Source organism: Rutidosis leptorrhynchoides, chromosome 2 (assembly GCF_046630445.1).
Source record: "Rutidosis leptorrhynchoides isolate AG116_Rl617_1_P2 chromosome 2, CSIRO_AGI_Rlap_v1, whole genome shotgun sequence".
Taxonomy (NCBI): domain Eukaryota; kingdom Viridiplantae; phylum Streptophyta; class Magnoliopsida; order Asterales; family Asteraceae; genus Rutidosis; species Rutidosis leptorrhynchoides.
Window position 1 is genome coordinate 157,357,506 of NC_092334.1, and position 72,089 is coordinate 157,429,594.

Here is a 72,089-nt window from a genome sequence, read left to right on the forward strand (position 1 = left end):
TCAGCAAAAGCAACTAATTTTGACGACAAGATGCAAAATATATGTGAAATAACAACAAGACGGAATGAACAAATGATGTGCACCATTTATCATTCAGCAAACAAACGCCAATATATTTGGAAACTTTGGTAAAAATTTAATCATTTTCACACAAATCACCCTCAATAATTTAAATAATTACTGATTTCTTGCAAATGAGGGCATTGCAAGATCTTAAGTGTGGGAAGGGGTTAAATTCTTTCGGATTTTAAAATTTTTTACTTTATACACTTGGTTACCATTAAAAATACTAGTAAAGCAGTAGTTGTATTAGAATCTAGTGCTCTCTGATAATAAAGAACATCCCTAGTCTTATATACTGACTACCCAATTCTAGTAAAATTTTTCAAAATTTTCAATTAAATGAACTCAAAATCATGTTTATACATATTTATGAACGATAAAACTAGGTTTTAACACCGAAATTATTGTTACCTCGGAAAGGACATAAATTGAGAAACAAACTAAAATGTTAAAATTCATTTAAAATGGAATAGAGGACGATAAAAAGGAAAATAAAAGCCAAGTGTGGGAAAATTTACCAAGTTATCTTAAACATATGTCACATATATCTGTAACAAATAACTGAAAATACTTTTGCTTTGGACTAAACTAAACTGTTTTACCCGATGAAAGAAAAGAAGAGATGGATCTACACGATGAATCAATTCCATCATTAAAAGGAAGTAAAGTCTTCCGAAAAAGAAACGCGCTTCTTGATTTAGGTCATGAAGTTGTCGTCCAGACCAGCTGTAGGTTGACGAAAAATCTAGAAAAGTCATCACTAAAATCAGCAGGAAATCCACGGACCTCAGCATTAAACAGGGTCGCCAAGTGGTCAGATTTATCCTAACCATGAGAAGGATTTATCTCGTACAATGGGGGGCGCCATGCAAATTAGCTGGATAAGACTAATGAATCAGATCCCCAGAAAGGATAATCTCCTTAAAGATTAAAAATCAGCTTTTAAGACTGATATTATTCAATCCTATAGATTGACCTTAAAGATTGAGAATTACAAACTCATGGAATTCAATGATATCTAAACTCGAGCTTGAACGAGAAAATATTTGGATCAAAATTACAAACCGATTTGTTTTCTGAAAACCCTATTTTCAATGCGTTCATTACCATTGAACGTAAAATCCTAGGAATTCACCTGGAATTCATTAGGTCACCTGAACTAAATCGGGTGTCAACCGTAAGAACGGTGGTTGCATAGCATGGTCAAAGACAGGACCTTGTGCCAGATCGAAAAATTATAAGGGTGAGCTTTACTATTGCTCCTACCAAGGATAGTAATTGCGTCCGACATGTTATAGACCATAATTAAAAGCATGTCAGGGGACATTGCCTTAACAGTTGCTTGTTCAAACGCTTTCCTTTACAACCGGACGGTAGTTTACCGAAAGGTAATATACGGGACAAGTAAACTGGACGTGTTGCTTTCCAAATACAAGGTTAGCAAGTGGGTGACACAAAACCATAAGTTTTGAGCTAAAATTTTTAAATCTGAAACCCACCAAACCCACAAAAATATTTTGCAAACACCGGTAAAGGGTTATTCCGGAAAACTTATCTAGGGTAAAAACTAGATTTAATTTCAAAAGATCAAATGTTTTCATAAAGATCCAATTTCCTTAATGGATCTAAATTTTTATAGTCATGTGGGACTGTAAACCATATCGTTACTACCATTGTTTATATCACCGTATAGAAATCACTGATGTACAAAGTGTGAAGAATAAAGAAGTGATTCTTGTATTTCAAGACGATATTGCTTGAGGACAAGCAACGCTCAAGTGTGGGAATATTTGATAATGCTAAAAACGAACATATATTTCATAGCATTATTCCTCAAGAAAGACAAGCTTTTAGTTGCAATTGTTCTATTTACAAGTGATATTCGTTTAAATAATAAAAGGTGAAGACAAAAGACAGATTCGACGAATTGAAGACGCAAACGACCAAAAAGCTCAAAAGTACAAAAGACAATAAAAAAGGTTCCAATTATTGATAAGAAACGTCTCGAAATTATAAGAGTACAAGATTCAAAACGCAAAGTACAAGATATTAAATTGTACGCAAGGACGTTCGAAAATCCGGAACCGGGACCATAGTCAACTCTTAACGCTCGACGCAACGGACTAAAAATTACAAGTTAACTATGTATATAAATATAATATAATATATAATTAATTATATTAATTATATATATATTATATTTATAAATAAAAACCGTCGGCAGAGAAAGACTCCAAAGGACTGAGCTGTAATTTCATTCTCCGCGACTCGCGGAGTTTGAAGGCCAAAATGGCCGCGAGTCGCGGAGCCCCCAGTTTTGAAACTCCCTATAAAGCAAACCGAAATCTGATCATTTTCATCATTTTTTTTTTCTCCTCATTCATACGATATATTTATATTTATAATTTATATTTTAATTTTAATTTTAATTATAATTCTAATAATAAGGGTATGTTAGCGAATATTGTAAGGGTGTAAGTCGAAATTCTGTCCGTGTAACGCTACGCTATTTTTAATCATTGTAAGTTATGTTCAACCTTTTTATATTAATGTCTCGTAGCTAATTTATTATTATGCTTATTTAAAACGAAGTAATCATGATGTTGGGCTAATTACTAAAATTGGGTAATTGGGCTTTGTACCATAATTGGGGTTTGGACAAAAGAACGACACTTGTGGAAATTAGACTATGAGCTATTAATGGGCTTTATATTTGTTTAACTAAATGATAGTTTGTTAATGTTAATATAAAGATTTACAATTAGGCGTCCCTATAAATTACCATATACACTCAATCGGACACGATGGGCGGGGTATTTATATGTACGAATAATCGTTCATTTAACCGGACACGGGAATGGATTAATAGCCACTAGAATAATTAAAACAGGGGTGAAATTATGTACAAAGGACACTTAGTATAATTGATAACAAAATATTAAAACCTTGGGTTACACTCAGTCGACATCCTGGTGTAATTATTAAACAAAGTATTAAAATCTTGTTACAGTTTAAGTCCCCAATTAGTTGGAATATTTAACTTCGGGTATAAGGATAATTTGACGAGGACACTCGCACTTTATATTTATGACTGATGGACTGTTATGGACAAAAACCAGATGGACATATTAAATAATCCAGGACAAAGGACAATTAACCCATGGGCATAAAACTAAAATCAATACGTCAACCATCATGATTACAGAAGTTTAAATAAGCATAATTCTTTTATTTCATATTTAATTTCCTTTATTTTATATTTAATTGCACTTCTAATTATCGCACTTTTATTTATTGTTATTTAATCGCATTTTTAATTATCGTACTTTTTAATTATCGCAATTTTATTTTATCCCACTTTTATTGCAATTTCATTATCGTTATTTATTTTACGCTTTAAATTAAGTCTTTTATTTATTTAATATTTTACATTTGGTTTTAACTGCGACTAAAGTTTTAAAATCGACAAACCGGTCATTAAATGGTAAAAACCCCCCTTTATAATAATAATATTACTTATATATATATATATATTTGTATTTTTATAAAAGTAAACTAATATAGCGTTGAGCTTTGCTTAAAAAAGATTCCCTGTGGAACGAACCGGACTTACTAAAGACTACACTACTGTACGATTAGGTACACTGCCTATAAGTGTTGTAGCAAGGTTTAAGTAGATCCATTCTATAAATAAATAAATATCTTGTGTAAAATTGTAGCATATTTAATAGTTTTTCCTAGTAAAATATAAACTATTTCGTATCCCTTAGCTTTGACATCATATATATATGTTAATATGTTAATATGTTAATGTTAATGTTAATCCGATATAACTGAAACGACGGAAATCTCTATGGCTTTTAGTATATCTATACCTATATAAAGATTGACTCCCATTGTCAATTAATGAGTGTGATTAACCAAGCTAATTAACCATTTTACCATAAGGCAAAGGGTAAAAAAATTAAAAATTAATCCTAATTAAATCTTTTATTAATTAAAGGGAAAAAAGAAAAAAATTAATGAAATGAAAAAGGAAAAATAAAGATACTGTTAGGTGTATAAGGAGGAAAAAAACTAATTTAAAGTAATTGCGGTTATGGTAATTTAAACGTCACTATTTCCCCTAATTGAATGCAACCGCCTAATCGTTTCGATGAACCCTAAATTCCAATTCATCCTTGCACGGCCAATCGCTTCAGGTTTCTTCTTCCTCCTCTGTTTCTGGAACCCTGACATTGTGATTGGTGCGATAACCCCATTTGGCGGCTCTGTACATGCTCGAATATACCTTCACTTGACTGTAACTGCTCGAATTGAATTAAATTTGAATTTGAAGAGGTGGTTCATTCAATTAAAAATGAAATTGAAGCAGTGGTTCACATTCCCTTTATGTCAGATTGGTATTGCTCTATAAATTCCAATTCCTTCTTCATTGGTATGGATATCAAGCAACATCTCAATTTTTATTGCAATGGCTGAGGGTAAGTCAACAACCACATATGAGGTTAACACAAAAACATATGTGCTCCTCAATGAGCTTGAATTAGGCAAAGCATCACAGGTCAAGTAATGATCTGCAGAAGTTGGGATACACATACGGTGCATGGCAAGTATTTAAGCACCGAATTTATTGCTTCAGATGAGCAGGTATAAAGACTTGATTTGTAAAACATTTATGTTATTTGTATATGTTCCAATCTGCTTGTAACAACCCAACCCGTTATCCAACCAATACACGTTTAATTTTTTTTTTATAACAAGGATCAGCTTTTCAGGCAAATGGAGCGCCGCTCCATAAAGGGGCGCGCCGCTCCAAACCCTGCTGTCCCAAATGTCGTTTTTCCGTAAAAAAGATCTCCCGCTTCCCGACACTTTTAGACGAAACGGTTTTCACAACATTTAATAATAGTTAAAACTAACACGTTTCAATAATAAAATGAGTTATACGACACCGGGCCCACATATGCCCAAATTACCCTTTTTGTACAAAATGCAAACTTCGACCATATGACTTTAATACAAAATAAAGACCGAACATGGTGATTGGGGATACGCTACCCAATCCTAATCGATCCAAAAACACATCCTCTAAAGCAAACTACGCAAGTCCACTTGTCCCCACGCTTACCCGATCCATCATCTATATGCAATCTATAAAAATGTAAACAACGAGAGGGTAAGCTAACGCTTAGTGAGTGAAAATATACTACATACATATATATGCATAACATGGACACGCCACATAAATAAACAAATACCGCATACCGGAGCATCCAAGCATAAAGGCAAGCTAATCTAAGCATACCGTACGATCACTAAGCAACAAGCTAAATATGCATCAACAAACATAAGTTCACCAACGACGATGTGAACAACGCCAAGAAGCTACACCCGGAGGGTTAGCTACATCACGACAATACAACAATATATATATATATATATATATAACAATATATAAACGAATAAGGTTAACCCCTTAACCCATTACCGAATACCAAACACCACAATGAAGATTGGCCGAACTACACGAGCCTTAGTAATCCGAAACCACACGAGATTACTATCTTCAACAAGACAACATCGACGTTGGCCGAACTACACGAGCCTTAGTAATACGAAACCACACGAGATTACTACCTCAATAAGATGATCGAACTACACGCGTCATCGTGAATCCGAACTACACGCGACTCACTTTTCAACATCAAAACCCTTCGCCATTGGGGTTATATCATCCACATCACAATCACGTGTGATAATGTACACACCAAATGTGTACTTCGCCAAAGGTGATCAACCAAAATGCACAACCGTGCCAATTGGACCTATATACAAGTCCATCAAAACCACCCATATGTGAAGTGAGCTCTATAGCCGAGAATCACTTCACCCGACCCGCACCCATCCTACACATACATATGCACATAGGATATTAACACTCACCTTGAAGTCTTGATGGATGCCAAACCAAAATCAGCAATCGCCGATGGAATGTACCTATTCCATTTATCACATAACAAGTAACACAATTAGGGTTGACTTAGAAACCAACCTAATTGACACTTAGTGCAATTTCGACCCAAATGCACTTCCAAGTACAAACCGCGCCCAAAATTAACCAATAATCGCTAACACAAGTGAGAATGGTCCTAATACGCCAATTAAACCCAATCATAGGTGTTAAACACCTATCTTGCCCAAAATGACACTTAAACCCTAATTTTGACCCATAAGGAGTCAACATCGCACCATTAGCAAGTTTTGACACTAAAACATATTTAGCTCGATTTTATACTTTAACTTAATCCATTTTAAGTTTATAAACCTTATTAAATCGACAATTGGGTCATAATCAACAACAAACCCTAATTTTGACTCTAGTCAAAATTAGTCAACCACAAGAACCCTAATGGTCTCCAAAACATCAATAATCACTAATACTAGTGATTATACACCATTTACAAGTCTTAAACATGGTTAAATCATTAACCAACCCAAAACCCGCCAAATATCAAAATAGCAAGTTTCCATAAACCCTCTTCATCAACTAAATGGGTTTTACAACTAGCAATCTCAAACCCTAACTTGAATATCAAATCTAACAAATGGAATTCGGAGTTTGAACTTACCAATACCGCCAAAATGATGCCGTTGACGAGATGAACAACTTTAATACTTGAGGTTTGACCCGAAACACTCTTCTTCTTCTCCAATTGGAGCTCTCTCTCACTAAAATGGGTTTCTCCCTCTAGGGTTTGATGAAAGTGTTTGTGTGGGTGAAATGAGGATAAGAATGATCAATGGATCAGTTTTGATGACCCCAAACCGACCCCAAGTGAAAAGACCAAAGTACCCCTCATTTAAACACTTTAAAAATGCTAAAAATTGCATCAGACGCCGCTCCACCTTCAGGTCAGTTTTCAGTAGCTTATTTTGGCCATAACTTTTTGACCGTAGCTCCGTTTTCGATGAATCAAATATCTTTGGAAACGTAATAAGATTTTCTTTCCAATGGTAAGACTTTGAAACATTAACAAAAACTTTATTTGGGGTTAAAAAGATACGTACACACCTTGTCACTTTAGACAACGTCCAGTTTCCTTCGACGTTCGAGCAAGCAACATGTACATTCTTCGTACACTTCATACACGCATCGAACACCATAAATATATTATGTTAAATAAATATTTGGGTCTTACACTGCTAATGTGTGCCAGTTTATTTATCTGTATATTACATTAGATAATACCTTTGTTAATTAAGCATTCATTTATTTTGTAATTGTTTTATTATCCTGGTCATGTATAAGATCTTTATGACCTTCGTGTGATTCAGGGCAACCTTTGTTTCATGAGGCTAATGTATTACGCTTTAGTCATTTACATGTTCAGTTAGATGATGCATTTGTTTCTTAGGCACTCATTTATTTTATAATTCTTTTACATTACATAATACCTTTGTCTCTTAATCATTCACTTATTTTGTAATTCTTTTATGATGCTGGTCATGTATAACATCTTTATAACCTTCGTCTGCTTCAGGACAACCTTTCTTTCATGATGCTAATATATAACACTTTGGTTATCTACATGTTCAATTAGATGATGCCTTTGTTTCCTAAGTACTCATTTATTTTTAATTGTTTTACATTACATGATACCTTTGTTTCTGAAGCTTTCATTTATTTTGTAATCATTTTATTATGCTGCTCATGTATAACATCTTTACAGCCTTTGTGTCATTCAGGGCAACCTTTGTTTCATGATGCTAATGTCTACCACTTTAGTCATCTACATGTTCAATTAGATGATGCCTTTGTTTCTTAAGCACTCATTTATTTTTTAATTGTTTTATCGTGGTCACCCCTAAAAACTTGCCGAGTTTAATGTCATCCAGGGTAACGTTATCCAGTTGACTGCCAGAAGCAATGTTGCACACCATTTCATTGGCAGGCTGAAGGATGGCTGCATCTTCTTACTAAATGACTTCGAAGTAATAGCAAACAGAGATGATTACCGCATCATACGGGATAACAAGCTCATGATTGAGCTTAATGGGTCCACATTCATGCGAAAGCAGACTACTGGTGACAGCAGTGGGTTTATTCGAAATCCGTTTAGCTGTATCGAAATCGAGAATTTGGAACCCACATTGGGAAAATTCTTAGTCGGTAAAAATTATTACAGCCTATTACTTTATTTATTTCCATCATATACTTGCAGCTTGAAATATCATGCATGTATGGTTATTTGAATAGATGTTATTGGGTATGTTGCTAATGTCGGGGAACCAGAGCCAACGAAAAAGGGCTCCACCACCCTCGAGTTTGATTTGGTTAATGAAAGGTACACAAAACACCAAACTTTGTTGCTCAATTTGGGAAATTAAGTTGCATGTTTGGTAGGTCCAAATATCTCAGTTATCCTTTGTTTGCGTGCAGGGGAAAAGCAATACGCGCAACACTATGGGGAAGCTTGGGGTCCACATTCAGTGAAAGGCAGGCCACAAACCCTGGCCTATATTTCATAATCTTAAGCTCGGTGACCGTCAGAAATGGCTTCAATAGTACGTTTCACCTCCACGCAGTCTACGGTTAACACAATTTTTCCGTGTTTCACTAACTTTTAGCTAATCTCCTTCGCAGATACCCTGAATCTCTCGAGCACGTCCTCCACACTTATTATCGACGACGTCGAGACTCCTACACTTAAAAACTTCAGGGAAAAAAATGAGGTAAGTCTCCGACTATTAATGTCAGCTTCTATTTAGATATTGGATATTACTATCTGTATGAACATACATACTCCCCGTTGTTGCAGTGCCATCGATGGACCTGTAATTGTCGACCCTTCTTCTCCAGCGTGGTAGCTCCCACCGCCTCAAAAAGGAACTCTTCGCGACCTCCTTAATATGGCGCGCAAAGGGAAAAAGAATATCGTAAGTGGCACCTACCAACCCTTTTCATCCTTTACTTCTAACTAACACAGCCCACTAACTTGGCTCAACTTATATTGTCACATCATTTAGACTGCCGATGTATTTAAGTGTCAAATGGAGATTGTCAACATCCGGCTGAAAAAACTCTGGTACTAAAACACTTGCAGCGTATGTAAAGCACGAAAGGGCCTCTTAAGGAGGTCTGGACAGCACTGGTGCGAGTCATGCCAGGACAACGTCCCGGAACCAATCACAAGGTATTGACTAATCGCCCTTTAGCTATCAACATTTATAAAAAATTGGTGTCCCCTTTCTAACCTTAAATGCATGAATCCTAAATTTCTCTTCCTCTCTGTTTTCAAAGGTTTCGTATTATATGTGATGTACGAGATGAAACAGTGAAAAAGGTCATGGTCCTCTTTGACAAGCCTGTAGAGGAGGTCCCTCAAACTACCGCAAAGATTCTGCTAAATGAGATTGATGAGATAAGGTCCCACTTTTTGACACATTTTCATTGGCACCTGCATCCCGATTAACGAGTTGCCATGTATTCAGGAAACGTGTAACACTGTGCTCCTAAACGCAATTGCTAATCTCCTAAACACCACAAGGGTAGTCCTGCTAAAGGCGACGTCCTACTATGAGCACGGTCCATTTGAGAGCTTCAATTGTGTTAAGGTTTATGCACCAGAACCTGTTCAAATGAACCCGCCACCCGCAGCTGCCATACAACCAAATGTTTCAGCAGATTCCTCTCCATCAACCACCGTGCTCGCTTCATCATCATCGACACCCAAAGGACAGAAGAGGACCATCGAAGTTCCAACACCTGCAAAGGATTTGAAACGTGCCAGTGGCCGCAAGTAAACTTTTACTTTTGTTCTATGTTTGTCTTCCCATATATCACAAACACACGTGCACATACAGACGCATACACGCACCCATATATGTATACATATGTATATACAAACATATATATATATATATATACGTATATGTATATACGTATATGTATATATGTGTATGTATATATGTGTATGTATATATGTATATATTCATATATATATATATATATATATATATATATATATATATACATATATATATATATATATACATATATATGTATATATATGTATATATATGGATATATATGGATATATATGTATATATATGTATATACACACACACACACATAAAGAACTGTATAAATTATATGTTTCCTCTATTATGCGCCTGTGTGAATTCTGACACACTCCATTTACACTGATGTTTAGGTTTGTCGTCACATCTGACTCAGAATATGAAGACGCCCTTGGCGCAGAGAAGAAGGATGTGAATGAGAGTGTCTGAACCCAGTAATAGGTTTTCCTTTATTCATAAATAAATAGCTCACTCTGTTGAGTTCTTGCTTTTGTCGTGTTCGTTTTTCCAGACATGGTTTGTTTAAGTTATGTTTTCCCTCTGTTTATGATGCAACTTATAATATCATAATGCGCGGTTTTGCGTCTTTCGTTTCCATTCCCATGTGAATCGTTTGGTCATAAGTTTAATAAGGTGTTTATTTCCTGCTGCACCAAAATCATATGCATAGTTCACCATTATTCAGTTTATTAACCCCTGTTAGAATACATTTTGTTATTTACACACATCATTAGTATTGGGATAATCATCTCATTCACTGCCGGTGGCTCAAATGTTACTAAAATTGAACTACTGACTGCTACGGCTAGCCCCTTACAGTATTACATATATAATATATTTCACATTGAATTGTGTTTCAACCACAACTGTATTTTAAAGAGGTTATACTCAAACGTGCGTCCACATCATTCCTCTATTTTTTGGTTTTAATATAGTTTACTTCTAACCACGTGGGGTGAAGGAAGCTACATATTTTGAAGCCTGTAAAACCCGATGTCCTTTGTTGCATCTGTAGACAGCACCCTTCGAAAGCAGGGACACCCTAAGTAGCAGGTTCGTATTCTGATTAAACAACCATCAGCATACTTCAGTGACGCATGCATAGAATGAAATGAAAGTTTTCACAGCCACTAAAACGTGTTTTATCTCTATGTGTATATGGATTTCATCTTGGCAGTTACAATGTTTATATGATAAGTCAATGAATAGTAATTGCTTTATACAGTCCTTCATTGTAGTTCACTATTATGTACTTAGATTAGCTTCTCCAAATATAAACTAGGCATACTAACACAGGTGAAGGCATACATGCTTTTCGATTAGGTCAAAACAGGGAAACACACATTTCTGGAATCCTGTGACTAATTGTGAATATGTTTGTGCATTTTTATATGTTTAATATCCAGAATCATATGTTAGTAACAAATTACTAAGCCATACTCAAGACATTCAGCTACTTTGGGTTGGTCAACACAGGTCAACATGCTCCATTCATTCAAACATCCACGCTTGACGTGTGAGAAAGTACATTCTGGTCAACCTCCATATTTTTAGGGTGTAGTTTGGGAGGGAACTATTAACGCCAACACCAACTTCATTGCCCATAACACAATTTCCCCCAAGAGACGTTAGCAAATTTTCATACCCTGGATTGATTTGGTCCGAATATACCAGGTCCTCTCAAATTTGACCCCATGAACACCTTCACTGCGGTGCGTGCCTTCACTCTTGATCTTTAGTAAATGCAGGTCAGCGACAACAACGGATCTGGCCCTGTTCAACGTACACTCATGTTTTGAGGATTTACCATTGTTCACCCAGTTTGTGCTTCTCACCGGGGATTTTAATAATATTTTTATAAATTCATCTATACATATGATTATGCAATACCTGCTTAGTTTTAGATGAGTTTCATGTATTTGTGCTTCCATTTCTGCATTTGCTTCCCGTGTACAGCGTATGTGCCCCATAGATGTATAGATACATACATATATTCGTATGTCTATGTACTTATGTATGTATATACACATATACATGTATACATGTGCATATATATATATGTACATATATGTACACACACACACACACACACACATATATATATATATATATATATGTATGTATATATATACACATATATACATATATATCTATACCTATACACAGTTTTTCCAGCTTTCTTTAACAAATGCTACTACTATTATGTTTATTAATGACAACATCCCTTCATCATTTTCTTTTGTAACTGCTATCAATCTATATACAAAAGTTATGAGCCACCACTTTAATATTACATGCTCTGGAAAGATGAAAAGTTTCTCACACATCATAAATTCCTACCACTACTGACTTCATCTTCTCAATACGTAAAGTTTATGCAGCCTCCATATGGTTGATCGTTCATCTAATATGCCTGCACCTGACATTCCATCCACATCCACCAATATTTGCAAAGGTATGTCATTTATTGTTTGTACCTTTATATAGTTTCCTACTTTTTGATTTATTTTCTTACAAAAAATGTCACTACTAGATACTATGCAGTATGCATGTCTTGCAGACTTCTTAAATGGGCCTATATCATTTTGCTCATCCACTATACACACAACAGATGGGAAAACACAGACGTATTGTGGTTTGAAAATAAATGAACCATCCTCCCTACAATCAGGTAGTGTGTTTAATGTCCAACAATATTAAAATCATCAAAGTCCAGAATTGTTTGTCACTTCTATACACCAGCCTCACGGAAAACTTATTGCAGAAAACCAAACTATTAGCAGTCATATACAGACCGGGTCAACTTCCACAGCAGGTATCTTACATGTTACATAGTCTGTCCCTTCTCCTATTATGAAAGATGATTCCTTAGGTTTCTTTTCCTGTATCAGCTGGATCATATACACAGAAACAATGTCGTGGTAAAACAACGTTCAAGATCGCATTGAATTCGTCTGGTAATTAATCTGCAATCTAATTACATATTAGTTTCACAGTTTAATTAGGATGCCTATTTTCATATCATGGTAACAGTTGGTTGTTGGCGTGTTTACACCCCGTTTCTCATGACTAGACTATCTGCCAGACCATCTAAACTTATGTTGTGCTAATTTTTTTAGGATCAAATGTCACTTATCATAGTCAAGGTCCTCCAACACATAAATGCCGCAAATCCAGTGCAACGATGTGGTATGAAGAACGAAACAACAAACCCAAAAACACCACCAACCCATCCTTCTCAATGTGCTGCCAAAATGGTAAAGTATTACTCCCAAAATTGAAGGAGCCTCCTACACTATTGAAAACATTGCTCGACTACACTGAACCTCGAGGTGCAAAATTCAGAGAACAAATACGAGTTTATAACAGTATGTTTTCTTTTACGTCTTTTGGTGCGAAGATCGACCACTCTATCAACCGAGGCCGCGGCCCGTACACTTTTAGAATTAGTGGTCAAACATACCATCAAATTGGCTCACTTCTACCGGAAGAAGGTGGGCGACCAAGATACGCACAACTATACTTTTATGACACACAGAATGAGGCTAGAAATCGCATGTCAGCATTTATGTGCACTGATTCAAGAGACTCAATAGATGAGGCACTAACCAAGAGTCTCATTGCCATGCTTGATGAATCAAGTGCTATTGCAAAAGCATTTCGCATGGCTCGGGATTGGTCAACTAACAATACAATGTCAGATTGCGCCCTCCGTTTGATTGCCAAGGTAACCACTTCACGACAATACAATACTCCTAATGTAGCCGAAGTAGCTGCATTGATTACCAGCGACTTTGGTCACTGTAATTCCACACGTGATATTATAGTCCGAAAAAAAACTCCGCACCACATAGAATATCCGAACTACATCAGTTATATATGGCGCTGCAATACCCGTTGCTATTTCCATATGGGGAAACCGGTTATCATGAGGAAATACCATATCACAGTAACAGTGGCAGAAGACAGACAACACGAGGCCACGTTACCATGAGGGAGTATTATTGTTATAGAATTCAGCAGTGTGAAAACGAAGCCACAACCCTACTTAGAGGTGGCCTATTATTCCAATAATACTTGGTCGATGCTTATATTGTAGTAGAAGAGCAGCGGCTAAAGTGGCTAAGACACCATCAAAACGAGCTCCGCATTGACCTATAAAATAATGTTTGTGACGTTGTAACAAGGGGCGATACGTCAGCTACTTTAATTGGAAAACGAATAATCCTCCCGTCTTCGCATACAGGCAGTCCACGGTATATGGTACAAAACTACCAATATGCAATGGCTTTATGTCGGGAGTACGATAATCCGGATTTATTTATCACTTTCACTTCGAACCCTCAATGGCCGGAAATCGATAGTATGCTCTGCTATCTGGACGGCCAAAAAGCACCTGACCGCCCGGATATTGTTGCTCGCTTATTTAAACAGAAACTGGATGGACTCATGACAGACATCATGAAAGCACAAATCTTTGGAACATGTCAAGCAGGTACTTGCAATCTTACATTTTCCCTTTCTTATAATTTTATTACCGCACGTGTCTTTATGGGAAGCAAAAATTGAAAACAACCATTGAAGTTATAATACATTACCAATTCTCAGACACATTTTAAAGACCACCACCGCATCCCATATAACACCGTAGTCTATTGGTTAATTATGTGCAGTATTAGTCAAAAGGCTTATAAGCATACTCCTACATATGAGTTTGTTTCTCCGTGTTGTGTCACCAGCATAATTGGCATGTATTATAGTTGCCGAGCCTACTATCATTTTATAAATAAAGTTTCATTGATGCAGGTATCTACATCATCGAGTTCCAGAAATGCGGGTTACCTTACGTAGACATGCTAATATGGTTGATACCCCCTCACAAATGCAAGACGCCGGCTGAAATTGATGGCCTCATATCAGCTGAGATCCCGTCTGAAGCGCATGATCCGGAAGGGTTTAAAGTTGTCACCGAATACATGCTACACGAGCCTTGCGGTGGGAAACACATGGATGCTCCTTGCATTATTGATAAGCAGTGTGCTAAACATTTCCCTAAACCGTATTACGCCGAAACAACAATTGGCGAAGACGGATATGCTAACTACATGCGACGAAATAATGGAGTAAAGTTCAGTAAGAACAACACCCCACTTGAAAATGGTTTTGTTGTTCCTTACAACAGATACCTGCTACTAAAATACAATGCCCATATAAATGTGGAGTGGTGTAATCGATCTCAGGCAATAAAATATTTATTCAAATATTTAAACAAGGGCACCGACCGAGCAACAATAGTCTTCCAAGAAAATGTGATTCCCGGTGGTGAATTCTGTGGAGACAAAGTAATTGACGTTGATGAGATAAAGAATTATTTAGATTGTCATTACTTATCTCCATACGAAGCCATTTGGAGATTGTTCTCCTTTGACATCCATTATTCCAAACCATCAGTAATTAAATTGTCATACCATCTACCAAATCAACAATCGGTGACGCTGCGTGATTCACAGAAACTACCTGCCCTATTATAAAGACAAAGTATTAAAGAAACCATGTTCACACAATGGTTTGAGATGAACAAAGAAGATCCACTTACCCGGACACTTACTTACGCAAAAATCCCTATACATTATGTGTGGAATCAAGATACGAAAATGTGGATACCCAGGAAACTAAGAACCTGTATTGGTCGTATTGTGTATGCACACCCTGCATATGGAGAACGTTACTATCTACGTATGTTACTAAATATAGTGAAAGGCCCCCGGTCTTTTAAAGAACTACGTACGGTTAACGGTATATTACACCCAACGTTTAAAGAGGCGTGCTTCGCGTATGGTTTGGTAAATGATGACAGAGAATGGACACATGTGTGATGCCCCGTACAAAACCATCGTGTACGGATCATCAACAACAGGATCATCACAAGGTCAAACACTATATGCTGTTTGAAAACCGATTTGCATTCATTAAAAAGATAACGTTTTACAAAGATAACATGTCGTAAGACTTATTACAAACCATTGTTCCAAAATAACATAAGTTTACGAATTCAAAACAAAAGTTTCATAATTTGAGACATCTCTAGCAATGCAGCGGATAACTAGTACAGTAGGTCCATAACAGCAATTCAATAACAGCATGACAGCAAGTGAAACAGCATGACATCAAGTCTAATAGCGGAAGCAATAAACCTCTAGGCACCTGAGAAATACACGCTTAAAAAGTCAACACGAATGTTGATGAGCTATAGTTTAAGTTGTAATAGTAACGTAAGATAGGCCACGAGATTTCAGTGCTGCAACAGTGTATCAAAACAGTATGAAAAGTATATGTATAACCGTGGGCACCCGGTAACTAGACTTAACGTTTATAACCCCCTGAAAGTACACTTGGCGAGTGCGTATGTTCACGAAGTATTAAACACCCGTTAAATGCTAGCGCGACTAGCCCGAGTGGGGATGTCAAACCCTATGAATCCATATCTAAGATTCGCGTTCACCGGTTCAAAAACCAATGACTAAACGTTACCGTGCTAAGGGGAATGTTTATGCCGTTGTATAACCCACTCACATATAAAGTTTAAGTACTCGTGCCTAACATGTAAAACGTAAAACGCGCATGTATTCTCAGTCCCAAAAATAGTAAAAGTGGTAAAAAGGGATGCTATAACTCACAGTGATAAAAGCGGTAAAGTCGGTAATGAAAGTACGCAAGTAGTAAGTCGGTACGAAAGGTCGTCAACCTAAATTAAATGTTACTAGGTCAGTAGGTTGTATTTATAAATTCTAATAGTGCATAAAATAAGTTTAAGTTTCATCATCATCATCATTCATCATCATAAAAGCTAAGTAAGTTTGACGAGAATAGAGATCGAAACAATAGGCTGACTTCGGTCAGCTGCTACGACCTCTACGTAAATCAAAAAGATGCATGGTCAGTGGCTATGGCTCCGTATATGAGTCCCCTAACAGCTGACCAATTTTCAGAACCTAACTCGTCTTCGTTTGACCGTGGAGACAGTTTAAGTGCGAGTAGGTCAGAAATTTCAGCACAACATTAATAGGGTGTAGTGACTATCGGAGGGCCATAAATCCTAAACCGTAACTCGGATTAAGACGAGGCCTAAACGGAAAATCATATACTCGAACCGAAATAACTGAAAATCAACTTTACAGTAGCCCAGGTAGTCTGATCAGATACGAAAATCAGTGGACAAGTGCTCCAGTGGGGTTCTTGGTGCTTGATGCTCATCACGGTTCTCATCCTTGATGCTTGTAGCTTCAAGTGTACAACTCGTTGATGGTTTAGCATCACTTTTGACCAAGATTCACCATCAATACATAATATGTTAAGACCAAGTAAGAACACAACTCATTCATGAGTCTTAGATGGATGATGAACCAAGGTTACATCATATCCTTAGTCTTAACACAATTTCAATTCACAATAACAACTAAAGTTACAAACTTTACATTAATTCAACAAGTAATAGCACAATCTAAGTCAAATGAGGTGATGGAACCCTAAGCAAGAGAGCTTGGATCCATTTCACACAAGTTACAAGGTTGCAAAGCTAGAAAGCTTGAACCTTTAAGTGTTCTTGAAGATCTTGAAGCATAAAGCTTGGATCTTTAAGATATATGAAGATAACAAACACAAGTTTGAATCTTTTTCATATAACAACATGATCAAAGCAAAAAGAACTTAGATCTAACAAAAAGATATGAAGATCCAAGCTAGAAAGCTTGCATCTTGTTTGTTCTTGAAGATCTTGAAGCATAAAACTTAGATCTTGAAGATGCATGAAGATTACAAACAAAAGTTTGAATCTTTATCATAAAATAGAAAGATTAAAGTATAAAAAAAGTAGATCTACAAAAGATATGAAGATTCAAGCTAAAAAGCTTGAATCTTCCATGTTCTTGAAAGATTCATGCTTGAATCAACAAGATATAAGTAAGATCAAAGCTAGAAGGAACTTGATCTTCCACATAATGATGATGATGTACACGAATTTAAGAAGAAAAGAGGAAGGAAAAGAAAAACTTACAAGCTAGGAAAGAAAGAAAGAATAAGTGTGTGAAAAGCCAAAATGATCAAGTGTTGGAATGAGGGACTAAAGGCTAGTATTTATAAGCAAATGAAGGTCACATGGATTGACGAGGTGACCAAGACCATGGTGGTGGTGGTGGTGGAAGGCATTAGAGGGGGGAGGGGGAGACAAAAACTTGCTTTTTGGCTAATGGTGTCTAAAGTGTGTCCTTTTGCTAGAATCTTATGTAACATTTAGATAAACCTTATCCATTATGCTAGTATGACTCATTAATTAATTTATTTATTATTTATTTATTATTATGGGCCACTAGTAATAATACTTGGGCTAATTAATTGGGTCACTAGCTAATGTAGGGTGGGCTTGAGCCCAACAAGGTAGAAAGTCCAACAAGACTAACTATTAGGCTTTAGCAATTAAATAAATAAAATTAAGCATCCAAAAGCCCAGGTAATTATTATTAGAAAATAATAATTAATATTTCGCAGTCCAAAAGTTCCAGTTCTGACAAAAGTCAAACGTGCGCGCAGTCCGCGGTTTATTCGTAACGGCAAGTAACACAAACGGTTATAAAGCATCCAATGGACAAGTTAAGCATCCTACATACCCCAGGGCACGTTTTTTAAGTATATATGAATATAAAACACGTGTGCCAAGGTTCCGGAGTAATAAAGTAACACAGTACGCACAAATACGCAGTTTCGCTAATATACAAGGCATAAAAGCAAGTCGAAAAAGTCGGGTCGTTACATTACCCACCCGTTATTGGAAATTTCATCCCGAAATTTAAGCTGATGGTGATAGAGTCAGAAAAAGGTGAGGATACTTCTACTTCATTTGATCCTCTCGCTCCCAGGTAAACTCAGGTCCACGCTTGGCATTCCATCGAACTCGGACAATTGGAATCTTATTGCATTTCAAGGTTTTGACCTCACAGTCCATAATTTCGACAGGTTCTTCCACGAAGTGGAGTTGGTCATCAATGGTAAGTTCTTCCAATGGTATGATAAGTTCCGGTGGAGCAAGACATTTCTTCAAATTTGATACATGAAAGGTAGGATGAACGGCGCTCAACTGAGTCGGAAGATCCAAACGGTAAGCAACGGGTTCAACATGTTCCAAAATTTCAAAAGGACCAATATATCGCGGGTTTAACTTTCCGCGCTTTCCAAAACGGATTACACCCTTCCAAGGTGCGACCTTCAACATTACTCGGTCACCCACGTTGAATTCGAAGTCTTTACGTTTAAGATCAGCATAACTCTTTTGGCGATCGTGGGCCGTCTTAAGTCTCGCTTGAATTTGAGAAATCTTCTCCGTCATTTCATGGACTATCTCGGGTCCGGTGATTTGCACTTCGCCTAACTCAGCCCAACAAATGGGAGAACGGTACTTTCGGCCATACAACGCTTCAAAAGGCGCGGCTTTAATACTCGAATGATAACTGTTGTTGTAAGAGAATTCGGCTAGCGGCAGATGCCTTTCCCAAGACTTTCCGAAGTCAATAACACAGGCACGTAACATGTCCTCTAGAGTCTGAATCGTTCGTTCGCTCTGACCGTCGGTCTGGGGGTGATACGCGGTGCTCATGTCGAGACGAGTTCCCAAGGCTTCTTGCAATAAACGCCAGAATCTGGAAGCAAAATGGGGATCGCGATCTGAGATAATTGATAGAGGCACACCATGACGAGATACAACTTCTTTGATGTACAGTAGAGCAAGGTTCTCCATTGTGTCTGTTTCTTTCATCGCTAGAAAATGAGTAGATTTGGTAAGACGGTCAACGATAACCCAGATTGTATCATATCCGCCCACCGTCTTTGGTAGCTTCGTGATGAAATCCATTGTAATTGCTTCCCATTTCCATTGTGGGATTTCTGGTTGCTGAAGTAATCCAGATGGCCTCTGATATTCAGCCTTAACCTTCGAACAAGTTAAACACCTTCCAACATAAGTTGCAACATCCTTCTTAAGATTTGGCCACCAATACTATTCCTTAAGATCGAGGTACATTTTGCCAGCTCCTGGATGAATCGAATATCTCGACTTGTGGGCTTCATCAAGTATAAGGTTCCGTAGATCTCCATAACGAGGTACCCAAATTCTTCCGGCATAACATCGGAGTCCAGACTCCTTAACCTCGAATTTAGAGACGAGAATGTTCAGGTATTCGCGAGATATGTTCTCCTCCTTAAGAGCCTCTTCTTGGGCTACTCGAATCTGACTGTGGAGGTTCGAATGGATGGTGATGTATAGAGCCCGAACGCGAAGAGGTACCGTCCTCTCCTTTCGACTTAAGGCGTCAGCTACAACATTGGACTTGCCCGGATGGTAGCGAAGTTCACAATCGTAGTCGTTTAGCGTTACAATCCATCAACACTGTCTCATGTTCAGTTGCTTCTGATCGAAGATGTGTTGGAGGCTTTTGTGATCGGTGAATATGGTACTCTTTGTCCCATAAAGATAGTGTCTCCACAACTTCAAAGCGAAGACAACGGCTCCAAGTTCGAGATCGTGAGTAGTGTAGTTTCGCTCGTGGACCTTCAGTTGACGAGATGCATAGGCAATGACCTTCGTTCTTTGCATCAATACACAACCAAAACCATTCTTCGAAGCATCGCAGTACACAACAAAGTCGTCACTGCCTTCAGGAAGAGATAAGATAGGTGCAGTGGTTAACTTCTGCTTCAGGGTTTGAAATGCTGCTTCTTATTCTTTTTCCCAAACAAACTTCTTCCCTTTATGAGTTAACGCAGTCAAAGGACGCGAAATCAAAGAGAAACCTTCAATGAACCTTCGGTAATAACCGGCAAGACCTAGAAATTGGAGGATGTGAGTAGGAGTAGTGGGGGTTTCCCACATGCTGATAGCCTTGATCTTGGCGGGATTAACTTTGATACCTTGATCACTCACAATATGACTCAGAAATTGGACTTCCTTCAGCCAAAATTCACACTTGGAGAATTTGGCATAAAGCTGCTCTTGTCTCAAGAGTTTGAGCACTAACCGAAGATGTTGCTCATGTTCTTCTTCGCTCTGGGAGTAGATGAGGATATCATCTATGAAGACGATAATGAACTTATCCAGGTATGGCTTGCAGACACGATTCATGAGATCCATGAACACGGCTGGTGCGTTGGTTAATCCGAACGGCATCACGAGAAACTCATAATGACCATAGCCGGTTCTAAACGCAGTCTTCATCACATCCCTCTCCTTCACCCTCAACTGGTGATAACCGGATCGCAAATCGATCTTAGAGTACACGCTTGATCCTTGCAGCTGATCAAAAAGATCGTCAATTTGGGGAAGAGGATATCGATTCTTGATCGTCAATTTGTTGAGTTCGCGGTAGTCGATACACATGCGGAAAGATCCGTCCTTCTTCTTCACGAATAAAACAGGTGCACCCCAAGGCGACGAGCTCGGTTGGATAAACCCTCGGTCGAGCAATTCCTGCAGTTGACTCTATAACTCTTGCAGTTCTGAAGGTGCCAGCCAATACGGCGCACGAGCTACGGGTGCAGCTCCCGGTACTAGATCGATTTGGAACTCCACTGCTCTGGGTGGCTGATAATGCTAAAAACGAACATATATTTCATAGCATTATCCCTCAAGAAAGACAAGCTTTTAGTTGCAATTGTTCTATTTACAAGTGATATTCGTTTAAATAATAAAAGGTGAAGACAAAAGACAGATTCGACGAATTGAAGACGCAAATGACCAAAAAGCTCAAAAGTACAAAATACAATCAAAGAGGTTCCAATTATTGATAAGAAACGTCTCAAAATTACAGGAGTACAAGATTCAAAACGCAAAGTACAAGATATAAAATAGTACGCAAGGACGTTCAAAAATCCGGAACCGGGACATGAGTCAACTCTCAACGCTCGACGCAACGGACTAAAAATTACGAGTCAACTATGCACATAAATATAATATAATATTTAAATAATTCTTAAAAATTATTTATATATTATATTTATATTTAAATAACGTCGGCAAATTAAAAGACAAAATGGTGTGAGCTAGGTGTATGAACTCCGCGACTTGCGGAGTTTGTAGTGGAAAAACACCGCGACTCGCGGAGATACCCTGGACAAAAATGCCTATAAAAGCTAACGCATTTTGATTGTAAAAAATATCCATCAATCTCTCTATCTATATGTAAACGTATATATATATATATATATATATATATATATATATATATATATATATATATATATATATATATATATATATATATATATATATATATATATATATATATTTATATTTATATTTATATTTTAATTTTAATTTTAATTTTAAATCCTAATAATAAGGGTATGTTAGTGAATGTTGTAAGGGTGTAAGTCGAAATTCTGTCCGTGTAACGCTACGCTATTTTTAATCATTGTAAGTTATGTTCAATCTTTTTAATTTAATGTCTCGTAGCTAAGTTATTATTATGATTATTTAAATCGAAGTAATCATGATGTTGGACTAATTACTAAAATTGGGTAATTGGGCTTTGTACCATAATTGGGGTTTAGACAAAAGAACGACACTTGTGGAAATTAGACTATGGGCTATTAATGGGCTTTATATTTGTTTAACTAAATGATAGTTTGTTAATTTTAATATAAAGATTTACAATTGGACGTCCCTATAAATAACCATATACACTCGATCGGACACGATGGGCGGGGTATTTATATGTACGAATAATCGTTCATTTAACCGGATACGGAAATGGATTAATAGTCTATGGAATTATTAAAATAGGGGTGAAATTATGTACAAGGACACTTGACATAATTGATAACAAAGTATTAAAACCTTGGGTTACACGCAGTCGATAACCTGGTGTAATTATTAAACAAAGTATTAAAATCTTGTTACAGTTTAAGTCCCTAATTAGTTGGAATATTTGACTTCGGGTATAAGGATAATTTGACAAGGATACTCGCACTTTATATTTATGACTGATGGACTGTTATGGACAAAAACCAGACGGACATATTAAATAATCCAGGACAAAGGACAATTAACCCATGGGCATAAAACTAAAATCAACACGTCAAACATCATGATTACGGAAGTTTAAATAAGCATAATTATTTTATTTCATATTTAATTTCCTTTATTTTATATTTAATTGTACTTTTAATTATCGCACTTTTATTTATTGTTATTGTATTTAATTGCACTTTTAATTATCGTACTTTTTAATTATCGCAAGTTTATTTTATCGCACTTTTATTTATCGCAATTTCCTTATCGTTATTTACTTTACGCTTTAAATTAAGTTATATTTATTTTTATTATTTTACATTAGGTTTTAACTGCGACTAAAGTTTTTTAAAATCGACAAACCGGTCATTAAACGGTAAAAACCCCCCCTTTTATAATAATAATATTACTTATTTATATATTTGTATTTTTATAAATTAAAACTAATATAGCGTTATGCTTTGGTTAAAGATTTTTCTCTGTGGAACGAACCGGACTTACTAAAAACTACACTACTGTACGATTAGGTACACTGCCTATAAGTGTTGTAGCAAGGTTTAAGTATATCCATTCTATAAATAAATAAATATTTTGTGTAAAATTGTATCGTATTTAATAGTATTTTCTTGTAAAATTTAATAGTATTTTATACCCCTTAGCTTTAACATCAAGTATTTTTGGCGCCGCTGCCGGGGATTTTAAAATCTAGCTTAAAAGCCGGAAGCGCAACGCTATATAAAATATATATATATATATATATATATATATATATATATATATATATATATATATATATATATATATATATATATATCTATTTTTAAGTTTTTTATAAAATTATAAAGTATTTCTATTTTTATTTTAGTTTTTAAAACATAAGTTTTTATTTAATTTATATAAATATTTTATTTAATTATTAAAACAGAAAAATATATAAAATATAATTTAAAAAAAACTACAGAACCTGTCAAACGAAACCACCTTATCTGAAATTTCAAATCCCGCGACTCGCGGAGTTTGTTGCCAGGTGTACCGCGACTCGCGGAGCCACCCTGACACGCGCCTGACAGAACCCTAATCTGCATTAAATACGGAGTATTATTAATTATTATTAATTAATTTGTATTTAGGGTTAAATATTTAATTAATTTAGTATTTAATTTAAGTTTTAATTAATTTATGTATTTAGTTTAATTAGTTTTATTAAATTATAAAATTAATAGTTTTATTAAATAAATAATATAAAAATAATATTTTTATAAAAATTGTACTTTTTACAACTTTTAGTATATTTTTATATTTTGTCCCTTTTTAATTGTTTTAGCGTAATTTTTATATTTTTCGCTCATATTTAGTTTTAATCCATAGTTTTTACCATAGTTATTTTTATTTCTAGATTTTTAGGCTTTGCCGTAAAATTCCTTAAGTGCTTTTTTTTAGACTAAGATTTAAGTGTTTTAGAATTTTGCGACGCCGTTTTTAAATTTTAGTACCTTTTTAAGTTATTGCCATTTGGGATATAGTTTTACTTGTAAGCTTTAATATTTTTAGACACAACTTTTAATTCTTAGTTTTTAGTTTTTTTTTTAAGTTTCAACGCACTACTTTCTTATTTTTATTTTTCGACGCCTTTTACCTATGTATCAATTATCACTCCAATTAGTAATCTCAATTTGCAATTTTAATTTTAAGTTAGTGATAATAATAAGGTTGGGTTAGTCGAGTGTTTTAAAGTTTTATAAGTCACTCTTTTTCTTTCTTATTTCTCCAATTTTAATACCGACGCGCTTTTTTTCTCTCTTATTTCTCGCCATTCTAGTTTTTAGGACATAGAATTTTCTACTTCTTCTCTAAATTTCTTTAAATTACGAAAATTTATTTTAAGTGGTTAAATTGATAGACATCAAAATTTTCTGGTTCGTAGTAATAGTTGAATTTGTACGTGAACCGGGTTATTGGAGCCAAACAGTACTCAATTATATTGAGGCCAAACGAATCCTGCCCCTCTGCTGCATCTTTTGGCTATTCGAAACGTGGGAAAAATCAGAAAAGTCTATTAATTGGATAACTTATATAATTTTTCTTTCCTTTTTAAAAACTAATAGGATAGGATATTCAGTAAATGCACCGAGCAAGACGTTCACCACCTTTTGTACGTTCACCACCTTTTGTACGTTCACCACCTGTAACTCGATCAAGACATCTAGCTAATATTGTCGCCGTTGATTTTTCTTTAGAATCGTCATCCAGTCGACCAAGTACTCCAATTCAAATTTCCGATAATCCATTTTTTGAACACGACCTCACAATTGAGAATCCGGAGAATATTTAGGGACAATTCATAGATCCTGAACCATTAATCTTTCCTTCGGAACCAGCAATTATTCATACAGAGATTGTTGAGGAACGAACCATTAAATCAGAATCCTCTAGTGATTCAGATTCAACAAATTCAATCATGGAGAATCTGGAACCTCTAAGTATGGAAGACCGAATGAGAGCTAAACGCACTGGCCAAGGTCACGCAATTACTTATCTAGACATTAATGCGCCAGATTATGAAATCAAAGGACAAATTCTACACATGGTAACTAATCAATGCCAATTTAGTGGTGCGCCGAAGGAAGATCCAAATGAACATCTTCGTACCTTTAATAGGATCTGCACACTATTTAAAATCCGAGAAGTTGAGGATGAACAAATATATCTCATGTTATTTCCCTGGACTTTAAAGGGAGAAGCCAAAGATTGGTTGGAATCGTTACCTGAAGGGGCGATTGATACATGGGACGTTTTAGTTGAAAAATTTCTTAAACAATTCTTTCCGGAATCTAAAGCCGTAAGACTTCAAGGAGAAATTGTTACGTTCACACAGAAACCGAATGAAACTCTATATGAGGCGTGGACAAGATTTGGAAAGTTATTGAGAGGATGTCCGCAACATGGTTTAGACACTTGTCAAATAGTACAAATATTCTACCAAGGATGCGACATCACTACAAGGAAAGACATCGATATAGCAGCTGGTGGTTCCATTATGAAGAAAACCGAAACTGATGCTTACAAAATTATTGATAACACTGCTTCCCACTCACATGAGTGGCACCAAGAAAAAGATATCGTTAGATCATCTAAAGCAGCTAGAGCCGATTCTAGCCATGACTTAGATTCCATTTCTGCAAAGATAGATGCTGTCGAGAGACGAATGGAAAAGATGACTAAGGATATACACTCAATACGAATTAGTTGTGAGCAGTGTGGAGGACCACATTTGACAAAATATTGTCTCAGTATTGAACTAACAATGGAACAAAGAGAGAATATTTCATACATAAACCAAAGGCCTGGAAATAATTATCAGAATAATTATCAACCGCCAAGACCAATCTACAATCAAAACCTGAATTATAACCGAAATGTTCCATACAACAACCAACAAGATCCTAGCAATCAACAAGTATCCAATAATACTTACAATCAGCAAAGACCTAATTTTTAAAACAAACCACCACAAACCGATGATAAAAAGCCGAATTTAGAAGATATGATGACGAAGCTAGTTGAAACTCAAACACAGTTTTTCACATCTCAGAAACAAACCAATGAACAAAATGCTCAAGCATTTAGAAATCAACAAGCTTCTATTCAAAATCTGGAACAAGAAGTAAGTAACCTAGCAAGGTTAATAGGTGAAAGTAAACCAGGAAGTCTACCTAGTGATACAAATGCTAACCCCCGGAATGAAACAGCTAAAGCCATTACCACAAGAAGTGGTACAACACTTAAACCACCTGAAATACCTGTAATTTCTGATGAAGCTATTCCTACTCCACAAGAACCACAACCTGAGCAAGATAAGGAAACAGAACCGGTAGTTGAAAAGGTTAATGAAGATAACACAGTTAAGGCTAAACCTTATGTTAAACCATACCAACCACCACTTCCTTACCCGAGTAAAATGAAAAAAGAGAAACTTGAAGCCGAGCAATCCAAATTTTTGGATATGTTTAAACAGATAAATGTAAATCTTCCTTTCATTGATGTAATTTCAGGAATGCCTAGATATGCTAAATTTCTGAAAGATCTAATCTTGAATAGAAAGAAAATGGAAGAACTCTCGGCTGTTACTATGAATGCTAATTGTTCAGCAGTGCTGTTGAATAAGATACCAGAAAAATTATCTGATCCAGGAAGTTTCACAATTCCATGTTTTCTGGGTAGTCTTAGTTCAATAGAAGCATTGGCAGACTTAGGTGCTAGTATAAATTTAATGCCGTATTCACTATACACTAAACTAGACCTTGGAGAATTAAAACCAACAAGAATAAGCATACAACTAGCCGATAGATCAATAAAATATCCTAGAGGGATAATGGAGAACATGCTAGTTAAAGTTGGAACTTTAGTATTTCCAGTAGATTTTGTTGTTCTGGACATGGAAGAAGATTCTCAAGTTCCTCTCATATTAGGAAGACCATTCTTATACACGGCTAAAGCAATGATAGACGTGTTTGGTAAGAAACTGACCCTAAGTATAGAGGACGAGAGTGTTACCTTTTCAGTTGATAGAGCAATGCAACAACCGCAATCTGCAGATGATACATGCTATTATATTCAAACTATAGATTCACATGCAGAATTGTTAGAAGAATTTCCAGAATTACAAGGAACAGGAGAATGTTCTTTAGGAGAAGGAACTGAACCAATTGATGAAACCGAAATGTTAGCTACACTAATGGCTAATGGATATGAACCAACAACAGAAGAAATTCAAATGCTAAAAGAGGAAGACAGATATCGATATAAATCATCGATAGAAGAACCACCAACACTAGAGTTAAAGCCACTTCCAAACCATTTGGAATACGCTTATTTACATGGTGAATCTGAATTACCTGTAATAATATCATCTTCTCTTACTGAAAATGAAAAATCTCAACTCATTTCTGTATTAAAAGCTCATAAACCAGCCATTGCATGGAAGATTCATGATATTAAAGGAATAAGTCCTTCGTATTGCACACAGAAAATCCTTATGGAAGAAGGTCATAAAACGTATGTGCAACGCCAACGAAGACTAAATCCTAATATGCAAGATGTTGTTAAAAAAGAAATTATTAAACTGCTAGATGCAGGTTTAATTTATCCAATTTCTGATAGTCCATGGGTAAGCCCAGTTCAATGCGTGCCTAAGAAAGGTGGCATGACTGTCATCACAAATGAGAAGAATGAGCTTATTCCTACAAGGACTGTAACAGGATGGCGTATATGTATTGATTATAGAAAATTAAATGACGCCACCAGAAAAGATCACTTTCCCTTACCTTTCATTGATCAAATGTTGGAAAGATTAGCCGGAAATAGTTACTATTATTTTCTTGATGGATTTTCCGGATATTTTCAAATTCCAATAGCACCCGAAGACCAAGAGAAAATCACATTCACGTGCCCTTATGGTACTTTTGCTTACAAACGCATGCCATTTGGACTTTGCAACGCCCCTGCAACCTTTCAAAGGTGTATGATGGCGATTTTTCACGACATGATAGAAGAATGCATGGAAGTTTTCATGGATGACTTTTCAGTCTTCGGTGATACATTTGAAACATGCCTAGTTAATCTTGAACGAATGCTGATTAGATGCGAACAATCAAATCTAGTACTTAATTAGGAGAAATGCCATTTCATGGTTAAAGAAGGCATCGTTCTTGGACATAAAATTTCAGAAGAAGGAATTGAAGTGGATAGAGCTAAAGTAGATGTAATTGCTAAACTTCCACATCCCACCAATGTTAGAGGAGTTAGGAGTTTTCTAGGGCATGCCGGTTTTTACCGACGTTTTATTAAAGATTTTTCTAAAATTTCCACTCATATGAATAAACTCCTAGAAAAGGATGCTCCATTCATCTTTTCAGATGAATGCATCAAATCTTTTAATATTCTTAAAGAGAAACTCGCTAATGTGCCGATCATGATAACTCCAAATTGGAACCTACCGTTTGAACTTATGTGCGATGCAAGTGATTTTGCAATGGGAGCCGTTTTAGGACAAAGGATTGAAAAACGATTTAAACCTATATATTATGCTAGTAAGATGTTACAAGGAGCACAAACAAATTACACAACTACTGAAAAAGAACTCCTTGCTATTATCTTTGCTTTTGACAAATTTAGATCATATCTCGTTCTAGCAAAAACGGTGGTCTATACCGACCATTCTGCTCTTAGATACCTATTTTTGAAACAAGATGCCAAACCAAGATTAATCCGTTGGATCTTACTCTTACAAGAATTCGATATTGAAATCCGAGATAAAAGAGGAGCAGAAAATCTCGCCGCTGATCATCTTTCTCGTCTTGAAAATCCTGAATTAGAAGGTCTAAATGAATCGGCCATACAAGACAACTTTCCTGATGAATATCTATTGAAGATAGATTATAATGAAATTCCATGGTTTGCAGACTATGCAAACTACTTAGTATGTGGATTCCTTGAAAAAGGATTATCATACCAAAAACGAAAGAAATTCTTCAGTGATATAAAACACTATTTCTGGGAAGATCCACATTCGTTTAAAAGTTGTCCCGATAGAATAGTACGCCGATGTGTATTCGGAGATGAAGCTAGTAAAATCTTAAACCATTATCACACAGGACCAACAGGAGGGCATTATGGGCCTCAACTAACAGCAAGGAAAGTTTATGATGCTGGATTCTATTGGCCTACAATTTACAAAGACACACACCTTCTTTGCAAATCCTGTGATGCTTGTCAAAGGGCCGGAAAAATAAGTCAACGTGATGAAATGTCACAAAATGTCATTCAAGTATGCGAAGTATTTGACATTTGGGGTATTGACTTTATGGGCCCATTTCCAAAATCTCATAATAATTTATACATTCTCGTTGCCATTGATTATGTATCCAAATGGGCAGAAGCACAAGCTCTCCCAACTAACGATGCACCAGTTGTAGTCAACTTTTTAAAACGTCTTTTTGCAAGGTTTGGAACACCAAAAGCTTTAATAAGTGATCGGGGAACTCATTTTTGTAATAATCAACTTGAGAAAGTTCTTAAAAGATATGGAGTAACTCATAAAATATCCACTGCATATCATCCACAAACAAGTGGACAAGTTGAAAATACCAACCGAGCTTTAAAACGTATTCTAGAGAAAACCGTAGGATCAAATCCGAAGGAATGGTCCATAAAATTGGAGGATGCACTCTGGGCTTTTAGAACAGCCTACAAAACTCCAATTGGAACCACACCTTTTAAACTCGTTTACGGAAAAGCATGTCATCTTCCAGTAAAAATTGAACACAAAGCATTTTGGGCTTTGAAGACATGTAATCTTGATTTACATGAAGCTGGACGTCTACGGTTAAGTCAATTAAACGAATTAGAAGAATTAAGACATGAAGCATACAAAAATTCGTTAATCTATAAAGAAAGAACGAAGAAATGGCATGATAAAAGAATAAGAAGTTCAAAAGAATTTAAAGAAGGAGACAGAGTTCTTCTTTTCAATTCACGATTCAAGCTTTTTCCTGGAAAATTGAAATCAAGATGGTCTGGACCATTCATAGTCAAAAGAGTTTTCCCATACGGAACAGTAGAATTAATAAATTCAAATGGGATTGAATTTAAGGTTAATGATCACAGAGTTAAACATTACATAGATAGTCCAATGGAAGTTGACAACGAAGTTAATCACAATTTCGACACCACAGCTAACTAAGTATGGGGAGAATCAAGTCTTTAAAGGATAATATGTATTTCTGTTAGAGTTAGATTTTCTGTTTTCGTGTAGTTCTCGAAAATGGAACCCGAATGGTCTTTCCCTAGCAGACCCTAAAGAACTAGTCTTCTCCCCCCATTCTGAATTTTTATTTTTTTTAGGTTTTTCGAAATGAAGACTTCCTGTGAATTAAACCATGGTCTAATGCTACACGCTTTGATCATTAAATGTAATAATGACACACTTCCAAGTGAAATCGTATCATTAATCAGAGGTAAATTGGACGGAGTAAGAAAAGAATCCAGATGCGAAGATAATAAGTTACAATTTGGTAAAGGAAAATCAAAATCCGCAGTGAAAAGAAGAGCACGACACCTTGAAAAATGTCACAAATGCGGAAAATGGTCACACGACGGTAAATGTTCAAATAATCAAACCTATTCAAACACCGAATTTGTTACTTTATGCAGAGATGGACCGTTCATATGTTTAGAAGAAAAAACATTAAATGCTCGAGGTTACGCCTATGTAGCCATGGAAAATCAATTAGTCCAACTATCTTATGAGTGGGCTAGAGCATATCACTTTGAAATATATTTCACAGGTAAGTTTGTACAGTTTTTATTTTTATTTTTATTTTTAACCTTTTGATAATAAACGCTAATTTGTTCGCTATAAAGTATTAAATTGGTATTCGATAAAATTAGGTCTTGCGACCGAAATTATTGATATCATACAAAAATTTATTATATCACTGCGAAATTTAATGTTTATTCTTAAGGTATAAATATCTTTATATATATATATTTATATATATATATATATATATATATATATATATATATATATATATATATATATATATATATATTAATTTTAATTTTAATTTTAATTTTAATTTTAATTTTAATTTTAATTTTAATTTTAATTTTAATTTTAATAATAAGGGTATATATATATATATATATATATATATATATATATATATATATATATATATATATATATATATATAACCCAAAATATTTCAAAAATTCATCATGAGTTAAATTAGATCATGGAACCGAAATTACTTTACCGAAAAGAGGGGCGTATATTTTTGATAATATTTGATTGATTAAAGTGGGATAAAAGCCAAAAAGATTTTTAATTTTATGTTTACCATGTTTTTAAAATTAATATATAAATCTTAAATTGATATTGTAAACTTTTTAAATCAATATATTTAAGTTTGTAAATATTTGAGAAATTAATATTTTTAATATAAGTTTGTATGTATAAAAATAAAAATATAATTTAAGTTTGGTGTGAATTTTTAAAATATGAATTTTTAATTTTATGCATTTTAAATTTAAGTTTGGTGTGAATTTAAAAAAATAAAAATTTACTTTATTTTGCTAAGTTAAAAATATGATTTTTAAAAATTCGTCGTAAATTGAAGACTAGGTCGTTGAACCGAAATTGCTTTACCCGAGGGAGGGACGAGAACTTTTATTATCATTATTTTTAATCTTATTGAATTAAAGTATGCCAAAAAAAAAAAAACCAAAAATCTTTGCTTTTAAAACAACGCTTCAAAAAGACAAATTTTAAAATTTTGTCGAGGGACGGACTAGGACAACGTTCCGAAACGACCTCGTCCTAAATAACGAGGGAAACAAATTTTTAAAATTAATTAAGATTTGTTTTATAAGTTAAAGATTTAGAAAAAAATAAATAAATAAACTCCGCGACTCGCGGAGTTTGAAGGGGAAATCCACCGCGACTCGCGGAGGATGCAAAATCCAGAAAAAAAAAATAAAAAGGCCGAACAGATCAGTACACACAACCAACTCAAAAACTGCGAAAACACACTCAAAAACACACACAAAAATCGTATTTTTTCACCATTTTCATCAAATCTTTTACAAAATCATGTTGAGAAGGATGCTATCAAGGAATTACTCAAAGAAAACGGTAAATTTCTACACCTAAACACCATTTAATCCAAAAATTAGTGTTCTTGAACAAATTTATACCCAATTTGATTTTGATGCTTTTTAGTGTAATTGTACTTAAATTGTTTATGTATTATGCTTGTATAACCTAGATTGATGCTATTTAACATGATTAGAAACCTTAAACTTCAAATTTTGAGTAATCTAGGGTTTGTGTTCTTGAGCAATTTGGGGCTTTTTGATATAAACAGGTTATGGCCGATTTTTGTCATGAATTATTGCTAAATTAAGTAGTGTAACATGTTTAGGTAGTTAAATGATCCAAACTTTGAGCCTAAACATGATTTTTGAGAATTAAAGTGGACTTTTTCAAGTCTAAAATTCATGAACTTGATTTTTGAGAGATAACGCCATTTGAAACTTGTTTAATTGCTAATAATGATTATTTTGACATGTTATTTGAGTTGAATGCTTATGAACTTGGCGAACATTTTCGTATATGCTTATTTGAAAAAGTGTAGATTTGATAAAAATATGAAAATAAGCATAAGTTTGATATAAATTGAACATGTCATTGTAATTATTTTGATTGATGATTTTGCTGACACTAATGCATATTTGAATGCACAAAAATTGTGTTTGATGTGTTTTGTAGATTGAAAGGGGTGAATCTTCATCCCAAGCTCGCATTGCTCCTCCTGAGAATGCGGAACAACAGGATGTTGATAACTATTACAAACAAGATATACCTCATCCAGTTATGATATTTTCAGATATGCACGTGGAAGATTTGCACCCGAACTTGAGATTAGACAGACGTTGGATAGATTATCCAAAATACCAAAGGAGCTTGCACACTCTTCATTCTAAAGCTGTTGAAGTACCTAGGGTAATAGAATGGGAACTGTTAGAAGCCGTAGGATTGGACGAACGGATTAGAGAATTACTTACACAAATGTATGGTAATTCTACTTTTAACGATTGGGTACGATTATTCAACATGCGTAGACCTGTATATAAAGTATGGTGTGAAGAATTATTGTGTAATATAGAAATAAATGATCGGGTAGCTAGTTTAACCGATCGAACTTTTATTAGATTATTGTTATGAGGTTCGATTGTCGAGGGTTGATATTAAATGGTAGGAAGATTGATGAAAATTTTGATACGCATGGTGTATGGAGTCAAATGACTAGCCATCACCGATTTAAAGGGGGAAATTACTCTTATTTGGATATAGATAGAGCTGAGTTAAGAGTAATTCACAGGTTTCTAGCGAACTCGATTACACAGCGAGGTAAAAATAAGGAAAAGGTAAATGAGCAAGATTTATTTTACCACATGTGTATTCGAGACCCACAAAGTGCTGTAAGTATACCTTATTGTGTGGTTTATTATTTATCAGCTATGGTTAGGGGGATGAGACCGCACAGTATAATAGGAGGTGGTATATTTATTACATTAATTGCTGAGTATCTCGATGTGGATATAAGTCGGGGGGGATTATTAATCGAAGAACCAGAACCCCATGATACAATTGGTTTAAATGTATATCATGGTGCTAAGGTTTTGAAGAGGCGAAATAACGCCGCAGTACAATATAATGGAAGACATCCACAGGTTGAAAGAGATCAACAGCCAGGTAATGTGGGAGGGGGAAATGAAATGACAGAAATGCAAAGGTTTATAGCTTCACAAGAGTATGAAAATGCTAGACATCGAGCATTTGAAGATTGGCAAGTTCATCAAAACCATATCATAGCACATTGCCAACATATAGGTAGAAACTATATTCCTACTCCAAAGCCCGTATTTCCTTCCTGGTTTATAGAGATCCAACCACCGTATCCTACTTATAACCCAGCTGAAGCATTCTATAACACATACGGTTATGCATGGAACCCCTACTGGTATCAGTATCAACCCTAGTTTATTTAGTTTTATTTATTTTATTTTTGTAATGTTACTACATTTAGCTCTTATGTTGATATTGTAATAGTTTTTATAATTTTCTAACTTTTATTATTAGATTTTAATAATTTTTGAATGTGGGGTAATATACCAAACTTCAAAAATATGTATATATGTTTGCAGTTTATCTTATGTACACAACAGGGTAAAATAACGCATTTTCAAAGACTGGCATTAAGTTCAGCAAAAGCAACTAATTTTGACGACAAGATGAAAAATAAATGTGATGTAACAACAAGATGGAATGAACAAATGATATGAACCATTTATCATTCAACACAAACAACAATATGTTTGGAAACTTTGGTAAAATTTAATCATTTTTCTACGCTAATCACCCTCAATAATTTAAATTGTTACTGATTTCTTGCAAATGAGGGCATTGCAAGATCTTAAGTGTGGGAAGGGGTTAAATTCTTTCGGATTTTAAAATTTTTACTTTATACACTTGGTTACCATTAGAAATACTAGTAAAGCAGTAGTTGTATTAGAATCTAGTGCTCTCTGATAATAAAGAACAGCCCTAGTCTTATATACTGACTACTCAATTCTAGTAAAATTTTTAAAAATTTTCAATTAAATGAACTCAAAATCATGTTTATACATATTTATGAACGATAAAACTAGGTGTTAACACCGAAATTATTGTTACCTTGGAAAGGACATAAATTGAGAAACAAACCAAAATGTTAGAATTCATTTAAAATGAAATAGAGGACAATAAAAAGGAAAATAAAAGCCAAGTGTGGGAAAATTTACCAAGTTATTTTAAACATATGTCACATATTTCTGTAACAAATAATTAAAGATACTTTTGCTTTGGACTAAACTAAACAGTTTTACCCGATTTACTGTAAGAAAGATGGATCTACACGATGAATCAATTCTATCATTAAAAGGAAGTAAAGTCTTCCGAAAAAGAAACGCGCTTCTTGATTTAGGTCAAGAAGTTGTCGTCCAGACCAGTTGTAGGTTGACGAAAAATCTAGAAAAGTCATCACTAAAATCAGTAGGAAATCCACGGACCTCAGCATCAAACAGGGTCGCCAAGTGGTCAGACTTATCCTAACCATGAGAGGATCTGTCTTGTAAAATGGGGAGGACACCGTGCAAATTAGCTGGATAAGACTAATGAATCAGATCCCCAGAAAGGATAATCTCCTTAAAGATCAAAAATCAGCTTTTAAGACTAATATTACTCAATCCTAGAGATTGACCTTAAAGATTGAGAATTACAAACTCATGGAATTCGATAATATCTAAACTCGAGCTTGAACGAAAAAATATTTTGATCAAAAATAAAACCAATTTGTTTTCTGAAAACCCATTTTCAATGCGTTCATTACCATTGAACGTAAAATCCTAGGAATTCACCTGGAATTCATTAGGTCACCTGAACCAAATCGGGTGTCAACCGTAAGAACGGTGGTTGCATAGCATGGTCAAAGACAGGACCTTGTGCCAGACCGGAAAATTATAAGGGTGAGCTTTACTATTTCTCCTACAAAGGATAGTAATTGCGTCCGACACGTTATAGACCATAATTAAAAGCATGTCAGGGGATATTGCCTTAACAGTTGCTTGTTCAACGTTTTCCTTTACAACCAGACGGTAGTTTACCGAAAGGTTATATACGGAGCAAGTATACTGGACGTGTTGCTTTCCCAATACAAGGTTAGCAAGTGGGTGACACAAGACCACAAGTTTTGAGCTAAAATTTTCAAATCTGAAACCCACCAAACCCACAAAAATATTTTGCAAACACCGGTGAAGGGTTATTCCGAAAAACTTATCTAGGGTAAAAGCTAGATTTAATTTTCAAAAGATCAAATGTTTTCATAAAGATTCAATTTCCTTAATGGATCTAAATTTTTATAGTCATGTGGGACTGTAAACCACATCGTTACTACCATTGTTTATACCGCCGTAAAGAAATCACTGATGTACAAAGTGTGAAGAATAAAGAAGTGATTCTAGTATTTCAAGACTATATTGCTTGAGGACAAGCAACGCTCAAGTGTGGGAATATTTGATAATGCTAAAAACGAACATATATTTCATAGCATTATCCCTCAAGAAAGACAAGCTTTTAGTTGCAATTGTTCTATTTACAAGTGATATTCGTTTAAATAATAAAAGGTGAAGACAAAAGACAGATTCGATGAATTGAAGACGCAAACGACCAAAAAGCTCAAAAGTACAAAATACAATCAAAGAGGTTCCAATTATTGATAAGAAACGTCTCAAAATTACAAGAGTACAAGATTCAAAACGCAAAGTACAAGATATAAAATAGTACGCAAGGACGTTCGAAAATCCGGAACCGGGACATGAGCCAACTCTCAACGCTCGACGCAACGGACTAAAAATTACGAGTCAACTATGCACATAAATATAATATAATATTTAAATAATTCTTAAAAATTATTTATATATTATATTTATATTTAAATAACGTCGGCAAATTAAAATACAAAATGGTGTGAGCTGGGTTTACGAACTCCGCGACTTGCAGAGTTTGTAGTGGAAAAACACCGCGACTCGCGGAGATACCCTGGACAAAAATGCCTATAAAAGCTAACGCATTTTGATCGTAAAAAATATCCATCAATATCTCTATCTATATGTAAACGTATATATATATTTATATTTTAATTTTAATTTTAATTTTAATTTTAATTTTAAATCCTAATAATAAGAGTATGTTAGCGAATGTTATAAGGGTGTAAGTCGAAATTCTGTCCGTGTAACGCTACGCTATTTTTAATCATTGTAAGTTATGTTCAATCTTTTTAATTTAATGTCTCGTAGCTAAGTTATTATTATGCTTATTTAAATCGAAGTAATCATGATGTTGGACTAATTACTAAAATTGGGTAATTGGGCTTTGTACCATAATTGGGGTTTGGACAAAAGAACGACACTTGTGGAAATTAGACTATGGGCTATTAATGGGCTTTATATTTGTTTAACTAAATGATAGTTTGTTAATTTTAATATAAAGATTTACAATTGGACGTCCCTATAAATAACCATATACACTCGATCGGACACGATGGGCGGGGTATTTATATGTACGAATAATCGTTCATTTAACCGGATACGGAAATGGATTAATAGTCTATGGAATTATTAAAACAGGGGTGAAATTATGTACAAGGACACTTGGCATAATTGATAACAAAGTATTAAAACCTTGGGTTACACGCAGTCGATAACCTGGTGTAATTATTAAACAAAGTATTAAAATCTTGTTACAGTTTAAGTCCCCAATTAGTTGGAATATTTGACTTCGGGTATAAGGATAATTTGACAAGGATACTCGCACTTTATATTTATGACTGATGGACTGTTATAGACAAAACCAGACGGACATATTAAATAATCCAGGACAAAGGACAATTATCCCATGGGCATAAAACTAAAATCAACACGTCAAACATCATGATTACGGAAGTTTAAATAAGCATAATTATTTTATTTCATATTTAATTTCCTTTATTTTATATTTAATTGCACTTTTAATTATCGCACTTTTATTTATTGTTATTGTATTTAATTGCACTTTTAATTATCATACTTTTTAATTATCGCAAGTTTATTTTATCGCACTTTTATTTATCGCAATTTCCTTATCATTATTTACTTTACGCTTTAAATTAAGTTATATTTATTTTTATTATTTTACATTAGGTTTTAACTGAAATACAAACCGGTCATTAAACGGTAAAAACCCCCCTTTTATAATAATAATATTACTTATTTATATATTTGTATTTTTATAAATTAAAACTAATATATCGTTAAGCTTTGGTTAAAGATTTTTCCCTGTGGAACGAACCGGACTTACTAAAAACTACACTACTGTACGATTAGGTACACTGCCTATAAGTGTTGTAACAAGGTTTAAGTATATCCATTCTATAAATAAATAAATATCTTGTGTAAAATTGTATCGTATTTAATAGTATTTTCTTGTAAAATTTAATAGTATTTTATACCCCTTAGCTTTAACATCAAGTATTTTTGGCGCCGCTGCCGGGGATTTTAAAATCTAGCTTAAAAGCCGGAAGCGCAACGCTATATAAAAAATATATATATATATAAATCTATTTTTAAGTTTTTTATAAAATTATAAAGTATTTCTATTTTTATTTTAGTTTTTAAAACATAAGTTTTTATTTAATTTATATAAATATTTTATTTAATTATTAAAACAGAAAAATATATAAAATAAAATTTAAAAAAAAACTACAGAACCTGTCAAACGAAACCACCTTATCTGAAACTTCAAATCCCGCGACTCGCGGAGTTTGTTGCCAGGTGTACTGCGACTCGCGGAACCACCCTGACACGCGCCTGACAGAACCCTAATCTGCATTAAATACGGAGTATTATTAATTATTATTAATTAATTTGTATTTAGGGTTAAATATTTAATTAATTTAGTATTTAATTTAAGTTTTAATTAATTTATGTATTTAGTTTAATTAGTTTTATTAAATTATAAAATTAATAGTTTTATTAAATAAATAATATAAAAATAATATTTTTATAAAAATTGTACTTTTTACAACTTTTAGTATATTTTTATATTTTGTCCCTTTTTAATTGTTTTAGCGTAATTTTTATATTTTTCGCTCATATTTAGTTTTAATCCATAGTTTTTACCATAATTATTTTTATTTCTAGATTTTTAAGCTTTGCCGTAAAATCCCTTAAGTGCTTTTTCTTTAGACTAAGATTTAAGTGCTTTAGAATTTTGCGACTCCGTTTTTAAATTTTAGTACCTTTTTAAGTTATTGCCATTTGGGATATAGTTTTACTTGTAAGCTTTAATATTTCTAGACGCAACTTTTAATTCTTAGTTTTTAGTTTTTTTTTTTAAGTGTTAATGCACTACTTTCTTATTTTTATTTTTCGACGCCTTTTACCTATGTATCAATTATCACTCCAATTAGTAATCTCAATTTGCAATTTTAATTTTAAGTTAGTGATAATAATAAGGTTGGGTTAGTCGAGTGTTTTAAAGTTTTATAAGTCACTCTTTTTCTTTCTTATTTCTCCAATTTTAATACCGACGCGCTTTTTTCTCTCTTATTTCTCGCCATTCTAGTTTTTAGGACATAGAATTTTCTACTTCGTCTCTAAATTTCTTTAAATTACGAAAATTTATTTTAAGTGGTTAAATTGATAAACATCAAAATTTTCTGGTTCGTAGTAATAGTTGGATTTGTACGTGGACCGGGTTATTGGAGCCAAACAGTACTCAATTATATTGAGACCAAACGAATCCTGCCCCTCTACTGCATCTTTTGGCTATTCGAAACGTGGGCAAAATCAGAAAAGTCTATTAATTGGATAACTTATATAATTTTTCTTTCCTTTTTAAAAACTAATAGGATATTCAGTAAATGCACCGAGCAAGACGTTCACCACCTTTTGTACGTTCACCACCTTTTGTACGTTCATCACCTGTAACTCGATCAAGACATCTAGCTAATATTGTCGCCATTGATTTTTCTTTAGAATCGCCATCCAGTCGACCAAGTACTCCAATTCAAATTTCCGATAATCCATTTTTTGAACCCGACATCACAATTGAGAATCTGGAGAATATTCAGGGACAATTCATAGATCCTGAACCATTAATCTTTCCTCCGGAACCACCAATTATTCAAACAGAGATTGTTGAGGAACGAACCATTAAATCAGAATCCTCTAGTGATTTAGATTCAACAAATTCAATCATGGAGAATCTGGAATCTCTAAGTATGGAACACCGAATGAGAGCTAAACGCACTGGCCAAGGTCACGCAATTAATCATCCAGACATTAATGCGCCAGATTATGAAATCAAAGGACAAATTCTACACATGGTAACTAATCAATGCAAATTTAGTGGTGCGCTGAAGGAAGATCCAAATGAACATCTTCGTACCTTTAATAGGATCTGCACACTATTTAAAATCCGAGAAGTTGAGGATGAACAGATATATCTCATGTTATTTCCCTGGACTTTAAAGGGAGAAGCCAAAGATTGGTTGGAATCGTTACCTGAAGGGGCGATTGATACATGGGACGTTTTAGTTGAAAAATTTCTTAAACAATTCTTTCCGGCATCTAAAGCAGTAAGACTTCAAAGAGAAATTGTTACGTTCACAAAGAAACCGAATGAAACTCTATATGAGGCGTGGACAAGATTTGGAAAGTTATTGAGAGGATGTCCGCAACATGGTTTAGACACTTGTCAAATAGTACAAATATTCTACCAAGGATGCGACATCACTACAAGGAAAGACATCGATATAGCAGCTGGTGGTTCCATTATGAAGAAAACCAAAACTGATGCTTACAAAATTATTGATAACACTGCTTCGCACTCACATGAGTGGCACCAAGAAAAAGATATCGTTAGATCATCTAAAGCAGCTAGAGCCGATTCTAGCCATGACTTAGATTCCATTTCCACAAAAGTGTCTACATACATAGCTTCTATCGGCACCAGTATCAAATAGGACAGAAGCTAAAAGATTGTTGATAGTGAATATACCTGTAACCAAGTCGGGGTTCTCACGTGCATCCCTTGCATTAACATTAAAAGCTCTACCACGCGGTGGTCCGCCGTCCTTCTTCTTATTGGGGCAATCATTCCTAAAGTGGCCCTGCTGTCCACACTCATAGCATTTCCTTGGCCCGTTTTGGTTTGTCCTTGCTGCTAGGACGGGAATCTTGCAGTTCTTACTAACATGTCCGATCCTGTTGCACTTTTCACAAACCGCATTACAGTACCCAGTGTGGTGTTTGTAACACCTCTTGCACTGCGGTAGAGTTCCCTTGTAGTTCGGGTTTGAACTTGTGCCGGGGTTGGGGTTTCCACCGTTGTTGTGTCTCTTAAGGGGGCTTTGATCATAGGTCCTCCCCTTACTGTTATCCCACTTTCGCTTGTCACTACTACCCGCTTCAGACTTGGACTTCTCCGGTTCATCGATGAGAATCTGATTCATGAGTGTATGCGCCATGCGCATTGCTTCGGGAACATTCGGTGGCTTGGACGAGGTGACATTACCCTTGATGGACTTAGGGAGTCCCCAAAAGTATCTCTCCATACTCTTGAATTCCGGGGTAACCATGGTAGGACACATAAGAGCTAACTCAAGAAACCTCCGATTGTAACCATCGAGATCGTTGCCAACAGCTTTCAATTGCATAAACTCCATTTCCATCTTTTGTATCTCGGTTCTCTGACAATACTCGTCAATCATGGCCGCTTTGAACTCCTCCCATGGCGTAGCATACGCCTCATCAATACCTTGTGCCTGAGCCATGGTGTTCCACCACGTGAGGGCGCCATCAGATAGCGTGCAGGAAGCAAATTTAGTTTTGTTAGACTTGGAACAATTGCTGACTCGGAATACTGATTCAAGCTTTTCAAACCATCTTGTGAGACCAACAGGCCCCTCAGTTCCGCTGAAGTTATGTGGCTTACAACTCTGGAATTCCTTGTAGGTGCACTCTTTTCGAACGGGTTGGATAACCGGCGGTGGTTCAGCTTGAGGGTTCATTTTCGCCAAGGCTGCGGTGACTCGTTCATTAATCATCTCTTCGATTTGAGCTACTGTGGGTGTTGTTCGTGTGTTTGCCATTGCCCTTCGAAACAGAAATTTTGACTTAAGTCAAAATCCAGCATTTAATATATAATAATATAGTATATAGTAAACAGGGAAACAACATAACGCATGCCAATTAAGTAACGCAACCAGGCACAAATACCGCAAAACCAACATACAGTAATGTAAATAGAACACTGTGCAAGAATTTAACAATACAAAGTTCCATTAATAAAGAGTTGCATACATAAGTTCGTACATTACATTAGGAAAACATGGAACTACAACGAGATTACAAAATGAAACCTACTACAAAGCTCTATGGTGACGGTGGGTAAAGGATGTCCAGCACATGGGACATCTGCTCCTCGAGCTCAGTCACCCGAGCACGGAGGATCTCCACCTTCCTCGCCAGTTCCTCGACAGAGGGAGGGGCTGGCAGAGCAGGCGGTGCTGCTGGTGCAGGAGGTGCTGGTGGTGCAGATGGTCCGGCTCCAGAGGTAGATACTGCATGGCGGTAAGGCTTACGCACGAACGGATCAGCCGGGTATGGCACGACCCGCTTACGGGCGGTAACCCTACGACGCTGACCATGTGCGTTAGTGAACGCTCAACCTCCATTAATCCCCGGAATAACGGTGCCATCGAAACGGTACCGCTTCTTCGGCGGGGTGGGGGGTGGCTGCACAGGTGTATCATCAAGGTTCTCCTTGTCGGAGTCGTCGTCACTAGTTTCATCTGTGGATGAGTCGTCGGATGATGAATCAGCTGGGGGTGGCGACGATCGGCAACCAGTAGTCATGATCCGGTATCTGAAAGGTGGGATCAGTATGACACGTCCATCAGGAAGGCGTCGGCACCAATGGTTATGCTCATTACGGAACGGAACGTCCCCGTATTCCCCGGGAATCACAACACCACCGGGGCGGGGCTGTGGCTCCTGAGGTACTGGGGCAACTGGAGCTGGAATCTCCGGAGGGTCCTGGGCTCCGACTGCGGTAACCACTGGTACATGTGTATGGCTGCTGGTTCTAGAGAATGAAGCGCTGGGGTCACTGGTTAACGGGATCTGTGTGTCAGTAGCAGCAGTAGGTGAGGTGGCTGACGAGTCTGAATCGCTATCCAAAATGATGACAGGTGGAATATCCGACATCTGAACAAGGAAAATGAATTTTTCATATCAGTAAGTCATAAGCAAGCAAGTATTAGGCACTATAGCAACCTAGCATGGCAATCAGCACTAATCAGAGATAACATGTGAAAGCAGATAGTGATCATGCAAAGGCAGAAATAGGCATACAGCAAGTTCGCATGGCAGTAAAGATAAGCAATAGCATGCAGTAAGATCATAACAGTAAAAGTAATCAGTAGCATGCAGTAAGTCTTGCAGAAACAAGTAAACAAGCTAGTTGTAGATTAGTTCTATTAGTGAATCCTACTTAGGTCCGGTCTAGACTCACTAATGCAACCTAATTCCCTACAACCAATGCTCTGATACCAACTGAGACGCCCCGTACAAAACCATCGTGTACGGATCATCAACAACAGGATCATCACAAGGTCAAACACTATATGCTGTTTGAAAACCGATTTGCATTCATGAAAAAGATAACGTTTTACAAAGATAACATGTCGTAAGACTTATTACAAACCATTGTTCCAAAATAACATAAGTTTACGAATGCAAAACATAAGTTTCATAATTTGAGACATCTCTAGCAATGCAGCGGATAACTAGTACAGTAGGTCCATAACAGCAATTCAATAACAGCATGACAGCAAGTGAAACAGCATGACATCAAGTCTAACAGCGGAAGCAATAAACCTCTAGGCACCTTAGAAATACACGCTTAAAAAGTCAACACAAATGTTGGTGAGCTATAGTTTAAATTGTAATAGTAACGTAAGATAGGCCACGAGATTTCAGTGCTGCAACAGCGTATCAAAACAGTATGAAAAGTATATGTATAACCGTGGGCACCCGGTAACTAGACTTAACGTTTATAACCCCCTGAAAGTACACTTGGCGAGTGCGTATGTTCACAAAGTATTAAACACCCGTTAAATGCTAGCGCGACTAGCCCGAGTGGGGATGTCAAACCCTATGGATCCATATCTAAGATTCGCGTTCACCGGTTCAAAAACCAATGACTAAACGTTACCGTGCTAAGGGGAATGTTTATGCCGTTGTATAACCCACACACATATAAAGTTTAAGTACTCGTGCCTAACATGTAAAATGTAAAAAGCGCATGTATTCTCAGTCCCAAAAATAGTAAAAGTGGTAAAAAGGGATGCTATAACTCACAGTGATAAAAGCGGTAAAGTCGGTAATGAAAGTACGCAAGTAGTAAGTCGGTCCGAAAGGTCGTTAACCTAAATCAAATGTTACTAGGTCAGTAGGTTGTCTTTATAAATTCTAATAGTGCATAAAATATGTTTAAGTGTCATTATCATCATCATTCATCATCATAAAAGCTAAGTAAGTTTGACGAGAATAGAGATCGAAACAATAGGCTGAATTCGGTCAGCTTCTACGACCTCTATGTAAATCGAAAAGACGCATGGTCAGTGGTTATGGCTCCGTATATGAGTCTCCTAACAGCTGACCAATTTTCAGAACCTAACTCGTCTTCGTTTGACCGTGGCGACGGTTTAAGTGAGAGTAGGTCAGAAATTTCAGCACAACGTTAATAGGGTGTAGTGACTATCGGAGGGCCATAAATCCTAAACCGTAACTCGGATTAAGACGAGGCCTAAACGGAAAATCATCTACTCGAACCGAACTAACTGAAAATCATCTTTACAGTAGCCCAGGTGGTCTGATCAGATACGAAAATCAGTAGACAAGTGCTCCGGTGGGGTTCTTGGTGCTTGATGCTCATCACGGTTCTCATCCTTGATGCTTGTAGCTTCAAGTGAACAACTCGTTGATGGTTTAGCATCACTTTTGACCAAGATTCACCATTAATACACAATATGTTAAGACCAAGTAAGAACACAACTCATTCATGAGTCTTAGACGGATGATGAACCAAGGTTACATCATATCCTTAGTCTTAACTCAATTTCAATTCACAATAACAACTAAAGTTACAAACTTTACATTAATTCAACAAGTAATAGCACAATCTAAGTCAAATGAGGTGATGGAACCCTAAGCTAGAGAGCTTGGATCCATTTCACACAAGTTACAAGGTTGCAAAGCTAGAAAGCTTGAACCTTTAAGTGTTCTTGAAGATCTTGAAGCATAAAGCTTGGATCTTTAAGATATATGAAGATAAAAAAACACAAGTTTGAATCTTTTTCACAAAACAACATGATCAAAGCAAAAAGAAATGAAGATCCAAGCTAGAAAGCTTCCATCTTGTTTGTTCTTGAAGATCTTGAAGCATAAAGCTTGGATCTTGAAGATGCATGAAGATTACAAACAAAAGTTTGAATCTTTATCATAAAATAGAAAGATTAAAGTATAAAAGAAGTAGATCTACAAAAGATATGAAGATTCAAGCTAAAAAGCTTGAATCTTCCATGTTCTTGAAAGATTCATGCTTGAATCAACAAGATATAAGTAAGATCAAAGCTAGAAGGAACTTGATCTTCCACATAATGATGATGATGTACAAGAATTTAAGAAGAAAAGAGGAAGGAAAAAAAAATTTACAAGCTTGGAAAGAAAGAAAGAATAAGTGTGTGAAAAGCCAAAATGATCAAGTGTTGGAATGAGGGACTAAAGGTTAGTATTTATAAGCAAATGAAGGTCACATGGATTGATGAGGTGGCCAAGACCATGGTGGTGGTGGTGGACGGCATTAGAGGGGGGAGGGGGAGACAAAAACTTGCTTTTTGGCTAATGGTGTCTAAAGTGTGTCCTTTTGCTAGAATCTTATGTAACATTTAGATAAACCTTATCCATTATGCTAGTATGACTCATTAATTAATTTATTTATTATTTATTTATTATTATGAGGTTAGTATTTATAAGCAAATGAAGGTCACATGGATTGATGAGGTGGCCAAGACCATGGTGGTGGTGGTGGACGGCATTAGAGGGGGGAGGGGGAGACAAAAACTTGCTTTTTGGCTAATGGTGTCTAAAGTGTGTCCTTTTGCTAGAATCTTATGTAACATTTAGATAAACCTTATCCATTATGCTAGTATGACTCATTAATTAATTTATTTATTATTATGGGCCACTAGTAATAATACTTGGGCTAATTAATTGGGTCACTAGCTAGTGTAGGGTGGGCTTGAGCCCAACAAGGTAGAAAGCCCAACAAGACTAACTATTGGGCTTTAGCAATTAAATAAATAAAATTAAGCATCCAAAAGCCCAGGTAATTATTATTAGAAAATAATAATTAATATTTCGCAGTCTAAAAGTTCCGGTTCCAACAAAAGTCAAACGTGCGCGCAGTCCGCGTTTTAATCGTAACGGCAAGTAACACAAACGGTTATAAAGCATCCAATGGACAAGTTAAGCATCCTACATACCCCAGGGCACGTTTTTAAGTATATATAAATATAAAACACGTGTACCAAGGTTCTGGAGTAATAAAGTAACACAGTACGCACAAATACGCAGTTTCGCTAATATACAAGGCATAAAAGCAAGTCGAAAAAGTCGGGTCGTTACAACAGGCCATCTCAGAAGCAAAATTATGGGGATCGGGTGCACAATTGCGCGAGTTATTTGTCACAATGTTACTATTTTGCCATATAAATAAACCACTACAACTATGGGAGTTAAGTTGGGAAGCTTTGTCCGACGATCGTTCGTAAAAAAAGGAAATTGTTTAACTTCCCGGATCTAATCCTAACCGAAGCACATATTAAAAATTATTATTTAGTGGAAATACAGGGAATACTAAATAGAAATGGAAAGTCCCCAGCTGATTTCCCCGATCTACCACAACCCGACCCATCGATGCTGACCCAAATGGACAACCGTTTAATTCGAGAGGAGTTAAACTATAATCTAAAAGAGATGCATACGTTACATGCAAGTCTTTTCAATTCCCTCAACCCAGAACAACTATCAATATATCAAAAGGTAATAGATGCTGTTAGTGAAAAAAAAAGGAGGTTTTTTTTTTCTTATACGGGCCCGGAGGCACCGGGAAGACATTCCTATACAACACTGTTTTGGCCAAATTAAGATCAGAAAGGATGATTGTACTTGCAGTTGCATCATCAGGTTTGTTTGCGATTCCTTTATTTATTAGTCGTTATATCTTGCCATACACATTTCACACTTAGAGTTCCTTTCATTTCGTGCACACATAACAATCCTACTGATATGAAAACCGCAGGTATTGCATCTTTCCTTTTACCCGGGGGACGGACTGCCCATAGCCGATTCGTGATCCCTCTTGAACTAATGAAAAATAGTACGTGTGGGATAAAACAAAACACATATTTGGCAGCACTCATGCAAGAAGTCAGATTAATTATCCGGGATGAAGCTCCAATGACGCAAAGGTTTGCTTTTGAGGCATTAGACAAAACTTTAAAAGACATTTTAGGTGCTAAAGATGATGAAAACAGATTAAAGCTATTTGGTGGTATGCCTATCTTATTAGGCGGTGACTTCAGACAGATCCTTCCCGTAATACCAAAAGGCAAGAGACAAAATGTTGTTCATGCGTGTATCAATAGGTCAGACTTATGGCAACATTGTCAATTGCATACACTTTCGCGTGTTATGAGGGTGAACGAATACACCGCCGACGGCCAACTTGATACCCGCAAACAAGAATTCAATAAGTGGGTCCTCAATATAGGAGAAGGTAAAGTTCCCGCAAGATGCAAAGATGGAGAAGATGAACCAACATGGGTACGGATTACTGACAAGTTCATTATTAAATCCGAAAAATCAAACATTGAGACCATCGTGGATGCCATTTTTCTAGATTTCACGTTACGCCAATAAGATGAAGAGTACTTGCGTGAAAGGGCTATTTTAACACCACAGAATGATGACGCACATGCAATTAACAAGTATATGTTCAAGAAACTATATGGTGTGAGTATGACATTTAAAAGCTCCGATGAAATCTGCAAGGGCTCAACAGATAACATTGAAAAACACTACGCATATCCGGTTGAGTTCTTGAACAAGCTCAATTTTCCCAGTGTCCCTCCTCACAAACTGACGCTAAAAATAGGCCAGCCAATAATGCTTCTACGAAATTTGGGACCCAGCGCTGGAATGTGTAATGGAACGCGCCATATTATAACCGACTTCCAACAATTTGTTCTTCAAGCTAGAATAATCACCGGGTCTCATATAGGAAAAACGGTAATAATACCTAGAATTGTCCTGACATCCACAGAAACCAATGGCCCTTTGTCATGCAACGAATACAATTCCCGGTCAGGCCATGTTATGCAATGAAAATAAATAAAAGCCAAGGACAATCGTTGAAATTGGTTGGCCTGTACCTCCCTAAACCCGTATTCAGTCACGGTCAACTATATGTAGCTCATTCGAGGGTGACTGACCCCGATGGTCTTAAAATAGTGATGGTGGATGACAGTGATCAGAATCTGAAGGACCACACCCGAAACGTCGTCTATAAAGAAACCTTCTTCAATTTAAACCACAATTTATAACGATACTACTTCATCCTTCTTATTTTCCACATGTTTATTACATTCACCTACTTTATTTTACTTTGTGTTAATTGCAGATCAGTTTCATGATTCGCAGTACATCATCTATGTTTCACTCACGCTTCATGTTCTATACATACATCACATTAACAATCTTCGTTACATGTAATTACAAACTAACATACTAATAGTAAAGCGTTTTTACTTGCTTTTATGTTGTTCCTAAAATTCATTTTGCAGGAAACCATGCCAACATCATTTTCATGTGTAGTTACATTGATTGTGGAATCGTTACCTCCTCCTACATGAGGTATGTTATGACTGCCAACTAATTACTCCATACATTACTTTTCCATCATTTTAAGCACACACAAAAAAAAAAAAACCGACAGTTCCTAGCGTAATATCGTCTTATGCTAATTGTGTTAGTGCGCTGCCCAAATTCCTACGCCCCATTACTGCTCCGGTTTCTGTTATACGATTGTTATATTCTGATATTGCTCCAAATGTAATATTTAGCACGCTTAGAATACCTACTCTTCAAACACATACCGTCATTCCATATACATTTGATAACATATATTAATATAAATTTTTTTGTGGAGACTTTTCCCTTCAGCTCTTTTCTGCTGGCAGTGAAGGTTTGTTTCGTGTAAACAGGAATGCTAGTGCTCCACCCACCTTGATCAGACTGACATTTAGAGCAATACTGGTTTGGTGAAGCTTCCACCGGACTCGGCACATTGACCACTTACATCATATGCTTTCCCCCGAAGGAAGTTACATGTTTATGCTTAATCCTTTGTATGTCAACATACAGTTAAATCTTCATCTAACGTATCCAGTAGTCTTCAAAATATGTGTACATTGTTTTATCACGTCCCATTTGTTCCTATTTGTTCAGATTGCACGTTAATCTCCTTAGAACTCTTGGTTTTGCTGGAACTTTAAATTAGTAAGTGCACTTTTTCTCTCTACAATGTATTTCCCCTTGCTAGAGAATGTACACATTTTCCAGGTTTTCCATCTCTTATTCAATCTCCTAAAGTCACTAACATAATGGAGATTGGATTAGTCTCAGGTATATTCATTACATGGTACAATTAGTGTCAGGTTTCATTACATGGTACAAAAATTTCGAACACTCCGCATTAGGCCGATAGTCTGCTCAATCAGAAGTGCGATACAACAAAAAATACCGTCTTCGTGCAACGCACGGACAATGGACCTAGTATATGTTAATATGTTAATGTTAATTAATTAATATGTTAATATGTTAATTAATATGTTAATAATAGTCTGACCTAGTAAAAAGTTAAATAGTATATTACAATTTATTAATTTAAATAATGAAATTAAAAAAAAATGTTTTAATGTAAAATAATACGAAGTACTGTATATTTTAGTTCAAATAAACTCATGGAGTACTTGAAAAGTTAAAGTGATGATTAAGGTTAAACTCATGCCTTCATGAAGAGTCAAATATGATTACACATAATTCCATATTAAATCGAGACGAATGACATTTTATATATTAGTTCATAATTGATTACATAATCCAAATATTTTTTTGATGTAATACTTTTCGTGCAGTACTATCGATAGGATTCTAACTCGGCATCATATTTTATAGTATCTATTATGTGTATTTGTGTGTTATTTTTGGTGACATAATGTCACCTCCGATGTACAAATATTGTGAGTAATAAAATTGCTGCCTTTCAAAATAAAGTAAACTAGTGTTCGAACCTCGCTTCGCGCCGGGGTTCGGTTTTCAATGTATTATATTGCTTTTAGTTTGTAAAATTATTCCGTGGCTAAAGATGATATCGTTGAAACGCAATTCGATTCGAACTAAAAGGTATAATCTGTGAAAGATTTAAATGTTATTTTAAATTAACAATATATGTACATCTCCGCGTTTCACTATGGAATTGTCGACTTTTAAAAATTTAACGCAAAATTGACGTGTATGAAAAGTACCTCAAATATTTAGCGTTTAACGATGGTGTCAGAAAAATTTAACTCGTTGCGAGCGAGAAGATATGGCCCGTTGAATATTTGGGTGGATTTTATTTAAATTTTTTTATGAAAATGAGTATTTGACACTTTGGGGGTCGATTTTAATATTTGAACAAACTATGGGGCCTTTTTTGAAAAAAAAAGGTGGGTAAAGGGAAAAAAAAGTGAAAGGACGAAAACGCCCCTCGTGACTGATGTGCGCAGAGGTGTATATGAAATAGCTTTATTTTTACTAGGAAATACTATTAAATACGATACAATTTTACACAAGATATTTATTTATTTATAGAATGGATATACCTAAACCTTGCTACAACACTTATAGGCAGTGTACCTAATCGTACAGTTGTGTAGTTTTTAGTAAGTCCGGTTCGTTCCACAGGGAAAATCTTTTAAACAAAGCTTAACGCTATATTAGTTTTAATTTATAAAAATACAAATATATATATATATATATATATATATATATATAAGTAATATTATTATTATAAAGGGGGGTTTTTACCGTTTAATGACCGGTTTGTCGATTTTTAAAACTTTAGTCGCAGTTAAAACCTAATGTAAAATATTAAATAAATAAAAGACTTAATTTAAAGCGTAAAGTAAATAACGATAATGAAATTGCAATAAATAAAAGTGCGATGAAATAAAATTGCGATAATTAAAAAGTGCGATAATTAAAAGTGTAATTAAATACAATGACAATAAATAAAAGTGCGATAATTAGATGTGCAATTAAATATGAAAATAAAGGAATTATGCTTATTTAAACTTCCGTAATCATGATGTTTGACGCGTTGATTTTAGTTTTATGCCTATGGGTTAATTGTTCTTTGTCCTGGATTATTTAATATGTCCATACGGATTTGTCCATAATAGTCCATCAGTCATAAATATAAAGTGCGAAAGTCTTCGTCAAATTATTCTTATTCCCGAAGTCAAATATTCCAACTAATTGGGGATTCGAATTGTAACAAGGTTTTAATACTTTGTTAAATGAATACACCAGGTTATCGACTGCGTGTAAACCAAGGTTTTACTACTTTGTTAACAATTACACCAATTACCCTTGAATGTAATTCACCCCTGTTTCAACAAGTCTATTAACTATTAATCCAGTTCCGTGTCCGGTAAAATGAACAATTATTGGTATTTATAGATATCCCGCCCACCGTACCCAGTCAAGCGTATGTGGTTATATATAAATACGTCAAATTATAAGTCTATATATTAAATTAACGAGGTATCATTTAGTTAATATAAAGCCCATTAATAGCCCATAGTCTAATTTTCACAAATGTCATTTTTTTGTCCAAACTCCAATTATGGTACAAAGCCCAATTACCCAATCTTAATATTTTTAGCCCAACATCATGATTACTTCGTTTTAAATAAGCATAATAATAACTTAGCTACGAGACATTAAATTAAAAAGGTTGAACATAACTTACAATGATTAAAAATAGCGTAGCGTTACACGGACATAATTTCGACTTACACCCTTACAACATTCGCTAACATACCCTTATTATTGGAAATTAAAATTAAAATTAAAATTATAATATAAATATATATATAATACGTTTAGATAGAGAGATTGATGGATGGATATATGATATTTGATGCACCAAACTGCGACTTTTATAGGCATGTGGGCTGGAAAAGGGCCTCATGCGATCGCATGGGCTTTGCCCTTCAAGGCCATGCGATCGCATGGCCAGCTGGGGAGGCTCACATTTGGTTGTTTTCTTCTGCCGACGGTTTATAAATAATAATATAATATATAAATAATTATAAGAATTATTTAAATATTATATTTTATTTATGCGCATAGTTGACTTGTAATTTTTAGTCCGTTACGTCGAGCGTTGAGAGTTGACTCTGGTCCCGGTTCCGGATTTTCGAACGTCCTTGCGTATAATTTAATATCTTGTACTTTGCGTTTCGCGTCTTGTACTCTTGTAATTTTGAGAAGTTTCTCATCAATAATTAGAATCTCTTTGATCGTACTTTGTACTTTTGAGCTTTTTGGTCGTTTGCGTCTTCAATTCGTCGAATCTGTCTTTTGTCTTCACCTTTTAATATTTAAACGAATATTCCTTGTAAATAGGACAACTGCAACTAAAAGCCTGTCTTTCTTGAGGGATAATGCTATGAAATATATGTTCATTTTTAGCATTATCAAATATTCCCACACTTGAGCGTTGCTTCTCCTCAATCAATATAGTCTTGAAATATACTAGAATCACTTCTTTATTTTTCACACTTTGTACATCAGTGATTTCTTTACGGCGGTATAAACAATGGTAGTAACGATGTGGTTTACAGTCCCACATGACTATAAAATTTAGATCTTTAAGGAAATTGGATCTTTATGAAAACATTTGAACTTTTGAACATTAAATCTAGCTTTTACCCTAGATAAGTTTTCCGGAATAACCCTTCTCCGGTGTTTGCAAAATGTTTTTGTGGGTTTGGTGGGTTTCAGATTTGAAAATTTTAGCTCAAAAACTTGTGGTTTTGTGTCACCCACTTGCTAACCTTGTATTGGGAAAGCAACACGTCCAGTATACTTGCTCCGTATATTACCTTTCGATAAACTACGGTTCGGTTGTAAAGGAAAACGTTGAACAAGCAACTGTTAAGGCAATGTCCCCTGACATGCTTTTAATTACGGTCTATAACGTGTCGGACGCAATTACTATCCTTGGTAGGAGCAATAGTAAAGCTCACCCTTATAATTTTTCGGTCTGGCACAAGGTCCTGTCTTTGACCATGCTATGCAACCACCGTTCTTACGGTTGACACCCGATTTGGTTCAGGTGACCTAATGAATTCCAGGTGAATTCCTAGGATTTTACGTTCAAAGGTAATGAACGCATTGAAAATGGGTTTTCAGAAAACAAATCGGTTTGTAATTTTGATCAAAATATTTTCTCGTTCAAGCTCGAGTTTTGATATCATCGAATTCCATGAGTTTGTAATTCTCAATCTTTAAGGTCAATCTCTAGGATTGAGTAATATCAGTCTTAAAAGCTGATTTTTGATCTTTAAAGGAGATTATCTTTTCTGGGGATCTGATTCATTAGTCTTATGCAGCTAATTTGCACGGCGTCCTCCCCATTTTACAAGACAGATCCTCTCATGGTTAGAATAAGTCTGACCACTTGGCGACCCTGTTTTATGCTGAGGTCCGTGGATTTCCTGCTGATTTTAGTGATGACTTTTCTAGATTTTTCGTCAACCTACAGCTGGTCTGGACGACAACTTCATGACCTAAATCAAGAAGCGCATTTCTTTTTTGGAAGACTTTACTTCCTTTTAATGATGGAATTGATTCATCGTGTAGATCCATCTTTTTTACAGTAAATCGGGTAAAACTTTTTATTTTAGTCCAAAGCAAAAGTATCTTCAGTTATTTGTACAAAAATATGTGACATATGTTTAAAATAACTTGGTAAATTTTCCCACACTTGGCTTTTATTTTCTTTTATTTTCCTTTTTATTGTCCTCTATTCCATTTTAAATGAATTCTAACATTTTGGTTTGTTTATCAATTTATGTCCTTTCCGAGGTAACAATAATTTCGATGTTAACACCTAGTTTTATCGTTCATAAATATGTATAAACATGATTTTGAATTCATTTAATTGAAAATTTTGAAAATTTTTACTAGAATTGGGTAGTCAGTATATAAGACAGGGCTGTTCTTTATTATCAGAGAGCACTAGATTCTAATACAACTACTGCTTTACTAGTATTTTTAATGGTAACCAAGTGTTTTAAGTTAAATTTTTTTTAAAATTCCGAAAGAATTTAACCCCTTCCCACACTTAAGATCTTGCAATGCCCTCATTTGCAAGAAATCAGTAACAATTTAAATTATTGAGGGTGATTAGCGTAGAAAAATAATTAAATTTTACCAAAGTTTCCAAACATATTGGCGTTTGTTTACTGAATGATAAATGGTGCACATCATTTGTTCATTCCATCTTGTTGTTACATCACATTTGTTTTTCATTTTGTCGTCTAAAGTACTAGCTTTTGCTGAACTTAATGCCAGTCTTTGAAAATGCGCTGTTTTACCCTGTTTTGTACAATCGACAATATACATACATACAAATATAAACATGCATGGCAATTTGAAATGGAACTTAATATCCCACTTTCAAATCCTAAAGGTAAAATATTAGTACACAATAATAATAAAAATGATAAAAATTACATAAATATATCCAATAACATAAGTTTAAACATGAATAATTAAAAAGATAAAAATATAAAAATCATAAAAATAACCAAATGGAACTAAATCAGTCTGGATAGGGGTTCCAGTTCATCTCGTCAGGTGGGTTCCATTGTTGGTTATAGGTGTTCTGATAGGCTTGGTTATAGTCATATCGGTTAAAGGGTGGTCGGATGTCGGGGCTGTGTGGAGGAAAATGAGCAGGTCGAGTAGGCACGTAATTATTTGGTACCTGAGATGATAGCTGGCTCATGATTTGGTGCTGATGAACTAACCAGCTATCGTGTTGGCGTCGCTTATAATCCTCGTATACTCGCTCGGAGTTCCACTGCTCATACATACTATGTCTAGCCGCGCTCGTCATTGCTTCCTCATCTATACGAACGTGGACGTCAAGAATAGCATCTCGAATGACATCCCTAATGTCTTCCGCTTCCTCCATTTCTTCGTCTGAACCCCTTTCTACCTGTGGATGATTACCTTCATAGGGCAATGCCTGGTTGCGTCTACTTTTCAATACCTTAGCACCCACATAAACCCGCAATCCTATGGTCTCATTCTGTTCTCTACAAAGCTGTAATGGACCCCCATTGGTTCCTATCAACACCTAAATACTCTCCAATGAGAGTAACAAAAATACCTCCTCCTATTATACTCCCGTCCTGCATTCCTTCTACCATTTTAGATAAATAAAAACCAACACAGTAAGGGATATTAACAAAGCTTCTCGGGTCTCGAATACACTTTAGGTAAAATAAATCATGTAAGGTCATTTTCTCCTTATTGTGACCTCTCTGTGTAATCGAGTTAGCCAAAAATCTATGAATCACACGAAGCTCGACTTTGTTAATATGTAAGTAGGAGTGTTTTCCTCCTAGTGGCAAAACATTATAGTTTGACATACGCCTCCAAACGGCGTCAGCGTCAAAGTTCCTATCTACCCTTTCACCCCGATAAATCAAACTCATACAATCGGGTAGTAGCAATTCACTAGGAGTGTAAATCTGTAATGCCCTGGCCATGTCCATCATGGACATTCTGTACATTCTACCGCCAAGGATAAATCTAAGAAAACTTCTATCATCTAACCTATCTACATCTACATTTAACGCTATAGTACTCATCAACTCAACACACCATTCCTTATATACAGGTCTACGAATGGTGAAAAGACGTATCCAATCTGTAAAAGAAGAACTGCCATACCTTTGAATCAAATGCTGTCTAACACGGTCAGCTAGATGGACCATTTCCAAAGGATTCCAATCAATTACCCTCGGCACCTCTACCTATTTTGTTACTAATTTGAATTTATTACTTTGATATGATGGGTAATCTCTCCATCGTCTATCGAATCTCAAATTAGGATGCAATGTGTGTTCTGGAATTGTTGGGTATTCTACAGGTGGATGTGGCGGAAATACTGTGAATTCATTAGGTAACTGTAGCGGATCATAATAAGGTACGTGCTGATCAGGCTGATGTTGTGGTTCCTGTTGTGGTTATTCTTCAGGTTCATATTGCATTTCTGGTTCTGGTTCTGGAGCTGGAGCAGGTTGTCTAGATGATGATGCTCCTGAACCTCCAGTATCGGCTTTCTGCAAAATATATTAAACACAAAATTTTTTCATCCAAATATGCATTAGTGTTAGAAAAATAACAACTTAAAACAATCACAATAACATGTTAAATCAAAATTAAACTTATACACATTTTCACAATTTTTACAATTCTATACTTTTTCAAATAAGCACATATGAAAATGTAGACAAAGTTCATAAGCATTTAACTCAAATAACATATCAAAATAGTCATTACTAACAATTAAACAAGTCTCAAATGGCAAATATATCAAATTAATCAACTACTGTTGAGTTTTCGTTGGGGATCATGTTTTCTTGTATGACTATTGTTGCTCGATCCGGAACTTTGTTTAAGTATTTGAATAAGTACTTGATTGCGCGTGATCTATTGCACCATTCGACATTAATATGGGCGTTGTACTTGAGCAATAAATATCTGTTGTAGGGGACAACAAAACTATTATCAAGGTTAGTGTTGTTCTTGCGGAATTTAACTCCGTTGTTGCGACGCCTATAATTAGCGTACCCGTCTTCGTCAATAGTGGTTTCTGCATAATATGGTTTAGGAAAGTGTTTTGAACATTTCCTATCAATAATGCAAGGAGCATCCATATGCGCACCACCGCAAGGTCCGTGCAAGTGACTGCTTTAAACCCTTCAGAATCGTGTATTTGAGAGGGGATCTCTGCTGATATGAGAGCATTGATGTCAGCTGGTGTCTTGTACTTGTAATCACGTGTCAACCATATTAACATATGTACATGAGGTAAGCCGCGCTTTTGGAATTCGATAATGTACAGTCCTGAAACAACATATGGGATTAAAGGGACTGTTAACATATATGTAACCTAGTAGGTGGTTTTTAAAACGGTAAATTGTCAAAGTAAAAAAAACATGGCATTATGCGTGATTGCAAATGCTTAAGTAGGCGTTCATAGTACCTGCTTGACATGTGGAAAATATGTGATCTTGCATGATATCATTTTTAAGAGTTTTTAAAATGGTAAATTATGAAAGTAAAAAAACATGGCATTATTAGTGATTGCAAATGCTTAAGTAAGTGTTCATAGTACCTGCTTGACACGTGCCAAATATGTGTTCTTTCATGATATCATTTGTAAGAGCATCTAGTTTCTGTTTGAATACTCGGGCGATAATCTCAGGGCGATCTGGGGCCTTCTGACCATCGACATAGGAGAGCATTCCATCTATTTCGGGCCACTTTGGGTTAGAAGTGAAGGTGATGAATAAATCAGGGTTATCAAATTCCCGACATAAAGCCATTGCATCTTGGTAATTTTGGATCATATATCGTGGACTCCCTGTATGGGAAGCTGGCAAAATAATTCTCTTTACGATTGATGTCGCTGACGTGTCGCCTCTTGTAACAGCATCACAAACATTATTGTAGAGGTCGGTCCGCAATTCATTTTGGTGATGTCTTACCCACTGCAATCTTTGTTCTTCAACGGATGTATATTCGTCGACCAAGAATTGTTGGAATAATCGACCACCTCTTAGGAGAGTTGTGCCCTCATTTTCACGATGCTGAATTCTATAGCAATAGTACTCTCGCATTGTGACGTAACCTCTGGCAGTCTGCCTTTTCCCGCTATTATTATTATATGGTATCGCTTCGTGATATCCGGTTTCACCATATGGAAATAGTAAAGGGTATTGCAACGCCATATAAAGTTGATGTAGCTCTGATATTCTTTTCGGGGCACAATTCTTTTTTTGCACAATGATATCGCGTGAAGAATTGCAGTGGCCAAAGTCGCTAGTGACTAATGCAGCTATTTCACCAACATTGGTGCATTATATTGTCGTGAGCCCGTAATCTTAGCAACTAAATGTAGTTCACAATTTGGGTTATTACTTGACCAATCCCTTGCCATACGAAATGCCTTTGCTACGGCGCTGTACTCATCTAGCATGCTAATGGGATTCTTGGTTAAGGTTTCATCAACTGTCTCTTTAGAATCATGGCCTAAGAAAGCGGACATACGATTTCTCGCTTCGTTTTGTGTATCATAAAAGTAGAGTTGTGCATATTTTGGTGTCCCTGTAGCCTCTGGTATAAGTGAACCAATTTTATGATAGGTTTGCCCGCTTATCCTAAATGTATACGGACCTCGGCCACGGTTAACAGAATGGTCTATTTCAGCCCCAAAAGATGTAAAACAAAACATACTGTTATATATGCGTATTTGTTCTCGGAATTTAGATGATGTAGAATCATTGTAATCAAGCAATGTTTGCAACAACGGAGGAGACAGCATGAGTTGTGGGAGTAATACTTTTCCATTTTGACAGCACATCGAGAAGGACGGTCTGGAAGTGTTTTTTGGCTTGTTGTTCCGTTCTTCGTACCACATTGTTGCGTAACAGTTCCGGCACTTAAACGAAGGAGGTCCATGAGAACGGTAAGAATCTTGTGTGCCTGGTGGATTAAAGTAACAGGGGTTTTTCAAATTAGATTATTCAAAATAGTGTATACAAATTTATCAAAACACTTTTTAGTACTAAAGATATTTATTTATTAAGAATATTAATAAAACAACATATACACAACCACATCAAATACCTATAAACTATCACATGCATATGCAATTTCATAATCACATTTCTGTACCATACAATTACAAATAACTCTGTGATTTACCACTTTTTTCCTATTAATGGTGATGGCTAATTGGGTATCGATAACTTTATTCAACATTACTATTTTTCAACAATTAATGGGATACACAAATTAACGTAAACCATATACACAGCAAACATCGTATGCACAACATATACAAATTTAGCAAAACACTTTTCAGTACTAAAGATATTAATTTATTCAGATTACTAATGAAACAGTATATACACATTTATAGCAAATTCCCATAAACTATCATATGCGTAGGAAATATCGTATACACGTTTCCGTACTATACAATTACAAATAACTATGTTTTTTAATACGTGTTTTCTATTATTGTAACTGGCTAATTGCGTATGGATAACTTTAGGCAACATTACTTTTTTCAACATTTAGTCGCAAACACAAATTTTCGTAAACGTAACTGCTACTTAGCATTAACTATTGGCATTTTTAAATAAACAACAACACTTGTAAATAATTTAATGTGGGAATGATTACCTGCCAAGGTGGATGCGGGTGTTGTTGGACGTTTCGTACAAACTCTTGGGTCCGTAGTGAACGCAGCTGGGCCAATATAAATAAACGGAGTAAATAGGCGTTGTTACCTTAAAGAGTGGAATATTTTGAAGATGGAGTATAATTTTTCAAGTTACCTGGGGAACAGCCCGGCTCTCGGGTAAGTACTTGAGGTCTGTAAGTATATGATGGGTCACGTGTAGCCGTGTTCGTCTCGGAGGGGGCAGTCAATTTAAGACCATAGTATTTCTGGCTTTTTCCATCGTGTGTCTTCATTGTTGATGAGTAGATGGATAGGTTACCAGCTAACAAATTCCATGGAGGCAGCAGAGAGTAATCTGGGGTCAAGCAGGAGAGTCAATAGAAACTATTAGGAGTTGACAGATTTGGAAACCAGATTTAGGGACTCTTCAGCAGCCGTATTGATGTAATTACCTATTGACTTGGGTGTGGCGTTTACAATGGTACGGGTGTGTATGTTGTCATGCGGGTTGAAACTACCTGCACGTTTAACACTAAATTCATAAAAACGCAAAAAACACAGAGATACACTGAAAAAGGGGATAGAGGGTATTTGTATGCATAGTGCATGGGTACCTGGATGGTTCGTAGTAAAAATTGTAAAACTGTCGACTGTTGTAGTTGCTATGCTGGCACATGCACTTTGGTGTGCGTAATGTCGGGAATTTAAGAGCAGGCCACCGAACGAAAGTATTCCCCCGCAACCTGATGGTTTTGTTGTTGTGTAAATTGTGATCGGGCCCTTTAGGAAATCCGAGAGTTGAATCTGTTCTAAATGACCTGGTAACCGGAAAAATATTAAAAACCATCCATGTGTGTGTGTCTGTGTCTGTGTGTGTGTGTGTATATATATATATATATATATATATATATATATATATATATATATATATATATATATATATATATATATATTTATAGACACATGATTATATTTTTATTTTTTTTTTTGCACCCACCTTCGATAATCTATTTAAGGTAACCAGAAAAATATTGAAAACCATCCATGTGTGGGTGTGTGGTTGGGTGTGTGTGTGTGTGTGTGTATATATATATATATATATATATATATATATATATATATATATATATATATATATATATATATATATATATATATATATATTCAGGTATACACATATCAAAACACATATTTTTATTCATATATATATATATATATATATTGTTACCTATATATTCATAGATACGTTTATGTCCGTGTATATATTTATAACCATAGACATATTTGTACATCTCTATATATATGGGACGTGCAAAAAACGGAAGTCGGACGACATAGGACGATAAAGGTAGGGGCCGAAAAGAAAATGAACAGCATCAGCCACCTCAGTTTTCAACTACAGTTGCAGGCTGATGGGTGTCGAGGGCGTAAAGTAAAATGCACCTATTTTTTGTACAGGGGTATTATTACCTGAGTCCAGCTGGGCGATATTGTTGGCGGGGTTATTGTACGCCTGTTCCTCAACACCTGTGCTTCCTGGACAAATTGGTGATAGTTGAGTATACCGATTATGGTGAAAGCTGACAGTGAGAGTGTAATGCACGGTTCATAAATAAGTCGTTTTTTTATTGCCTTTTTTTTTAAATTATACCTAGACGAATCGAAGGTCATATCATGTCAACGTGTTTTGTATAAGTATAAACAAAGCAATAATGGTATCATGCACGTTAACTAATCACAACCTAACATGACGACAACCTAGAAAATTAGTAGCCCGAGTTTAAGATTTTTTTTTTTTTTTAAAACCATAGCCAAAGTTTGGTATTTAATGAGTTTAGGTTGTTATAGCTTTACAAAGCTAATGAACAAAATTCATATCAACAATTATTAACCCTCTGGTTGAACTGGTTCTACCATGAAACTTTGGAACACTAAAGGAAACAAATGTATATTCTATTAGGTATCAAATTTTAGGAGAGTCGATGATAAACCTGGATGAAAGTATGGTGGGTCACGTATTATCAGACCACAGAACACCTGCGTTCGGCCGTTTGGTCCAGTTGCTGTTTAAGTGTGAATTGATATGGGTCCATTGAGTAAATCTGTGAGCTGCAGATGCTTCCAAACACCTGTAAAAAAACATTGATCAAAGAGTGAATGGGAAAATAATTGAAGTTTAAATGGGGAAGACAACACTGAACATTCCTTTGGAAATATGGGCAGAGGGGGAGGGCAATGTAGTTGAAGCCATGTGAGATGAGGAGCTACTAGAATGTTTATAGTATACTTATAGGGGTGTTCAAGAAAGTAACAGCTGGGACTGTTTGCATTCAGAGGGGTGTTAACTTTTCCAGGCTAATTAATAGTATTGCATATAAGTTATAGAGTTTAAGAGTAGTAATTGGGAAGGGGTAACATGAAAGGGTTCCGTCATTAATAAACTTAACTCTCAACCCAGTTGACCCGGCCCATTGGAAACATTTGAGACAAAAGACAAACCCATATGAGGCGTGTAATTAGAGTGCTAAATTATACCAAATGTTCCCTCGAAGCCGCTCTCCTCGCCAAATAAAAAGTGGGAAAGCTTCGCCATTAATCTTCACTAATTAGGACAAACTGGCCTGTTAGCAGAATCAAATTCATGATAAAAAAAAATCTAAACATTAACAGAAAGTAAGCTGGAAACTGGTAACCTTTAAGTTGTTACCTGAGAAATTCTGGGTGGTTGTTATGACTGTCTACAATATCCTGGTAGATACATAACCAATTCTCATATCCAGGATTCCACACGAATAATCACATTTAAGTTTGGGAAAAACATACCTATTTTGACATTTTATCATCGAGATGACCCGTTCAATTTGTCACATGAAAGAAAGTAAGGGAAATGAATGGAGGAATAAGAATTTCATAAATTTACAATACTAATAAAGGCCGAACACCGGAAAATTCATATGCTATCAGCTTTTAAAGGGTCTATGAAATTCAACATGGTTATAACATACGGCAGGGAAAAACCATTGAGCATAAGAAACTACCAAACACGCTACTATCATAAATCAAAATAACCAAAATGGGAAAGAGATAATCAAATGACTACTATTGTAGACCAATTGGAAATTGCAAAACCACGTGTTTTATTATTTTAAGTTGCACCAAAAGACCAAAGGAAAACATCAAAACCCCAAATTTTTCCTGACGAAAGACACGACAGAAATATAGTTCAATAACATGACATATTTATTATTGCGAAATCGAAACTTATTTTCCAGCTCACATGCTACCCTAGTCATCCATGGTTTGCTCAATGCTCAGCAATCTCCTTCTCATCCTCGGAGTCACTCGTAACAATGAGCCTAAAGAGTAGAAGAACATGAGTAATTTTTTTTTTCTTTTTTGCATCATATCTAATACTATAGACACAACTTTAAATTTCTTTACCTTAAGCAGGTAAAGGGATGACGGATAAACGAATTTAGATCAGCCCCGGCCTATTTTTTCAAGAAAGTCAAACCATTAAGCTGAATCATGAGCTTGTTGTCCCGAAATATACGATACTCCTTTCTGTTCGGTATCACCTCAAAGTGATTCAGCAAGTACACATATCCCTCCTTCAGTCTCGGGATGAAATGGTGGGTGACGTTATTCTTGGCAGTCATTTGAATGACGTTACCCTGCGTGACATCCAAGTCACCATGGTCAATTACATTTGACATAAAAGGAAAACCAAATAAAAATACATGAAAAGTAGTTTAAATTCCATTAACATCGAAATACATTTCTGAATAGAATTTGGTTTTGTATTTAATAAGAAGTTATATAAAAAAAAGACAGATGACTTTTATACACAATTAAATTTGTTTATATTTTATAATAATAATCTTTCATTTAAACATAACTAAATCATAAATATTTAGATGCATATAATTGTGCTTATTTATGGTGCCAAGAGTCACAATAGCCAAGCAAAAACCTAAACATACTGATAACAGGAAGGGATAGTTAAAATGAAAACCAAACTGAATTGGATGGGAGGCCGGGTGAAATTGACCAAGCCAACCCATGATTTGATAAATGATACATGACGACATCTTCCATTCTAATTAGGTTGTCTAATTAAAAGCAAATCAAACATCCAGAATCAACCTATCAATTGATAAATGAATGATGAAACCACCCTGCTATCTAATTAGTTTACTTAATGTGCTGAGTAAGTTCTAATTTACCACATCTAAGATAAAGCATATAGAAATATGTCCACTGCCAATGTAAACATTTAAACATAAGACTTACTTAAGCATAAATGGAAATCAGTTTAGCCTATTATACATGAAAATGAATAAACAATCTTCATTAATTCTACCGCAAATCATCTCAATTGCTCAGCTATGTATAATTGCTAAGTTATATTATATTCTATTGACCCGTTTCAAAATGAAGAACCTCGTGTCATTACCTGACGACTTGGCTGGGGTGTTTACAAAGGGTCGGTTGCGTCCTCCCAGGTTTTTGTAGTGAAAGTCTCTGCACACAGTAAAGGACTCTAGCTCATCAAAACAATATGTATCAAACAATAAACCCATACAACACTTATATATATACAATGGAGGTTTGCTCAGTTCTATCCCAAAACGCCTAAAACGTATAATGAAAAATGAAAACAATTCGCATGCAACGTATACAATTCGTTTACTACTCACGTTGTACCATTGTAAAAAACTCAGCATCGGCCACGATTTTATTCACAGTTACATACATTTTCTAATCATCCAAGATATGCAGTGTGCAAACCTGCATATTTAAAAAACCCTCGGTAAGAACCTGCACTTTATAGCTGAGATGAAATCACACAATAACAAAGTGTATTTTAGAATGACGACATTGTTATCGTTAGATATATTTCTAACGACACCCTGACTCAATTAATAAGGTGAAAGGTCACGGACCTGTAAAAGGGCAATATGGCAGTGGCATGCTATACGAAAAAAGGCATAGCACTTCAGTTCGGAATACCATAGACAAATGATGTGAGTGTAATGCATTTAAAAATCAACCACCACAACATAAACATAATGAAAATGAGGGCTGCTGATCTATAAGCAAAAATTCCCTTTATTGAGGCAGTTTATTATTTTAAGTAGCAAGGAAACTAAACAAAAGCACATGAAAACCCAAAATTGTCTTAGAAAACCAACATGGAAATTTAAAAAGTCAACAGGCTGACCCTTTTTATTTATCACTAAAAAACAACCTATGCATTGGTACAAACGCTATTCTTGGGATTTGTGTCATCTCCAGCTATCCCATCCTCATCTTCAGTGTCGCTTGTAACAACAAACCTGCGGGGAGAGCATAATGGTATATATAAGAATAACGATGGGGGTTGAAGGTCACAAACGCAAAAGAAATGAATTTTAGTTGTTCGTGCAGGTCGGGTGCAACAAATGTAAGTGTACTGTCTGAATACAAATATAATTAACATCTTACTTGCGACAGGTGACACGCTCTGCAACCTTCGAAGGGGTAGGAACTTCTACGGTTCTCTTTGCAGCCTTTGCTGCTGAGGGCGTAGGGCTGACCAGTTTCAAAGCTTTGTCAACGATTGCAGGCCCTAAATCATTTCCTGAATCTTCAGTCGGTGGGTTCTCGGGAGCAATTTCATGAGGGTACACTTTAACACAGTTGAAACTCTCATATGGCCCGTGCTCAAAATAGGATATTGTCTTCAACAAAACGACTTGCTTGGTATTCAAGAGATTAGTGAGCGCATTCGGCAACACCGTGTTGCAAGTCTCCTAATCCGCAACACGTTAGCAAACTAAACACCTATTAACGTGTGTAGTTTATTAAAATGAGAGGCTTACCGCGTCGAGCTCGAGCAACAGTCTCGCTTCAGTGGTGTTGGTCAGTTCCTCAGCTGTCTCGTCGAAAAGCACAATAACCGTCGACGCAGTTCCGTCTGTGACATCACATTGGACACGAAACCTAAAACATCATAACGCGTGTGACAAACCCTTTGTTAGAAAGGCAGCTCAGGTGGTTAAGCATCACATTTGTGAAGGATGCTATCGTCAGAGTGAATACCTTGATAGTGGTTGTGGAACAACATCGCTGCACGACTCGCACCAGTGTTGGTTATACTTTCGTGAGAGTCCCTTCTGTGCCTTGCAGACACTGCAAGTGTTGTAGTACCAGCTGTTTTTTAGGCGGATGTTCGTGATCTCGACTCTGCACTTGAACACATCGTCCGACTATAATGAAAAGGTGGAAACCAAACAAAATTAGCTGTGCAGTGCAATTGATAAGAGAAGGTCAGGTCGTAGGCGCAGTGATACTTACGATGTGTTTTTTCCCCTTTCGTACCATTGCAATCAGATCAGAAAGCGTTCCTTCTTTTGGTGGTGGGAGCTGCCACACTGCAGTAGAATCTTCCACGTTGTCTGGGAGTTCTACGCCACTGCAAAAAGAACAGGGGAAATTTTTTTGGAAGAAAACAATGAATAATGTGAATATTACATCTTAGTATTAGTGTAGACCGAACCTCATTTTCTCTAGGAACTTCACAAGTGCCGGAATCTGAATGTCACTGATAATTTGGGTGGCGGAGGTGCTCGAGAGAGATAGATTGCCTGCAATCAGGGCATTTAGTGACCGAATTAATTGATAAACGCTATGTTCAGAGGGTACCGTTGAAGGTCTTTTTGACTGATACGGAGGTTAGAATGATGCAATACAAAGCATTAGTAGCAGGCATCCTCTCCACAAAAGACGGACCCAAGGTTCCCCAAAGTGTGGTTTTCATTCTTCGGCCCCTATGCAAAAGTAAAAGGATTAGAAACAAACATACATATAGCTATTGAGAGATGGGAGTAGGTTGGAGTTTTAAAGTTTAGAGTGTTGAACACCTTTCATTAGCAAGGTCAAATTCTAGAATGACCGCCCCTGATTTCTGTGTTTGAGGCTCCCCGACGTTCAGGACACGTCCAACCACGTCTATAGCATTCAGATTCTACTTTTTCAGTAAGTTAAAAGAACAATAAATTGTAGGGAAAAAACTGGACAGGGGAAATTAAGTTATACCGATGACATATTTGCCCGAAGTGAGTTCCATGTCTTCCATTTCAACGTAACTGAAGGGATGACGGACAAACAAAGCTTCGTCACGTGCGGGCTATTTTCTAAGGAATGTGGAACCGGTGAACTGAATGAGCAGCTTGTTGTCCTTCATAATACGGTACTCGTCTTTATTGCGGACCACATCAAAGTGGTTGAGCAAGTAGACGGATCCCTCCTTCAATCGAGGGATGAAATGGTGAGCAACATTGCTCTTAGCGGTCAACTGGATTACATCACCCTGCATCACATGAAAGGCAATTCATTAGTTTACCCGGTACAAAGCCACGGTACATAGTAGGCTAATACATTATTGACGAAGATCTATAATTGACGTAAAAATAACACTCAATATATATATATATATATATATATATATATATATATATATATATATATATATATATATATATATATATATATATATATATATATATATATATATATGAGCTCTAAAGGGTTAACGAAAGTGTAAGTCATAAATTGCATAGAATGTTGCTCCTATTTAAATGGCTACTTATCATTACAGGCAATAGGAAACATAAGTCTGAGAGGCCTTTTAAATACAATTTTAGCCTAAATGTTGCACACACACTAAAAACCAAGGTTGATAACCTTTATTTGTGGCTAAATACCTTCTAAATACAAAGATTGCCAAAGTGTGACACACAACCTAAAAACCAATATCTATGACCTTTATGTAGGTTAAAACGGTCTAACAATAAACACGGTCGAAAGTAAAGGACTGAATAAGTATGAGGAAAAGTGCATTGTGAAACAATATAATTTTTTCAAAAATACATTTAACTTCTGTTTATAAATATAACCTCTAATAGGATATAATTTTGACCAATAGTGTATAAAAATCATTCACCTATTTGAACCTCAGCCGGTAATTAGATATTCATTTAGAACTAAGCAGATAATAATGCAACAAAATTAGCCAATGTAAATGCAAATCAAAAGTTAATTTCAAGAGATGTTCATCGGAAGCGATGAAGTCTGTGCTCAGATACATGCCGTAGGCGGTATACGTATCCCAACTTCTACATATCATGAGTTTCACCTCAGCTTCCTTGCCAATTTCGAGCTGGCTAAGAAAGGCGTATGTTTTTGTCTCAACACTGTCGGCGGGTGTTTCTTTAGCATGTGCCATTGTAGTATTATTAACTTAATATTCTGTTGCAGGTGATATTGTAGACAATACTGAGTGACCTTGTAATTTATACCCATCCCAAACATCTATCTGGTAATGCAGGAAACCAATGGGCTTTTCAACAGACGAATTGAATTAAAAGATTCAATTGGACAAACGAAGGGCTCTGCAACAGGCACATTCAATTCAGATATTGAATTGGAGTAATAGGAAACAGAGTAACCGTCCAATTTTTTAGCAAACCAAATATCTTTAATTAAACTAACCTGTAATATAGGATTTCAATTGGGTTTGCCAAAGGAGAATTGGGATTTGCCGGATACAGATCTGGGATGAAGAGAGGTGGATGATTGATTTAGGGGGCAGATAGGGTTCATGCAGCAGATGCCATTGCATGACCGTCCAAGATGAATCTGCAATTAAAGTCGATGGGGAGAAGAAACGGTGGAGAATGTGGCCAGTAGCGGGATAAAAGGAGTTAATTAAATAAATTTATCAGTTTTAAATATTGAATTTTTATATATATATTAATATAGTAAACGTATTTAAATAGGAAATAGGATGGAAAAACTTATTAAAATTAAAATTGCAATTGTAGGAATGAATACCATGGAATTAATTATGCTGGTTTATGACACAGGGTGTCAATATTTAGGTAGTAATAGATTGACAAAAGAAAAACTAAACAATAAAAATGACAATTACCACCGTATGATACATTTGTGAATTGATTATATCGGTAATTAACCATCAGGGAAGGTCCGGAGGGGAAGCAAAGTGATCGACTGTTCAGGACTCATGATTCTCAAGGGCCCAATTTTCTTATATATGCAGACACAATCGAAGATTTTGAAAACAATGGAACTAGAAAAATACAACTGAAGCAGCAAAGACAAAGTACAATAAGCCCAAAAATCAACAATCAAAGACCCTGAAAAAATAGAACTCAAAGTCCACTAGCATTCTAGGAAGGCTGAAAAGATCTTTTTAAAAATAATTTATATTATTCGTTAGGGCCTAAAGGACTTTTTTTCACCTAGTTCTAGGCCCTTAAATTCTTGAGACTGGCCCTGTTAACCACCATCAAATTAAATAAAAAATAATATAAACAATAGTCCTTGAAATTATGGAACAACAAAATACAACACACTTATGTCATTAGTACTACACAAAGTCCGGAATAAAACAGAACGTATGAACTCAGAATATAACCAACATTGGGCAGACAACTTCAATAATTTCATTAATAACGAGGGTTTAATTGATCTTCCTCTAAGGGGTAAAAGATTTACAAGGATATGTGAGAAAACAATGAAATTTAGTAAATTAGATCGCTTTCTCGTCTCTGATAGCATATTTACACTTTGACCTAACACATCTTCCAAAACCCTCGATCGTGACCTTTCCGATCATTGTCCCATCATCCTAAGAAACAATTCATTCGACTCTGGCCCTAAACCTATACGCGTGTTTGACACATGGCTTAACCTTAAAGATGCCGACACCGTCATAGAAAGGGCTTGGTCGATCCCTCTCACTGGTAATAGACCTGATTGCATCTTCCGTAACAAATTAAAAAATGTTAAAATTGAACTTAAAAAACATAGCGCACAACTTGATAACATTGATTCACAAATCTGCGAGCATCAAACCGAATGTAATAACTGGGAACATATTGCGGAAACCAGACCATTACTTGAAACGGAAAAACAAAAATGGATTGAAGAAAAAATGCAACACATTGTTAAAGAAAAAAAGAAAGTTAATATGCTTAAACAGAAATCAAGAATTAAATGGGCACTCGAGGGTGATGAAAATTCAAAATACTTCCACAACTACATTAAGCGTCGAACAAGTAAAAATAATATCCATGGTTTGTCAATAAACGGTACATGGTGTAGTGACCCGAACTTTTCCATGTTTATATATATTAATTGAGATTGATATTTAAATGATTAAATGTTTCCAACATGTTAAGCAATCAAACTTGTTAAGACTTGATTAATTGAAATATGTTTCATATAGACAATTGACCACCCAAGTTGACCGGTGATTCACGAACGTTAAAACTTGTAAAAACTATATGATGACATATATATGGATATATATATAGTTAACATGATACTATGATAAGTAAACATATCATTAAGTATATTAACAATGAACTACATATGTAAAAACAAGACTACTAACTTAATGATTTTTAAACGAGACATATATGTAACGATTATCGTTGTAAAGACATTTAATGTATGTATATCATATTAAGAGATATTCATACATGATAATATCATGATAATATAATAATTCAAAATCTCATTTGATATTATAAACATTGGGTTAACAACATTTAACAAGATCGTTAACCTAAAGGTTTAAAAACAACACTTGCATGTAACGACTAACGATGACTTAACGACTCAGTTAAAATGTATATACATGTAGTGTTTTAATATGTATTTATACACTTTTGAAAGACTTCAATACACTTATCAAAATACTTCTACTTAACAAAAATTCTTACAATTACATCCTCGTTCAGTTTCATCAACAATTCTACTCGTATGCACCCGTATTCGTACTCGTACAATACACAGCTTTTAGATGTATGTACTATTGGTATATACACTCCAATGATCAGCTATTAGCAGCCCATGTGAGTCACCTAACACATGTGGGAACCATCATTTGGCAACTAGCATGAAATATCTCATAAAATTACAAAAATATGAGTAATCATTCATGACTTATTTACATGAAAACAAAATTACATATCCTTTATATCTAATCCATACACCAACGACCAAAAACACCTACAAACACTTTCATTCTTCAATTTTATTCATCTAATTGATCTCTCTCAAGTTCTATCTTCAAGTTCTAAGTGTTCTTCATATATTCTACAAGTTCTAGTTACATAAAATCAAGAATACTTTCAAGTTTGCTAGCTCACTTCCAATCTTGTAAGGTGATCATCCAACCTCAAGAAATCTTTGTTTCTTACAGTAGGTTATCATTCTAATACAAGGTAATAATCATATTCAAACTTTGGTTTAATTTCTATAACTATAACAATCTTATTTCAAGTGATGATCTTACTTGAACTTGTTTTCGTGTCATGATTCTGCTTCAAGAACTTCGAGCCATCCAAGGATCCGTTGAAGCTAGATCCATTTTTCTCTTTTCCAGTAGGTTTATCCAAGGAACTTAAGGTAGTAATGATGTTCATAACATCATTAGATTCATACATATAAAGCTATCTTATTCGAAGGTTTAAACTTGTAATCACTAGAACATAGTTTAGTTAATTCTAAACTTGTTCGCAAACAAAAGTTAATCCTTCTAACTTGACTTTTGAAATCAACTAAACACATGTTCTATATCTATATGATATGCTAACTTAATGATTTAAAACCTGGAAACACGAAAAACACCGTAAAACCGGATTTACGCCGTCGTAGTAACACCGCGGGCTGTTTTGGGTTAGTTAATTAAAAACTATGATAAACTTTGATTTAAAAGTTGTTATTCTGAGAAAATGATTTTTATTATGAACATGAAACTATATCCAAAAATTATGGTTAAACTCAAAGTGGAAGTATGTTTTCTAAAATGGTCATCTAGGCGTCGTTCTTTCGACTGAAATGACTACCTTTACAAAAACGACTTGTAACTTATTTTTCCGACTATAAACCTATACATTTTCTGTTTAGATTCATAAAATAGAGTTCAATATGAAACCATAGCAATTTGATTCACTCAAAACGGATTTAAAATGAAGAAGTTATGGGTAAAACAAGATTGGATAATTTTTCTCATTTTAGCTACGTGAAAATTGGTAACAAATCTATTCCAACCATAACTTAATCAACTTGTATTGTATATTATGTAATCTTGAGATACCATAGACACGTATACAATGTTTCGACCTATCATGTCGACACATCTATATATATTTCGGAACA

At 35.5% G+C, this 72,089-nt stretch overlaps 1 protein-coding gene across 1 annotated transcript; it reads left to right on the forward strand.

Annotated features, from left to right (window-relative positions):
• Positions 1-15,479: 15,479 nt before the first annotated feature.
• LOC139888384 (uncharacterized) lies at positions 15,480-48,172 on the forward strand. Its single transcript, XM_071871392.1, has 3 exons — positions 15,480-15,770; positions 47,323-47,437; positions 47,553-48,172. Exons 1-3 carry the CDS (start codon positions 15,480-15,482, stop codon positions 48,170-48,172), a joined length of 1,026 nt encoding a protein of 341 aa, XP_071727493.1.
• Positions 48,173-72,089: the final 23,917 nt, after the last annotated feature.

What these genes read in the sequence shown, in the direction of transcription:
- LOC139888384 (XM_071871392.1), top strand. Translation starts at nt 15,480, where the DNA reads ATGTTCACACAATGGTTTGAGATGAACAAAGAAGATCCACTTACCCGG. An exon ending in CGTGCTTCGCGTATGGTTTG is followed by an intron (nt 15,771 to 47,322) that starts GTAAATGATGAC and finishes TGAAAAAAAAAG; the next exon opens with GAGGTTTTTTTTTTCTTATA. An exon ending in ACTTGCAGTTGCATCATCAG is followed by an intron (nt 47,438 to 47,552) that starts GTTTGTTTGCGA and finishes TGAAAACCGCAG; the next exon opens with GTATTGCATCTTTCCTTTTA.